General features: G+C 48.3%; 2 protein-coding genes across 2 annotated transcripts; both read right to left on the minus strand.

Moving 5' to 3' along the window:
- Positions 1 to 13,231: 13,231 nt before the first annotated feature.
- Positions 13,232 to 56,871, minus strand: MRPS6 (mitochondrial ribosomal protein S6). Its single transcript, XM_062515244.1, has 3 exons — positions 56,681 to 56,871; positions 26,472 to 26,611; positions 13,232 to 13,832 (listed from the first exon to the last, which is right to left on the minus strand). The coding sequence occupies exons 1-3, from the start codon at positions 56,723 to 56,725 to the stop codon at positions 13,652 to 13,654; spliced, it is 366 nt and encodes a 121-aa protein (XP_062371228.1). The 5' UTR covers positions 56,726 to 56,871; the 3' UTR covers positions 13,232 to 13,651.
- On the minus strand, positions 39,070 to 43,213 carry SLC5A3 (solute carrier family 5 member 3). The gene has a single exon (XM_062515243.1). The coding sequence runs from the start codon at positions 43,005 to 43,007 to the stop codon at positions 40,860 to 40,862; it is 2,148 nt and encodes a 715-aa protein (XP_062371227.1). The 5' UTR covers positions 43,008 to 43,213; the 3' UTR covers positions 39,070 to 40,859.
- Positions 56,872 to 70,982: the final 14,111 nt, after the last annotated feature.

The following is a 70,982-nucleotide window of genomic DNA, read 5'->3' on the forward strand; positions in this document are numbered from 1 at the left end:
ACAATCACACCTTGTCTGCTCCACCTCTGCCTGCCCAGCCTTAATTAGTTGGAGAAAATTGGGATGGATTGTCTCAGACAGCATTCCCAGGAATTGGATCAAACACACAGAGCCCAGCAGGAAGAGCAGGAGCCAAAATCCTGACCTTGGCCTGCTGGGAGCCCCAAATAATCCCCCAGGAGCAAGGCTCCCCTCTGTCTCAGAGCTCCCCAAATCTTTCACCCTAAAATCAGGGAAAACATGCAGAAGTGGGAAAACACCTGAGGAATTGCCTCCCTCTGAAGTCCCACCCCAGGCACGCTCACCAGGACATTTCTGCTCCCAGCCAAAGCATTTTGTTCTCTTTTTTTTTTTTTTTCCTTCTTTTTTTTTTTTTAACAGAAGTAAAAATTTTCTGAGTTTTTTTACAGAATATTTACAGAAGTAAAAACTTTCAGAATTCCATAAAATGTCTTTTTGATGCCTTCCAGCCCCCAGGTGCTCCCAGCAATGTCCATGAGCACAAGCAGGGCTTTAGTTAAGCCACTGTTGTAGGCAGGCCTAAAATTATAAAATTATGGAATGGTGTGGGTTGGGAAGGACCTTAAAGCTCATTCCATGGCAGGGACACCTCCCACTGTCCCAGGCTGCTCCAGCCCCAATGTCCAACCTGGAACTGAACATTCCAGGGATCCAGGGGCAGCCACAGCAAATCTGGGAATTCCATCCCAGCCCCTGCCAGGGAACAATTCCTAATTCCCAGTATCCCATCCAATCCTACTTTGAAGCCATTCCCTGTGTCCTGTCCCTCCATGCCTTGTCCCCAGTCCCTGTCCAGCTCTCCTGGAGCCCCTTCAGGCCCTGCCAGGGGCTCTGAGCTCTCCTTGGATCCTTCTCCTGCCCAGGTGAGCACCCCCAGCTCTCCCAGCCTGGCTCCAGAGGGGCTCCATGCCTCCTCTGGACTTGTTCCAAGAGCTCCACATCTTTCCTGTAAGGAAAATCAGGCGATTTTCATTTGATGTTAGAATCTGGAATTCCAAATTTATCCACCTGCCACATTCTGGATATGAGGCTGCGAAGGGTGAGCAGGAAGATGCCAGAACAATCAGAATTTTCCAGGAAGGAATCCAGTCCTTCCCAGGACTCCCAGATAACCATCCATGGGACTGTGCAATGCAAATCCACCTCCAAAGGGATCTGTGCCCTCTGGAAAGGTCTGAGCTAAGGGGTGGCCAAAGAGGGCAAATCCCAAATGTCTTCTACAACCTTAGACCGAAAATAAAAATAAATAAAAATAAACTTGGAGGAGTTCTCACTTCCAAGGCCACTTGGATGAGACTTGGAGACACCTGGGACAGTGGAAGGTGTCCCTGCCCGTGGCACCTTCTGGATGATCCTCAACATCCCTTCCAGCCCAAACCATGCTGGGCTTCTGGGATTCCCTCTGAGGTGACTTTTCCTGGCTGCTGAGCTGCCTTCCCTACACTGTGCACCTGAGCAAGGTTCTCCATCCTGGTGAGATGTCCCAGCCCTGCTCCATCTCCTGGAACACTTCAGGAGCCCCTTCCAGCCCCTCATTCCAGCCAGGAAGCAGCTGACAGTAATTGCTTGTCCTGCTTTGCTTCCAAGCCAAGGAGAACGAGGAGCAGGGAACAATAGAGGAGAAATGACACTTGTGGAACAAGGCTGCTCAAGTAAAGGCTTAAATAATCAACTCTGACAAAGACATCCCCAAATGTCCAATTGTTCCAGGGGGAGGGAGGGCAGCTGCACAGGGACTCTGTGTTCAGACTCACAAATCAGTGAAATCAGGGAACAGAAACAGCACCTGGGGCCACCCCAAATCATCACCGAGGGCAGTTCATTAATAAAGGGCTTAAGGAAAGAACAGATGGCTCCATGGGGAACTCCATGAGGGTATTTAGGCTGCCCCAGCAGGCAGTGGAATGTTTGGAAAACTACTCCTAAAGAAGGGAATGATAAATGACTGGGAGCAAGAGAGAAGAGGGAGATGAGAGGAGCCAAACTGGAGCTTGAAAAATAAGGAGCCCAAATTATTCATATAAGTCAGCTCGAGGTCCGTGAGGGATTTGTCTCCATTTGTGCCTCAGTTCAGGTTAGGAGAAGGGTTTGGAGCAGAGCTCTTCATCTTCACTTGGTGTGCTCTGCTCCTGGCTTGGAGAAACCATGAAAATCCTGTCCAGATCCAACCCCTGGGTGTCTCTGGGTGTCCCCAGGTGTCCCTGTGTGTCCCAGGATGTCCCTGGGTGTCTCTGAGTGTCCCTGTCTGTCTGTCTGTCTGTCTGTCCCTGTGTGTCCCTGTGTGCAGGGAGGGGCAGAGCAGCCCCAGGCTCTGCTCCATCACATTGTCCCATTGTCCAGGGACTGAGCCCAGCAATTCCCCTGCACAGGAGACACAACTTCTGCCCTGGGCAGGGACCAGAGAGGGGCTGGAGTCTCCTCCCTGGGGATATTCCAGAACATCCACAATGCTGTGCCCTGGGCTCTGGGGTGATCCCAGCTGAGCCCTGGCATCCAGCCTGACCCCTCCCAGGATTCTGTGCCAGCACTGCTGCCTTAGGCTCCAGCCCAGCACTGAGTTTAAACCACTTTGCAGGTTTACCTTGCTGAGCCTGGGTGAAATCACATCAGATTGTTACAGAAATAAATAAATCCATTAAACCCAGGCCCTGTTTCAAGGTCTGGGAGGCTGCAGAGTTCTGGGTTTTGTTTTTTTTTGGGAAGCTGAACCAAGTCAAACACCACCAGAGCTCGTTGTAAAACCAGTTTGAAAAAGACTTCCCAGAACTTCACTCAAATGGGAGTCCTGCAAAAATCCTTTCCTGTGAGGGCAGGAAGGGGCTGGGATGGAATTCCCAGATTTGCTGTGGCTGCCCCTGGATCCCTGGAATGTTCAGTTCCAGGTTGGACACTGGGGCTGGAGCAGCCTGGGACAGTGGGAGCTGTCCCTGCCCATGGGAATGGGATGATCCTTAAAATCCCTCCCAACCCATCCATAATTCCATGTTTCTCTAACTCAGCTGCACACAGATTTTTTTCCCCAGGTTGGTTGGTTCTCAGATGATCCACCAGGCACAGCTGCAGCTGCAGTGCCATCGATTCCAGGAGCATTCCAGGGAGGAAAGGAGAGCTCAGGGGAATGTGTGACCCTCCAGCATCATCCTCTGCCCATCTGCAGAATCCAACTTCAGAGAATGCCAGAACCCCAGACTGGTTTGGGTTTGGAATGACCCCAAATCCCACCCAGTGCCACCCCTGCCATGGCAGGGACAGCTCCCACTGTCCCAGGCTGCTCCAGCCCCAGCGTCCAACCTGGAACTGAACATTCCAGGGATCCAGGGGCAGCCACGGCTTTTTGGGTATTATGAAATCATAAAATATGGAAAAGAAATAGAAAATTTCCTCAGATCATCTTTTGGCTGAAGTTCCAACCACGAACCTTCATTTGAGAACTGACCAAATCTCCCAACTTATTTTCTCATCAGATTTTTGACATTTTTTATTTTGGGACCAAGCCAAGTATTAAAGCAGAGGGAGCAGCTGGAGCTGGGCCAGGAGGGATTCAGGTTGGATTTTAGGAAAGGTTCTTCCCTGTCCCAGAGGGTGCTGGCACTGCCCAGGCTCCCCAGGGAATGGGCACAGCCAGAGCTCCAGGAGCTGCCAGGGATGCCCAGGCTGGGATTGTTGGGGGGAATGTGACTGGATGATCCCTATGGATTTATTCCAGTTCAGTTTTTTCATGATTCCATGAAAGTTTTTTCATCAATTTCCCAAAAAATGTCCAATCCAGAAGAAAACAAGAATGAAACATGGTTTTAATTGCTTCAATTAAACCTGGTTCCCAGAGTCCTTTATAATCCTTTCAATCTTCATTTTAAACTGTATCCTGTCTTATAGAAATTCTCTTACTTCATATTTTCCCATTATTTCATGACTAATCAATGGAATTATGCACTGAGTAATACCAGGGTGTCATAACATGACACAGCATCACTGAAACCTCCTTCTCTTTTACCCAAAAAATCCTATTTTTAACAGCATTAAGGGCAGTTGCTGCCTGGCACTGATCAAAACATCTTTTTTTCCCCCCTCATAGGATAGTTTGGTGCTTTGACACAGTAAAGAAAGGAAGATGAAATATTTCAGACAGCTCTCAGCAGAAGTTACTCCATATTATTTGAGAATGAAATAAAAAAATGTTTGAACTGGGTGTCACTCTGTGTTTACAACACCTCATACAATACCCAGAAATAGCTGAAAACTTTGAAAAATACAAAATAAAACACAATACAAAATACTTTTAAATCAAAACCCCCACTACAATTATATAAAGTAAGGTTATTTCCCCAACAACTCCCAGAAATAGCTGAAAACCCTGAAAAATACAAAATAAAACAGAATAAAAATATTTTTTTAGTCAAAACCCCATGACAATTATAGTAACGGGGGTTGTTTCTCACACAAAAGGTGCAACAGGAAGAAAAAAGCCACGATCTGTTTGATTCTGCAGCGATTTTTTGATCCCAAATCTGGCTCCATCTGGGTGATAAAAGCCTCTCCCTTTGAAGCTGAAGCAGCCACTTCTGGGAGAGCAGCAATAAAAAAGGAATTGGCTCGGGAATTGTGTCCCTGAAATGGAAGGAAGTGATAAAAAAAATCCATGATTCCAAATTCTCCTCATTTCTGCAGCACTTCAGTGTCACTCCTCATGAACAACTACCCCTGACATCCCAGGTTTCCCTCCAGGTGACCTGGGACACTCTGGGATCATTGAAAATTCCAGGAGAACTGCAATCAATATGCAGCCTCCCCAGGACTCTTTATTTGTAGGGAAAGATTTTCATGCAATCCCAGAATATCCTGAATGGAAGGGACCCACAGGGATCACCCAGTCCCAGTCCAGGCCCTCCATGGGCGTCCAAAAATCCCACCCTGTCCAAATGTTCCTGGAGCTCTTTTAATTAGGCTTTTAAAAATGACATAATAAAATAATAAATAAAATAAATAAATAAATAAATAAATAATAAAGAAAATAAAAGGCACTCAAACATCCTTTGGAGTTGGAGAGGCCCCCATCACATTCCCAGGATCCGACCAGGATTTTCCAAACTGCTGTCCTCAGCAATTAAAAGAGAATATAAGAGGAAAAAATAAAAATAAATCAATCTGGGGTAGTGGAAAGTGTCCCTGCCCATGGCAAGGGTTTGGAATGAGATGGTCTTGAAGGTTCCTTCCAACCCAAACTGTTCTGTGATTCCTACTTGGAAGGGGAAGGGTTTGTAAAGATAAGGGGGAAGGGAAGGGAAGGGAAGGGAAGGGAAGGGAAGGGAAGGGAAGGGAAGGGAAGGGAAGGGAAGGGAAGGGAAGGGAAGGGAAGGGAAGGGAAGGGAAGAATACCCATTGCTTGGAGCTCACTGTGGAGGTGCTGTCCTGCTGTGGAAATTCCAAAAGCAGTCCTGCTGTCTCTGTCTGGGAAGCAGCACAGCTGCATCATTGCTGTCCTGCTGGTGGAAATCTAAAAGCTTGAGTTTGGTGGCTTGCCCAGGTGGGGCAGAGAAAAGACTTTCCAGGTGGCCAATTAACTTTAACGAGTTTTCTCCTCTGTTTGTGTCCCTTTATTTGAAAATCCCTCGTGGTGTTGTTTGGGAGTGTTCTGGAGTTTTGGGAGGACTGCTGGCTTCTCCAGGTTGCAGTGATTTAGGGAAGCTTAGGGAGAGATCGAGACTTTCTGAGTTCAGGTAACAGATGCCATTTGTTTGTGACACCTCTCAAAGGGCTGGCCCTGCCTGGGAGCTCAGGCAGGGCTGAGATGGAAATGCCTTGGTCCTCTTTCCTCCCCTGGCCAGTTCCTTGTAATTTTTTCTCTGATGCTTTTTTTATTTGTATTTTGTTTATTTTATTTTATTTCTTATTGGTATGAAGAAATTCAATTAAAGTTTTTAATTTGAGCCTCACTGTCAGGAACCAAACCAATGACAGGAAACTGCACTTTCAGAGGGATTTGCACTTTGTTTGCTTTCAAAGCTTTCAAGCTGCATCAGGTGTCTCCTAGGATTAAATTAATTTCCACCTATATCTTCTTCACTTCTCTCATCTCTCCTTCAATGCATTCCTGAAGCAATTGCAGCTCTTTGGAATTCTTCTCCTTGAGTGTTTCTGTCACTGGCAATGGCCAGGGAGCTGCTCAAGGAATGTTCTGTCCCTGGAATTCTGGGGATGGACCCAGGGGTGCCCAGGTGGCCAAGAAAGCCCAAAACATCCTGGGCTGGGTGAGGAATTGTGTGTCCAGCAGGAGCAGGGCAGGGATTGTCCCTCTGTGCTGGCACTGAGAGACCCTCGAGGGCTGTGTCCAGTTGTGGCTCCTGCAGGAGAGCCCTGGAGGGGCTGGAGCGTGTCCAGGGCAGGGAACGGAGCTGGGGAAGGGGCTGGAGCCCCAGGAGGGGCTGAGGGAGCTGGGAAAGGGGCTGAGCCTGGAGAAAAGGAGGCTCAGGGGGGACCTTGTGGCTCTGCACAACTCCCTGACAGGAGGGGACAGCCAGGGGGGGTCGGGCTCTGCTCCAGGGAACAGGGACAGGAGCAGAGGGAACGGCCTCAGGCTGGGCCAGGGCAGGCTCAGCTGGGACAGCAGCAGGAATTTCCCCATGGAAAGGGTGCTCAGGCCTTGGCAAGAGCTGCCCAGGGAGGTTTGCAGTGCCCATCCCTGCAGGTGTCACCTGGACGTGGCACTCAGTGCTCTGGGCTGGGGACAAGGTGGCCGTGGGGCACAGCTGGGACTCCGTGGGCTGGGAAGGCTTTGCCAGCCTTGAGAATCCTGGGGTTTTGTACAAAAAAAGCATTGCACGTGCCTGCAGGAGCGAGGCACCTTGTGAACCCCTGGACTTGATTTCATCCTCCCAAAAAATCCCTCAGCAAATACTTCTGGTGAGCCCCCCCTGCCGTGGGACTCCAGCTGGGCTCTGTGGTTTGGCCACACTTCCCAATGAAAGGAGCCATCACATTTCTGTGGATTCTCACATGAGGAACACCACTATTGTCCTCTCCTAAATGCCAGCATTTAGGGACTGTGCAATTCCCACCAGAATAACCCTGGGAGGGGGCTCGTGCTCCTCACAGTGCAATTAAGGAGGGGTTTTAGACCACAGCTGTATTTAGAGCTCCCCGAGGTCAGCAGGAATGTCCTGGGCAGCGGGGATTGGGATGCTGGGATTTACAACCCTGTCCCAGTCACTGGGATTACTCAGATTCAGAGGAGGCTGAGGAGCAGAAAACCCTACCCAGGGAGAACTGCTGGATTTCTCAGCAGTGATTCACCCTCCCAGCACAGAGAAATCTGGGAAATCAGCACCTCAAGGGATCCAGGAGAGCTGGACAGGGACTGGGGACAAGGCATGGAGGGACAGGACACAGGGAATGGCTTCAAAGTAGGATTGGATGGGATACTGGGAATCAGGAATTGTTCCCTGGCAGGGGCTGGGATGGAATTCCCAGATTTGCTGTGGCTGCCCCTGGATCCCTGGAATGTTCAGTTCCAGGTTGGACACTGGGAATTGGAGCAGCCTGGGACAGTGGGAGGTGTCCCTGCCATGGCAGGGCTGGGATGAAATGACCTTTAAGATCCCTCCCAGCCCAGCCCAGTCTGGGATTCTGGGATTCTGTAATTCCAAGTGCTGGGTCCCAGCACATGGAGATCAGGGCAGAGCTCTGCATTAACCTCACCACCAGGAATTTTCTCACCTCACAAAGCAGAGTTACACAGCCCAGGGAAGTGAGAACCTTCACCCAGCCCTCAGAGGGGACAAACAGGGAGCAACCACAGCCAGGGAGGTGTCACCTGGAGCAGGTCTGGGAATACCACAGCTCTGAGAGCAAATAAATCACTGTTGTGACCAGAGACTATGAAACTGATGCAAAAAATGCTCTTAATAAATCTGTTTTAACACATTCTAGTCAGAATTTTCTTGTATTTCCAGTTGTGGCAGTGACAGGAGAAGAAGAGCAGCCATGAAACTAAAACACAACAAATTCCACCCAAACAGAGGAAGAACCTCTTTCCATGGAGCCCTGGAACAGCTGCCCAGGGAAGTGATGGATTCTCCCTCTCTGGAGACATCCCAAACCCACCTGGATGTGTCCCTGTGTCACCTGCTCAGGGTGACCCTGCCTGGGCTGGGTGATCTCCAGAGGTCCCTTCCAACCATAACAATTCTGGGATTCTGGGATCTCAAGCCTTGGAGCACCATGTTGGGCACCCAAAAAGTTTTGACCTCGTGGTTTAACCTGGCAGCCAAAGCCCACCCAGACACACAGACACTCCCTCCTTTGGCCCCTGGGAATGGGGAGAGAATTGGGAAAAAGGGAAAACTTGTGGGCTGAGATGAAGACAGGTTAGGAGGACACAAAAGGAAGGGAAAGTCATGGAATCATGGAATGGTTTGGGCTGGAAAGAACCTTAAACTCATCTTGTTCTAGCCCTGCCATGGCAGGGACACCTTCCACTGTCCCAGGCTGCTCCAAGCCCCAGTGTCCAACCTGGACACTGCCAGGGATGAGGAGCTGAGCATGACCCAACACACCCAACTCCCACCCCCAGCTCTGCCCATGTCCTGCAGAACAAACAAAGCCTTTGGCTCTGCAGTTTCTTGGGAAACTCCTTTTGCAGCCCAAGATTCTGCAGCTTTGCCTTGCTGCTGATCGTCCTGCTCCTCCGGCAGCAATCCCAAACCACTTTGGGAGGGATCTGAGCAGCACCAGGTGCACCAGGGCAGTTTTGGTTTCATTTCTCTTCTCTTTTGGGCTGGGTGCAGCTCTTCTGGAATTGCTTTTTGTCAGCAGAGGGCAGGGAATTATTTATAGGGGATTCCAGGGATTATCAAAGCAAATTCTCTGCTCTTTCCAGTGGCAACTGGGAATATCCTACCCTCAGAGTGAGGATCCTTCCTGCCCATGCCAGGAGCACTCCTAAAGTCCCCCTCATCCTTAATATTTAAGGAATGAGAGCATTTCATCCCCAACATTCCCTGAGCAGAAGAGTGGGAATGCTGCCTGTGCATCATTGGGATAAGGAACACCCTGCTCCTGGCTCCCTCCTGTCTCTCCCAGGTCCCAGTGCCCACAGATGGAATGACCCCATTGGCATCCTGCTTGTCACCCAAAACCAGGGAACAGCCAGGGTGCAAGGACACTGAGTGTGCCACGAGCTTCCTCTGCTGCTTCCAAGGGGAACTGGGGAGGGAAAATCCAACTGAAAACCTTTTCCTCCCAACCTGTGACCTTCACAGCAGCCCTCAGCTCCAAACTGATCTGAGCTCAGCTCATCACCACAGGCAGCAGCTCTGGAGAGCCCTGCAGGAGCTGGACATTCCCCAAGGAATGTTGGACATGTCTCCACCAGACTCTGCACAGAAGCTTCATGAGTCTTCACCAGCAGAATTCCCAGCCCTGAAACACTGCTGAGGTGGCTGAGGGATTCCTCTTGGGATCAAGTGCATTGTACTGCCAGGATACATGGAATTATGGAATGGTTTGAGTAGAGAAGGAGTTAAAATCCTTTTATCCCATTCCTGACACCTTCACTGCCCCAGGCTGCTCCAAGCCTCGTCCAACCCGACCTTGGACACTTCCAGGGAGCAGCCACAGCTTCCCTGAGCACCCACAACTCCTACAAAAACTCAGCCAGGGGCCACTAAGAGACTCAGTGGAATCTCACCATCCCACAAAACTCCCCTCAGGATTTTCCTAAGCCAGAGTCCCTCTGCTCCAGCAGCACCCTCCACACACACCCGACTTGGCAGCCCAAGCACAAACCCAGCCCCAGCAGGGATTAAACCTCCCCCCCAGATTCCCAGCATCCATTCCCTCTCAGGAAAACATCCTTTAGGAAAGCAACCTGGAATACTTCAGGAGTGGAATCTGTCAGTGCCAAGCTCCCCTTCTCCCACTGGTGCCTCCTTATCACACACCTGATTTGCTGGAGTTTGTGTTTTTCCAAGGCTCTACGGTGGGATGTTCCAGGAAAATCCTGCTAGCACCCAAGTCAGAGAGAAGTGAATCATAAAATCTCAAAAGGCCAATTAAAACCCCTCGTATTTTAAATAATGCTGATGATTTTTGGGCTCATGCTTCCAGGCTGTAAGTTGAAAATAGCTGGGGGGGGGTGGGGGGGGGTGGGGGGTGTCTTAAAATTGCAGCTTTCCAGAACCTGAAAGGAGCCTGAAAAGTGGAATGGATTCAAACTGACAGGGAAGAGGGTTGGACACTGGGGCTGGGAACAGCCTGGGACAGTGGGAGGTGTCCCTGCCACGGATGGGAGGGAATGGGATGATCCCTAAAACCCCTCCCCACCCAAACCAGTTTGTGATTCCATGAGAGAATGGAGATCCTGGCAGTGCTGGACACGTCCTGGGAGACTCTTTGGGCAGAAATAACCTGGTCACATCCTAAGAGAAATTCCTGACTCCAACAGCCCTGGTTTATATCCCAAAGTCTTCCTTAGCAGCAGCTCAGCAAACAGAGCTGATCCCACCAAGCACAGGGATGAGTTTTGGGGATCAAATCCCAGATCCAGCTGCAGCAGCCCATGAGCCAGGCTGACTTTTGCCATTCCAAGCCTTCCCTGGATGCCTTCCCAAGCAACACATCCCTGGCTGCTGGTGCCAGGCTCCTCCTGCAGCTCCCAGGCAGGAGAGGATTTCCAGAGTGACGCTGAAACAGAAGATCCCAAAATTCTTTATACTCACATTGCCCACAAAAGGGATTTTGTTGCACTCAAACCTTGTGTGCTCAAACTTCCCAGGATGAGGGCAGTGGAATTCTGTGATGGTGCAGTGCCCTCAGCCTGTTGGAGAAACTTCCAGAGTGCAACATTCCCCCATGGAAGGAAAAAGATCAGGAGAATGGAGGGATTGAGGACATTCCCAAGACCTTCCCCATTTGCTGGCCGAGCAAACCTTTCCAAGCCAGAGCTGCCAGTTGTTATATGAATCCTTTTCCCAAGGCTGTGTATCCCCAAAATCCACAAACAAGAAACCCAGAGGATTTGGGAGCAGAAAACTCCTCATTTTGGACCCTCAGAAAACCTGAGGAAGGGATGAGGAGCTTCACTGCTGGATTCTTTGGGAAAAATAATACAAGTCCTGGCATTGCAGTTCCTCAGGCCTTTGGGAATGGCCATGGGATGGGACATTTCAGGCCATGGTTTGGCTGCACAGTTCCTCTGGCTCTCCAGTGTCCTGAAATTTTACTCTTGGAGATCCAGAGCCTCTCAGAGCCCACAGGACAAACTGGGCTATGGACAATCAAAGAGGCTGGAACACATTCCAAGGTTTCCCCTGCTCCACAGGGATTTATGATCCCTCAGGGCACAAATATCCCTTTTTTTCCCTGGCACTAGTGTTTGCTCAGTTTGATCCCCTCACCTCCATTCCAGTGTTTGCTGCCATTAGCTTCCCAAAATATCCAACTCTTGGTCTGGGAGCTAACTGGGCTCAACAAATTGCAATCCCCCACTCCACCTCGCATTAAAACAATAAAAATTGTTTTGAAGTCCCTGTTAGAAACTTTATGAGGAAAATAGTACCTGCAGTTGAGAGGCAGCTGCAGAGAGGATCATAAACAAATCCAGGTGCTGAGACAGCTCCAGTGCTGGGACAACCACGCTCCAGCCCTGATCCTGCCATCCCCAAACTTGGGATAAAATAGGAAATGGGTCCCTCAGAAAAAGGGACACGAACACTTTTAATTCACACCAAAGGATGGCACAGCTGAGGGGCTCATGGCCACAGAGCATCCAGGATTTTCCTGCTGAATTCTTCTCCTTGAGTGTTTCTGTCACTGGCAATGGCCAGGGAGCTGCCCAAGGAATGTTCTGTCCCTGGAATTTTGGGGATGGGCCCAGGGGTGCCCAGGTGGCCAAGAAAGCCCAAAACATCCTGGGCTGGGTGAGGAATTGTGTGTCCAGCAGGAGCAGGGCAGGGATTGTCCCTCTGTGCTGGCACTGAGAGACCCTCGAGGGCTGTGTCCAGCTGTGGCTTTTTCCAGGGATCCTGGGATCATCCTTGAAATTTGGACAAATGAAATATTTAAAACTACACCAAGGAAACTGAAAAAGGACAAATAACCAACGTTTTTTACATTTCCAGCCTCTGCTGAGCTTGGTGTAGTGGAGTTGAAATTTTAGTTATTCCCCTCTCTACTCAAACCAAATCCAGAGCCCAAATTCCAGGTCAGAGGCAAAATCCCTTGAAAGCCCAGGATTTCTGTCCACTCTGTGGCTCAGAAAACATTTGGAGAAACCCCTGAGTAAGACACATTCTTGCAGTTGGCGATTTCTACACCAGAAATGTGAATTTTCAGCAGCTCAGGGAACCAAACCTGGACCAGAGATTCCCAAATCCATGGCTCCTCCTGGCTCAGCTCATCCCTGAGTGGGAGCAAGGTCTGTCTCACAAAGAAAAATCATGGATAAGGAAAGCTCTGCCTGGAGCAGGCAGCAGCTACCACAATAAAAGCACCTCTAATACAGATTCAGCTTCAGGGAGTTTGTAGTGCATTCCCTCTGTTCTTCCAATGATTTTTCCAGGAAAAAAAAAAAAAAAAGAGAATTAAAAGAAAAAAAGCAAATCAAACTTAAATTAAAAAATACCCATGATAAAAATACCCCCAGACAGACCAACCCCACAAATCCAGACATTCATAACCCTTAAAGAAAGATGTCGAAAAAAAGAAAACGTTCTTTTTTTTTGGCTGATGTATTTTTTAAAAAAAGAAAATATTCAGAAGAACTGGTTTCTTTTCCTCCCCGAAATTCCACTTCCAAGGGAAAAAAAGAGAGCAAATCCTTCCTAGGAATGATCCAACCACTGGATTTACATCAGAGAACAGGAGGTCTTGATATGCAACAATAATATCACTGATTTTCCTCCTGTTTTCAACAAAAGAAAGACAAAAATTACAGGTGGACACTTCATCCTGGTGTTTTTCCCAGTTTGAGATGTCCACCTGATGGAAAACAAAGAAGCTTTGATTCTCCTGCTCCTATAAAAGCTTGGGGAGTCTCTAATTCCCACGTGGAATTTTCTGGCCTTACCTAGAAAGGATTTTTTACCTGTGCTTTGAACATCATTTACCTTGAGGACCATGAGGTGGCTTTTGGCAGTGAAAGTTTTGGGATTTTTAAGTACTTTAAAAAAAAAAAAAAGGGTCAGGTTTTATTTTTAACCACACTTTTATTGCCTTTTTTTCCCCCAAAACAAACCCATACCAAATCACATCCTAGATTTCTATATTTACACTGCAGACTTCTTAATCTCTCATGCAAATATCCATATTCTGGTGTAATCTCTGGAAAAAATGCTATTTATAGCATCCTGCTGCTGGAGAAATCTTCATTATCAATGTAATGCTCTGAGAGAAAAGCAAATCAATTTGCAGAGTTGTCAAATAGCAAGATAAGCACCCAGATTAAAACTATTCCAATTATTTTAAACAAAAAGAAACCTCAGTTGTTACAATAATGAAGATAATGTGATAGACCGCACACATCCCATAATCAAAAGTGATTTTTTTTTTTTTAATGTACAGGAGTTATCCCAATTCTTTTTTCACAGCAGCAATAAAAAAATGGGCTAAAAAAGGTTTCAAACATTCGGGATTTTCAGTTTTTCTTGGCAGAGAGTTTCTCCTCAGGGCTGACTGGGATGATGCCATTGCATTCTTCTGCCTTGGCCACAGGGTGTTTGACAAAAACCCTCCTGATGACATCAATGTCCCGTCCCAAATGATCCATCATGGAGGACACGATGGAAGGGGGGGCCTCTAAGTCTATCAAAAAATACCTGCAATGAGAAACACACCAAATAAACCAAAATACCTGGGCTGGAACAAAAGAAACCAAAATAAATACCTGGGCTGGAACAAAAGAAACCAAAATACCTGGGTTGTAATTCAAGGGATTTTTCTGAGAATTCCTAAGTTTTTTCTGCTCCTGTGGGATATTTTTTTTTTTTTTTTAAATGAGAGTTGCTAAGTTTTTTCTTGCGTTTTGGTACCTGGATTGTTTGAAATAAAAGCTCAGTGTTAAGCTTGATTTCAACGATGAGAAGTTCAGTTGAACTCTGCTGGAATCCTGGAATATCCTGAGCTGGAATGGACCCAGAGGGATCACCCAGAGCATCTCCAGACTCCCAACAACCCCAGTTTTTCCCTGGGAAGGTTTTCCCAGCACTCCTGGAGCTCTGTTGACCCAAGGAGATTGAGGACTTTGCTTTTCCCTCTTCCATTCTTTCCCACATCCTGACTTGGACAATTTTTAGGATGGCAGGAGCAGCACCTTCCTCAGATTCCTGATGGGGTTTTGGGGGAACAGATGTCAGTGGGAAACGGCTCAAGGTCATCCACACACACACACACACACACACAGAGAGATTCCTTCCTGCAAAGCTCTGCCTCGGAGCTGAATGGAGATGTGAAAAATAAATATTCAAATAAATAAATATAGCAAAGGGGTGGATTTATCCCAAATCACATCTTAGATGTGAACATGGCTTAAATCCTCAATCTGCTGGAGCTTGATGAGCATCCAGCAGTGCTGACCTTGGTGGGACTGAACCATGGGATATCCTGAGCTGGAATAAACCCCCAGGGATCAGCCAGTCCCAGCCCTGTCCCTGCCCAGATCCCCCAACAATCCCAGCCTGGGCATCCCTGGCAGCTCCTGGAGCTCTGGCTGTGCCCATTCCCTGGGGAGCCTGGGCAGTGCCAGCACCCTCTGGGACAGGGCAGAACCTTTCCTAAAATCCAACCTGAATCCCTCCTGGCCCAGCTCCAGCTGCTCCTGGGTGCTGTCCCTGTGCCAGGTCTCAGATCCCCAGGGAACCCTTTGGTGTCCCCACACTCTCCTGACATCCAGGAGGGAACAGCCACCACCACCCTGCAGGAAGCAGAATGTGGCTCCCCACTGATATCTCAATAACCAAAGATATTTCTGCAATAATTCCCTTTCCTGAAGATTTGCACCTCATTCAGGAGCTCAGCTGGAGTTTTCCAGGTTTCTCCAGTTCCAGCACACCTGAAGGAGCAAAGGTGTGTCCTGCACTTTCCTGCTCTCTTCCAGCCAGGGGACACAACAGACACTGTGCATCAATTCCTAATTCCCAAAATCCCATCCAGCCCTGCCCTCTGGCAGTGGGAAGCCATTCCCTGTGTCCTGTCCCTCCATCCCTTGGCAATTGTCTCTCCAAACCAGAGAAAGTGATTTAAAAAGTTCTGGTTCCAGCTTTATTTGGCAGTGCTGGTTCATTCACAGCATTTCACAGGAGAAGGGCTGGATGGGCTGTTGGGAATTAGGAACTGGGAGGGTGGGCAGGGGCTGGGATGGAATTCCCAGATTTGCTGTGGCTGCCCCTGGATCCCTGGAATGTTCAGTTCCAGGTTGGACACTGGGGCTGGAGCAGCCTGGGACAGGGGAAGGTGTCCCTGACAACCCCAACCATTCCATGGATGGGTTTTAAGTTCCCTTCCAACCCAAACCATTCCAGAATTCCACAGTTCTCCAAGCCCACCTTCCCATGGAGCACCACACAACCCAGAAGTGCCATCCTGTAAATGAAGGCATGTTATCCAAGCAGATCAGACATCCCAGTGTCACCTCCAAACTGCCCCGACAGAGGGGACTTTGCTCTGCAGGAATTTTGGATTCTTCCAAAGTCAACTACAGCAGGAGCATCCCATGTTCACAAAGGTGGTCCTGGAGGGAAAGTCCCCAAGACCAGAAGGGAACAGGGAATCTGAAGGGGAAATACTGGAGGTGGGGCTGTGAACAAGCCCTGCTCGTGTCCTTCAGGCTGCACTGGGTTCATTTGTTTGCATCACATCCCAAATATTGCACCCCAAGAGCCCCGTGGGGCCAGGGATGACTCAGGCAGCGCTGCTGGATTGCAGAATCCAGCCCTGGAAAACATGGGAACAACACTTTTCCTCAGCCAGCACCCTGATCTCACCCCAGCATCCACCTAAGAGCCTCAACTCATCCCTAAAACCTTTCCAGAATTCTTGATGGGAGGGGTAGGAGGGTAAAAAGCCCCACATGGAAACCCTAGTGCTGGGGCAGGGTCCTCCAGGAGAGGTGCCCAGCTGGAATGGGCTGTGCCTGAGGCCAAGGGAGCAGTGCCAGCCCACCCCAGCTCGGGGTACCTGAGCCACAGGAATCACCTGCCCAGGGATTTGGAGCAACTCTGCCCCACAGCAACAAAATGTGGTTTTTGGGAAAATCACTGCCCACTGGTCTGTGGGCTCCAGAACACAGAGATGCCACCAGCGTTGGAGTTTAGGGACTGGAACCATTTTCCAGTTTTCTGGAAGCGCAGCCCAGCAGGAGCTGAGGATGCACCCCCCTGAAACCCGGGGGAATTCTCTGGTAAAGCCATCACAGAGCACTGGTGAATTTAGCAGATGCCACTTGAACTCTCCTCCTTGGGAAGCAGCCTTCCAGATCCTCTCCCCTACCAGGGAGGAGGACGGGGGGAAGAATTCCAGCTGGTGATTCCTGCCCCCTTCCCTCGCACTGATCCCACTGCCATCCCTGCTTTTCAGGCAGAATTTAATTCCATTTCTGCCCAGCTCTCATCTGCTGCTTTTCATTGTGCTCCTAAAACGGTTGTTTTCTGTTTTTTGGTTTTTTGGTTTTTTTTTTGTTTGTTTGTTTTGGTTTTTTTTTTTTGTTTTTTTTTTTTGTTTGTTTGTTTTGTTTTTTTTTTTTTTTGTTGTTGTTGTTTTTTTTGGTTTTTTCTCCTTCCTTCCAAAGGCTGCTTTGCAACTTCGTGCTTTCTCTGCCATTAGCAAAGGGTGGAAATTTCCACTGACGCACTGTTGATAAGCCAAGGAGAAGCAGGGGGGAAGGGAGGATGAGCTGTTCCAGCAGATCTTTCTGACTCCTCGCAGGAAAAGGTATTTTATCAAAACTGCAGGCACTGGGAACAAGGTGGCGTTTCAAAAACAACCAGGCCTCTCCAACGTGAGCAAGATTGGCTTTTAAAAAAAAAAAAATTAAAAAAAAAAATAGAGGAGGGAGAAAGAAGCAGCGTGGGAAAAAAAAACAAAAAACCAAAAAAACTTGGATTTCTTCAGGAAAGAAAGAAAGGCTGGAAAAACAATGAGCAACACAATGGACAATGAAATCCCTGAGGAGATCTGAACCCCTTCCCCTCAAATCTCCACACTGAAATCATCTGCCACGGGGGTTTTTAAACCCTCAAACCTTCACTGCAGGCAGTGATCTCTGACCCCACAACGCTGCTGTTTGTGGAGTAAACAACCCCAAATCCCAGCGAGACAAAGCCAGGGAAAAACACAGGAATGCAGCAGGGAAACCACCTCGTTCTTGCAAAGAGAAATGCAAAAAAGCATTTGTGCTCTCTAGGAGTCACCAGGGGAGAAATGCAGGAAAATTCCACTGATTCACCATGAGCCCACAGTTATTTCTGTCCTCCTGCTTGACTGCAAACACAAGGATGATTTAAATGCAGGAGAGCAGACTGGAACACATTAAAACAATACATTAACTCCCCCAAAAAAAAATTTGAACATGAGATGGTCTCAAATAAAGGAGGACATGCCTTTGCACATGAAGGAAATAAAAAGAAAGAAAAAAAAGAGGAAAGAAAAAGAGCCAGGTTTCATTTCTCAAATTTACCACATTCAAGTCAGAAACTGTTTGAACCTTCAGTCCTAAGGATGCTCAAATCTGTTGCTTTTGGATGGCCAGGGTAGGACTTGAAGGAACCTGGATGAAAATTCCCATTGAAATCCTCCTGGAATACAACTGTGAGCCAAGGGGAGCAGTGGCTTGGAAGAGGCTTTGGGGTCCCAAGGTTTTGGCCCCAAAACGTTTCCCTGTGTGGAGGTGGAAGATCCAAAGGAAAGAAAAAGTTCTGAGGAAGAGCAGAGGTGAAAGGAGCAGGGAACATCTGGAGGAAAGCTCCACGTTGTCCTCATTAAGGTAATTTCACAAAAATAATTGCTTTCTTTGCTAGCTTAATCTTTAATTTTTAGGACCACGGAAATAAGGGAATTTACTTTGCCCCTCCTCAGCAGGGCAAGTCCATGATCAGGATTGTCAGAAGGACCAGGACGAGTGTTGCCTTTGGCTTTTGAAAACATGGCAGTGGAAGTTCCTTGAAAATCTGGGAAGGACCAGATCAAACCCAGAAGTTGGATTTTAGTGACCAAACTGTGGCACAGCAATGGTGGGGATGATCCCCAGAGAGCCTGGGGGGGGGGGGGGGAAATACATCCACAGCCCCGGGAATGGCATTTCCCAAATTCCATCCACAGGCACTTGCTGTTCAGCTAATTAAATCATGGGAAGATGTTTCCATGGAATCATTAAGGTTGGAAAACACCTTCAAAGCCATCGAGTCCCAGCTGTGCCTGATGCTCACACCTTGTCCACCACTGCACTATTGGTGCTAAAGCCCAATTAAATTTAAAATTTAAAGATAATTAAGAAAAGATAAAGATTAAAATTTTAATTTAACCCCTCCCCCCGTTCAAATGGTGGCTGGTTGCCACCTCACCAAGCCCAGTGGCCACCACACTCAACCAAGGAGCTTGCACAAGGGTGTCACAGGATTTGGGGGATTCTGGTGCCTCCACATCACCAGCTTCGCTCAAGGCCCTCTGAAAAGCACCCAAATTCCAAAGCGCATTTCCACAGGTGAGGTGGAAAGGAAAGAAACCATCCCAAAACATTTCAGAGCTTTGATCCCTGGGCCACATTCACACTTACACGGGAAAAGACTCTGAAGGCTAAGTAATTAAGGTTCAACTCATCAATGAAGAAAGCCCCATCTAGTGGAAGAAGACAATCAATTGAGCAGAAAATACTTCAAATGTGCATAAATCCACAAATATTCCAGCTGCTTTTGTTCTCCTCCAAGTGCACTGCAGAGCCAGGACACCTTTTTGCCCAAACAGCTCAAGATGTTCCAAAATCCAAACAGCAACAAGAAGTTGGTTTGTGCATTAGGTTTCAATTTATTTTGGAGGGGATTAAGTATGGAAAAATTGCAGCTCCTTTGATCTGTTTTTTGTTTTGCCCTCTTTGGTCTTCAAGAGCCATGAAAAGCATCAAGAGACTTGACTTGAGTGAGGCCAAGAGAATAAAACCCTTTAAATCTGCGTAATTTGGGTTCAATAAAGGGTGGGGAGAGGGTTGTCCAAACCTGTGAACGCTCCAGAGAACAATCCTGACAGGTAACCATTATTTCAGCCTCACAAATCAAGGCAATCAAACGGATCAGAGGGCACTTCAACCTCTCCCATCCACGTGGAAAATTTCACCCTGCCACAAGCAAGGAGGTTGAAAAATGAATTGTGCAACTTCCTAAGCTCAGCTGCTTTGTGGGAAGAGGCAAAGCCTGAACGTGTTAACGGAATTTCCATGGAAATGTTTCCACAAGAGCCCAAAAAAAAAAAGAAAAAAAAAAGAAAGAAAAAGGGGGTGTCCAGAGAGGCTGTGGATTCCTCATCCTTGGAAATGTCCAGCTGGGATGGGGCTTGGAGGAACCTGGGAGAGTGATCTTCAAGATCTTCCCATCCCATGACTCCATGGGCAATGACTGGATTATTCCCGTCCATAACCATCCATTCCTGCTGGCTTCAGCTCTGGAAACAAGAGCCTTTCCTGGGCAGGAAAGGAATTTCCAACCTGGAATTTCTGCCTCCTGACCCCCCTGGATGCTCTTGTGTATCCCTTGATCCTCAGGGACACAGGAATTCACCTCCTACAGAAAATCCCCCGGGCACGGGTGAAGATAAACTCCCCAAAATGCAGTTCTTGGGTGATAATTCCTGATCAGATCCCCAAATTGGATGATAATTCCTGATAAACGCCCCAGATTGGAGGATAATTCCTGATAAATTCCCAAAATGCAATTTTTGGACGATAAACTCCTGATAAACTCCCCAGATTGGATGATAATTTCTGATAAATTCCCAAAATGCAATTTTTGGATGATAAATTCCTGATAAACTCCCCAGATTGGAGGATAATTCCTGATAAATTCCCCAAATGCAATTTTTGGATGATAATTCCTGATAAATTCCCAAAATGCAATTTTTGGATGATAAATTCCTGATAAACTCCCCAGATTGGAGGATAATTCCTGATAAATTCCCCAAATGCAATTTTTGGATGACAAATTCCTGATAAATTCCCAAAATGCAATTTTTGGATGATAATTCCTGATAAATTGGCCAGACTTCACGATAATTCCTGATGAACTCCCCAAATGCAATTCTGGGGTGATAACTGCTGATAAACTCCCAAAATTAAATTCCTGGCTGATAATTCCTGATAAATTCCCAAAATGCAATTTTTGGACGATAAATTCCTGATAAATGCCCCAGATTGGATGATAATTTCTGATAAATTCCCAAAATGCAATTTTTGGATGATAAATTCCTGATAAACTCCCCAGATTGGAGGATAATTCCTGATAAATTCCCCAAATGCAATTTTTGGATGATAATTCCTGATAAATTCCCAAAATGCAATTTTTGGATGATAAATTCCTGATAAACTCCCCAGATTGGAGGATAATTCCTGATAAATTCCCAAAATGCAATTTTTGGATGATAAATTCCGGATAAACTCCCCAGATTGGAGGATAATTCCTGATAAATTCCTCAAATGCAATTTTTGGATGATAATTCCTGATAAATTCCCCAAATGCAATTTTTGGATGACAAATTCCTGATAAATTCCCAAAATGCAATTTTTAGATGATAATTCCTGATAAATTCCCAAAATGCAATTTTTAGATGATAATTCCTGATAAATTCCCAAAATGCAGTTCAACAAGAACAAAAGCAAGCCCTGGGTTTGCTATTTCAGAGAACACGGGGGCTGAGGAGACAACTGGGAGTGAAGAACAAAACAAAAAGATGAAGAGGCAAAGCAAGCAAATAACAAAACTGCCATCTTTTCAAAATCAAAATTGAAAGCAAGGAAAAAACAAAAAACAACAAGGCAATGGAAAACTGGCAAATAGAACATGGAAATTGTTATGAATAATCAGGGTTTTGCTGGAGGACTCATAAATCATGGAATGGTTTGGATTGGAAGGGAATTGAAACTCATCCAGTGCCAGCCCTGCCATGGCAGGGACACCTTCCACTGTCCCAGGCTGCTCCAAACCCAGTGTCCAGCCTGGCCTGGGGCACTTCCAAATGTGCAACTCAGTAAAACAAAGTGCATGAAATGATAAAAATGTGGGGAGAAAGGTGTAAAACATTCCCGTGTTACAAGCAGATTTAACAGAGGGAATCCCACACATCCCAAAACCAAGGAGAAGGAAAGGTCCTGGTGCTCCATCAGTTCCCAGACCCTGAACAGGCTGAGAGCCATCACCTTTACTCCAGAAAAAAATAATAAAATAAGAATGGAAACAACATTGGAGGGGGCTAAAAAACACTAAAAACTCTGAAATTCCAACCCTCAGTATTCCAAGTTCCTCCTCCACTCCCCCATCCCAGCTCCTGCAATTCCACAGAATCCTGATCTGCAAATCCTTGGAGCCATCACCTTCCCAAAGGAATGCGTAAATCCTGTTTTATTTATTTTTCTATTCAGGGACAGAGCAAACAGGGAACCACAAAGTGCCACCCCCAGTGTGCTACTCACACTTTACAACCAGTTGGAATCTGCCCTGCTGTCCTCAGCCAGCCCCATCCTGGAGAAGGATTCAGTGGTTCTGGAGCATCTCAAACAGCAAACAGAGCCAGAGCTGAACATTCCTCCAATTCAAAGGCTGGCACACACCTTTATTTCAATCAGTTTGGTTTTGTTTGTGCCAGGCACAAACACACCTGCAACCAAAAAACACCTTAAAAGCAATTTAAATGCAGCTCATTAATAACAAGTAGTGGCGAGTAAAAGAAATACTTGGCACAAAATCTGTTGCCCAGCAGGAGAGAAAGGTTGGGAATCTTTATTTAAATACATTCTTCCCCTGTTTTTTCACAGCCAGGGTCGTGGGCAAGTCGGGCTCAAAGCCTCACCTAAATTTCTGTACCTGGAACCTTGTCACATTTTATTCACCCACCAGATGAATTGTTACAATTCCAAATCGTTCTCTGAAATGCTTAAAAACCGAAATATTTGTGTTCCACTATGAATGAAATAAATGTGAATGAGTGGCTAATTCAGTATAAAGATGAGTAAATCAGGGACTGAAAAGTTTGATTCTTTAGATGCAGCCACACAATTCCCAAAACTCAATTTTTATAATGACCTGCAGGCAAAAACTGTCAATATTAGGTCTCCCAAAAAGAAATAAAACAAAAGGAGGAAGATGCCCAGAGAGATGCATAAAACCTAAATTTTAACACCTCCTCAATGAGCAGAATCTCCTGAGAGGGAATAATCCCATTGTTTGTGGGATCTGAGGTCTTCAGGAGAGTAAAACTCCTGCCAGTGACAGCTGAGGGCCCCAATCTCCCATGGCAGGCTTGGAGAAATCTGTTTTACACAGCATTTGCCAGAAAATTCCTCTTCCCTGTCAAGTCTCTCGGATATTGTTAAGTTTGTAACATACCTGTAATGCACTTTATTGCCACAATATCCCAGGTGATGAAGGAGTGCTCCAGAACTCAGGGGAAAAAAAAAAAAATCCCTTTTTTAAGGACAAACCATCCCTCCTGCTGACTTATGAATTTGTATTTTCTACTTCAACTTTCTCCCTGTCTCTAAAATCACCACCAAAACCTGCACAAGCTTTGCCCTGAAAATCATGGAATGGTTTGGGTTGGGAGGGAAGTTAAAAGATCAATTTATGGGCAGGGAGCCTTTCACCAGCCCAGCTTAGTCCAAGCCCCCATTCCATTTATTTTTGTATCATTATATTAGATTAATTTTCATATAATTCACCAGCCAGGAGGCCCAAGGAAATAATGGATTGAGTGCTCATCCCAAATCTCTAACTAACTACATTCTATAGGAAAATAAATCAGTTAAAGCTCTAAGAGTCAGACAAAAATTTTAAAAAAATAAACTAAAAAAATTAAAAGCTTTGGAAGATTCAAGATGCTCCCCCCAGACACTCATTTGAATTCTCACAGAAGCCTCTTAAATTAATTCCAAATAAACCAAGACTAAGGAAAGGTGAAATATTCTGGATTATCCAATGTCCCACTCTATACCAACCTGCTCCAAAAGGGACACAGGAGAGTTAGAAAGTGGCTGGGAGAAAAGATTCCAGGATTTCATGGTAAATCCAGGAGTTTAGGGAGCTATATGGAAAAGCTGTTTATTTTCTTTTTAACTTTGTCCTACTGAAAAAAAAATATTATTTTTTACAGCTGGTTTGATTTTATACTGGCTCCAAAACTGACTTATCACTTCCTATTGATGGATAATGTTTGATTTCCTGAATGGTTTATTTTCCCACATAAAATACTGAATGCAGTCCACACCGCCTGTCCATGGAGCTGCAAATTCCACAGGAAAATCCCCAGGAATACAATTTGTGGAATTCCCAGGTGCAGCCACTGCCAGCTGCCTGCCTCTGTAGGATCCCATGGCTCTGGAATTTGAGATCCCAAGGAAAGGCACTGAACCATTTCCTGTAGCACCTCTCTCTATCCCTTCTCCCTTTCAACAAACCAGGGAATGCAGGGGAGGCTCCTGTCACATCCAGGGACACAGATCCAAGGGCAGGAAGAGGGACTGAGAAATATTTGGGGACATCTGACCTGGGAGGTGGAGGAGGAGGCTTTGATCTGACGGTTTCCTGTTTGAAGGTTGCAATTCTTGGTTACTAAACCCTTGTTTTACTCAGCACGTAAAATACACCTGAGAGCTCTGCACACAGGAGGGGTTTGCTCAAAGATCTCTGGGAGAAGGATTTGGAAGTGCTGGGGGTGAGAACAGGACCTGCCCCAGCCCAGAGCCCCCCGTGTCCAGTGTGGGATCGAGAAAGGGATTGGGATTGGGATTGGGATTGTATCCCTGAGCCCCCTCACTCAGGTGAGAGCTCACCTGGATCCTGCCCCAGGCCTGGATCCCAGCACAGGGAGGAGCTGGAGCTGCTGGAGAGAGCCCAGAGGAGGCAGCAGGATGAGCAGAGGGATGGAGCAGCTGTGCTGGGAGGAAAGGCTGGCAGAGCTGGCATTGTTCACCTGCACAGGAGAAGCTTTGGGCTGAGCTCAGGGTGGCCTTGCAGGGCCTGGAGGAGCTGCAGGAAACATGGAGAGAGACAATTGCCAAGGGATGGAGGGACAGGACACAGGGAATGGCTTCAGAGCAGCATTGCATGGGATACTGGGAATGAGGAATTGTTCCCTGGCAGGGATGGAATTCCCAGATTTGCTGTGGCTGCCCCTGGATCCCTGGAATGTTCAGTTCCAGGTTGGACATTGGGGCTGGGAGCAGCCTGGGACAGGGGAAGGTGTCCCTGCCATGGCAGGGGTGGCACTGGGTGGGATTTGAGGTCCCTCCAAACCCAAACCAGTCCCTGACTCCACCTCAGACAGGGCCACTGTCCCCATGCCTTTGCTCTCCCTGTCCCTGCCATGTCCCCATGTTTTGCTCTCCTGCTCCATATGGGATATTTTTTTCCCCCAACCATGGCTTGACCCTGCCAGTTTTGCAACGTAGGATGAAATCCTGTTGCATGCCCATGGGAGCTGAGAAATTCTTGTCTCAAGATAGAATTAGTGATTACCTCACCCTGCTGTCGGAGCAGACACATTTTAAAAACATTAAAGTATTTTCCAAGGGCAGAACAAGGAGCTGGTGTTTCTCTCCTTGTACCAGTGGGGAGCTGAGGTAGAGGGATGAAATCCCACTGATTTTGGGTAGAGGAGTGGTTGGATGACAGATTTTGGCTTGGGTGGCAACACTTCTGCAGGGCAGGTTTTGGGTTCTTTAACAGAAGACAGGAACCAGCATCTCCAGAACTTTGGAGAAGAGATGAAGAGAAGCCATTTCCCCAGGGGATCTGTGCCAGGGCCCCATCACCTCCACAGGGAGGAATTCCTCCCAGTATCCCATCTAACACTGCCCTCTGGCAGTGGGAACAACCCATTCCCCTGTTTGTCACTAGATGTTCTTGGAGAAAAGTTCCATTTCCTCCTTCTTTAAGGTGTTCCTTAAGGTTCTGGAAGGGCTCTGAGGTCTCCCTGAAGTTTCTCCTCACCAGGCTGATGGAACAGGAGTGTGCTGGAGTTTCCCCCTTGCCCTGGAAGCTCTCACCATTCCCATTTGGCAGGAGCACCACGAGGTGCTCAGAACAGGGAATGAACCCAGGAATGGCCCCTAGAGAGTTGGTGCAAGCAGGACTTCACAGCTCTGGAGTCCCCTCAGCTTCCCCAGAGCTCCCCAAGGAAAAGCAGGGCTGGCCAAGCTCCTGTTCATCGCTGCAGGATGGGGAAGAGCTCGTTAATTGTTATAATTGTTATTTGGATTAGGCAGCCCCAGCACCCGGGGTTGCTTAGCAACATCTCCAGGCTTTGGGAGAGGCAGCAGCCATTTCAGAGGTGGCCTCAAGGAGCAAAACCACCCTGGGCAGGGGCTGGAAGCCACGGCACCTCCCTCTGCACTGTGGGGCAGCTCAGTGTTAATTCCCATTTCTTGTGTTTCTGTAACACACAGGAGTACCTCAAACATCCTTAACTGAGGGGCTGGGAGAGCTGGGGGTGCTCACCTGGGCAGGAGAAGGATCCAGGGAGAGCTCCGAGCCCCTGGCAGGGCCTGAAGGGGCTCCAGGAGAGCTGGACAGGGACTGGGGACAAGGCATGGAGGGACAGGACACAGGGAATGGCTTCAAAGTAGGACTGGATGGGATACTGGGAATTAGCAATTGTTCCCTGGCAGGGGCTGGGCTGGAATTCCCAGAGCAGCTGTGGCTGCCCCTGGATCCCTGGAATGTTCAGTTCCAGGTTGGACACTGGGGCTGGAGCAGCCTGGGACAGTGGGAGCTGTCCCTGCCATGGCACTGGGTGGAACAAGATGAGCCTTAAAATCTCTCCCATCCCAAACCATTCCATGATTCTGGACTTTATCAAACCCAAAAACTGTATCAGAAACACAACCAAGTCTTACAGGGCACCTAAACTTGATAATTAACACTGGAGGAAAGGAACCCATCCTGCCAAACCAGCAGATTAAGTTCAGCTTTTATCAAGAAACTGCCTAAAAATAGTTATTTAAAAAAAGTAATAATACTGTTTATGTCGGGGAAAGTTCTATAGGCCTGAGCCACAACTGGAAACCAAGACAAAACTGACACCACTCAGAATAAAACACACAAAACACTCCAAGCAGGACACACACACACTGAGCCCTCCCAGGTCCCAACCTGCAACCCAAAAAAAAAAAAAAAAAAAAAAAGCCCCAGGAAGAGCAAAGGTTGCTCTGATGTCCATTTTCCAGGAGCAGCACTGGCAGGGTTTAAGGAAAAGGCATCACCACGTACCCTCCTCTCTTGTGGCGCTCCTTGTGCTTGGAGATTTTGTAAGGCAGAGACCTCTCCCCGAGATTTTCCAGGTTCCTCACGATGGCTCCTCTCTCCATCAGAGCCTCAATGGTGCGTTTGAGCACAGCAGCTGTCTCAGGCTGGAAAAGAAAGGAAGGAAAGTGAGAAATTCATAGAAATCTGGTTCTTTTATGTGGTAGAAAGGACACCTGCACTTGCACAGCTCAGCACTTGGTGCTGCAACCCAAGAAGACAAAGTGGAAGCATTAGGGAGAGAATTTTTATTCCTCTGTAAAATTTCCTGCTATTTCCAAGTCAGGCCACAGCAAAAAGAAAATGAGTTCATGGATTTGACTCACCTGGAATCACTTGGTCTGAGCCTGGGAAAAGTCAATATTCCTAGCAAAGGAAAATGATGGGTTTGGAACAGTTTTGGGGACCTTGCACCATTGTTGTTAATTAATCTTTAAAGTGAACAGCGTGGGGAAAACACAAATCCATGGCTTGATATGAAGACAACAATTAGCACCACGTTAATTTCTACTGTCATTTACACTGCATGTGTGCAACACTTAGAGAACCTTGGAATATCCTGGGCTGGAAGGGACCCACAGGGATCACTGACCCAGCTCCTGGCCCTGCACACCCCCCAACAATCCCATTCTGCCCCTGGCAGTGTTGTCCAAAGGCTGCTGGAGCTCTGTGCCCATTCCACAACCTCATTTCAGGGAGCTGTGGAGAGCAATGAGGTCCTGCCTGACAAACCCTTCTTAACCTCCATGCAGATTTAAATTAAATTAAATTAAATATTGTTGGGTAAACTCCCTGCCCTCCATCCCTCACCCCCCAAATGACACAGAAGCTTTTTGTCTCTTTTCCACATGCCCAGGGATCAGCACATTCCCTGAGTGGCTGCAAGGCCAACCTGAGGTGCAATTTCTGAACACAACGAAGCCAAACCTTTGAGCCCCATGTATTTAAAAACAAAACCAGAGAGAAAGAACAAGAAAAGAAAGCCACAGATTTCTACATTCAGGATTGTAAAATTTGCAGCCTTCCCCACTTGTGGCCATACTCTGAAAACATCAACTAATTGTTGGGTTGGAAAGCTTGTCACTATAATCCCTCTCATTCTCCCTCTCCCAAAATTGCCATGGTTTATCCTGGCTCGCCTAAAGCCATCACCCAAACTAAAAATAAGCTGAACTCTGCTAACCAAGAGATCCACAGACACAGGTTCCTTGGTTTGCCTCAGAGCCAGCCCACTTGGGGACAGAGGAAATGGGCCTGCCTGGCTCCCACCTCAGGAGCCACAACATTTTTTCCTCAACAGCCAGCACTAATTCCAGTCCCAGAGCCCAGCTCTAATTCCAGTCCCACAGACGTGGGGAGGGAAGAGGAGACAATGGGAGCTGCTGCTCCAGAGGGGACGAGGAAGAGCTCAAAGAGCATGGATGGGCTGGTCTGGAATTCCAGCTCTGGACACCCCTCCTGCCCCCACTGGCAAACCAGAGCCATTCCCAGCTGGTCTCAGCCCTGGTGAACTTTGGCAGTGACCTTGGGCCACATCAGTGGGTCACAGGTTGTCACCTTGCCCTGGAAAGGTGCAGAATCCTGGGAGGGGCCAGGCTGGATGCCAGGGCTCAGCTGGGATCACCCCAGAGCCCAGGGCACAGCATTGTGGATGTTCTGGAATATCCCCAGGGAGGAGACTCCAGCCCCTCTCTGGTCCCTGCCCAGGGCAGAAGTTGTGTCTCCTGTGCAGGGGAATTGCTGGGCTCAGTCCCTGGACAATGGGACAATGTGATGGAGCAGAGCCTGGGGCTGCTCTGCCCCTCCCTGCACACAGGGACACACAGGGACAGACAGACAGACAGACAGGGACACCCAAGGACACCCAGGGACAGCCAGGGACACACAGAGACAGACAGGGACACCCAAGGACACACAGGGACAGCCAGGAACACACAGGGGCACCCTCAGGTGAGGGCCTTTGGAAGAAGGAACCAAAGGACTTTTGTCCACAGATCCAAATTCCCCACTCCTGCACCTCCATGTATTTTAGACCTGCCCAGAAGAAATGTTATCTACACAGTTCCCACCAAGTCAAACATAGCCCCAGGTGTCAAACCAGCCACAGGTGATGGGACACCCTGAGACTTTGTCCCCATCTCTGGTTGGCCCCATTTCCAAAGCTTTGTCTGGTTCTGTCTCCTGCAGGAGAGCCCTGGAGGGGCTGGAGCGTGTCCAGGGCAGGGAACGGAGCTGGGGAAGGGGCTGGAGCCCCAGGAGGGGCTGAGGGAGCTGGGAAAGGGGCTGAGCCTGGAGAAAAGGAGGCTCAGGGGGGACCTTGTGGCTCTGCACAACTCCCTGACAGGAGGGGACAGCCAGGGGGGGTCGGGCTCTGCTCCAGGGAACAGGGACAGGAGCAGAGGGAACGGCCTCAGGCTGGGCCAGGGCAGGCTCAGCTGGGACAGCAGCAGGAATTTCCCCATGGAAAGGGTGCTCAGGCCTTGGCAAGAGCTGCCCAGGGAGGTTTGCAGTGCCCATCCCTGCAGGTGTCACCTGGACGTGGCACTCAGTGCTCTGGGCTGGGGACAAGGTGGCCGTGGGGCACAGCTGGGACTCCGTGGGCTGGGAGGGCTTTGCCAGCCTCAGGGATTCCAGGATTCTCTGATTCTGGGGAATTGGCTGAGTTGCCACTTCAGCTCCTTCCAGAGCTGGGACAGGGACACCAACTGACCATGGGGACATCCCAGCCCCTGTGGGGTCGTGCCCAGTCTGTAAAACTGGGGAAGAAGCAGGAAGCAGGGGGGATGCTCCCTCCACGTCTTTTGGTTTTGTCCCAGAAATGTGGGGTTGTGGCCCCTGAGGATGTGGTTTAAAGGTGAGCACACCACTGGGGCTGGTCCATGATTGGACTGCATCTCATCCTAAAGGTCTCCTACTTCAGCAGTTCTGTGATTCTGGCCTCTCCCTCTCTCCTCACAGGTCTGTCAGCTCAGCTCAATCCCACCCAAGGGTAGGAAGCTGTTCCATGCACAGCTTGGGCACCCCATCCCTTCCCCCCAGGATTAAAGGCACAAATGCCCAAAAGAATCATCAAAGCAGCACCAAGCACCCTGTCCTGAGGGGATGTCGTGTATCAGAAGGAATTAAAGTGCTCCCATGGGTCCTGTCAGTCCCACAGGACTCACCTGGCAACTGGGGAGGGTATAAAGAAAGGGGAACTGGGAAAAAAAAAAAAAAGGGAATTCTCTGGTGGCAAAGTGGCTTCAGGCATGATCATCAACCATGATGCTCAAAGAGCAGCCTGGAGACAAAGCAAACGTGGAAATAAAGCCTTTGGAATGCTGGTGCCTCCTGAAAAATGAGGAGCCACCCACCTGGAACCAGAGCTGGGTGAAAGGACTCAGCTCCTCTGCTCCTTTTTCCCTCTCATTTCCCTAAGGAAAGTCCAAGGGACAGAAAATCCAGCAGTGACTATGAAAAAAGCTTTGCCAACCACCAAAAGCTCCTCCAAGAAGAATCTTTGGAGAAAGAAAAGGAAGCAAAAAACTAATCCTCAGGAGTTTTGGGGCTAGTTCTCAAGTTCTGGCCACTTGCTCAGCCCAAGAGGAAGCATTTAAAGCCAGGGGGCACATCCCAAATTTTAAACAAGAATAACTCCATCCCAATTGCTTGATTATCCCTCCTATGTAGTAACAGCAGGATAAAATTATGTCTTTTTTTGGTTCCTCAGCAGTTACAAAAGGTTGGTCTGGGATTATTTACTGAGGTGGGAATCAAAGAAGGTAAAATCCATCTTTAGGAGGAAGCTGCAATTCCAAGCAGCTAAACTAAGGGGAAAAACCATTTCCTTGCTGTCTAGCTATTGACTACTTAATAAAATGTTATAAATTATTAGTGAAAACAATTAAAACCCCTGCATTTACTGTAAAAGCATGCAGAACCCAGAGCAGCAGCCCCATTTCAGGTACAACTATTCTGGGCAGTCAGGAAATATCAACATCCAGATAAATGCAGCATTCCAAGGAAACAGAAGATGTGGGAGCTGTGCTGAAACCCTGGGAAAAATGGGCTGTGCTGGAGCTGGCTGGCTGGAAATTGAGCAGTGAAAATGGGAGGACTCCCAAAACCTGCCTGGAAGTTCAGGGCTGGGGAGGGATCCCAGACTGATTTGGGTTGGGAGGGACCTCAAATCCCACCCAGTGCCACCCCTGCCATGGCAGGGACACCTCCCACTGTCCCAGGCTGCTCCCAGCCCCAATGTCCAACCTGGAACTGAACATTCCAGGGATCCAGGGGCAGCCACAGCAAATCTGGGAATTCCATCCCAGCCCCTGCCAGGGAACAATTCCTGATTCCCAGTATCCCATCCAATCCTACTTTGAAGCCATTCCCTGTGTCCTGTCCCTCCATGCCTTGTCCCCAGTCCCTGTCCAGCTCTCCTGGAGCCCCTTCAGGCCCTGCCAGGGGCTCGGAGCTCTCCCTGGATCCTTCTCCTGCCCAGGTGAGCACCCCCAGCTCTCCCAGCCTGGCTCCAGAGGAGAGGAGCAGCTCCATGGCCTCCTCTGGGCTCATTCCAACATTTCTACACCCTTGGAGCCCCAGACCTGGATCAATTTAGGAACAGCTGGATGCAAGGACAGAGGTTTCTGTCACTACAACAGAACAATTTTCCCAAGACACCATAAGGGACAAATGGGAAAGGCCAGGTTCTCCTGACCATGACATCCTTTCCATGTTCCCATCCCACACTGAAGGAATATACAAAAGCAGAAGATGCCAGTCCAGAAATGGCAAATAGAAAGTTAAAGCAGGCACATCGCCAAAAATAACCTGGGGGGAAGTGATCAAAATTACTTCTGAATTAAAATTAACACCCCTTCCTCAAAACAGATTTTAATTAGCATTTGAATGGTGTGTAAGACAAAGAACCAGATGTGAATGTGAAGCCCATGGACCTGGATGCAGAGGAAGCAGAAACTTTTAAACTCAAAGTGATGCTTGAACTCTTCTGTTCCCAAATCCACCTTTCTTCTTCAAAGAATCTAAATTCTATGATGGATCTTTTTAAATTTTAACTTAACTTTTGAGATCAAAGGAAATTACAGAAGAAATTAAATGAAAATCTAAGGAATACAAATACTCTATAAATACTGACTCACAGCTAAATTAAAACACCAATCCCAACACTGATTTTATTTCATTTTAGAGAACTGAAAGTCTTGAGAATTTCTAAAAGAAGCCTAAAAAGGTGCCTTTTAAATCTGAAATAAACAGCAACCAAATCCTCCAATTTTAGGGTAATTTCAATGGTTTATTACTAGAAACAGTTAAAGTAACAATTGGCCACAACAGCACAGAAGGGTTTGGGTTGGGAGGGATTTTAGGGATCACCCAGGGCCACCCCTGCCATGACAGGGACACCTTCCACCGTCCCAGGTTGCTCCAGCCCCAGTGTCCAACCTGGCCTGGGACACTGCCAGGGATGGGGGAGTCCTCAACCTTCCAAGCAGAATCAATTCAGAATCAGGTAAACCTCAGAATTAATTAAACACCTTCCTTAAACCTCCAGAAACTCTTAACTTTTCTTCTGACCACAATATATTCTACTAAGGGCATCAATGTAACACTGCAAAATTCTCCTTATGGGAAACTTGCTGAGAAAGAGCTCCCCGGGAGCTCCAAGTTGTGTTCCTGCCATGATGTGAATATATTACATCAAGTTTATTTTGTATGTTCATTAAGCTTAATTTAGAGTGGAAGCGAAAAATAATGAAAACAAAACAAAAACAAAAGATGTGGAGGGAGCATCCCCCCTGCTTCCTGCTTCTTCCCCAGTTTTACAGACTGGGCACGACCCCACAGGGGCTGGGATGTCCCCATGGTCAGTTGGTGTCCCTGTCCCAGCTCTGGAAGGAGCTGAAGTGGCAACTCAGCCAATTCCCCAGAATCAGAGAATCCTGGAATCCCTGAGGCTGGCAAAGCCCTCCCAGCCCACGGAGTCCCAGCTGTGCCCCACGGCCACCTTGTCCCCAGCCCAGAGCACTGAGTGCCACGTCCAGGTGACACCTGCAGGGATGGGCACTGCAAACCTCCCTGGGCAGCTCTTGCCAAGGCCTGAGCACCCTTTCCATGGGGAAATTCCTGCTGCTGTCCCAGCTGAGCCTGCCCTGGCCCAGCCTGAGGCCGTTCTCTCCAGGATCAGCCAGTGCCACCCAGCAGCAGCAGCATCACCCCAAACCCTGTCCCCAAGGGCCACATCCAGACTGCTCCTGAGCACTCCCACAGACAGTGACTCCAAACCTCCCTGGGCAGCTCATCCCAAGGCCTGGCCGCTCTGACAGGGAAATTTTCTTTGCCAATCTCCAACCTGAGCCTCCCCTGGTGCCATTTGAGGCCATCTCCTCTCATTTTTGCCCTGCCCCTCCTGTCAGGGAGTTGTGCAGAGCCACAAGGTCCCCCCTGAGCCTCCTTTTCTCCAGGCTCAGCCCCTTTCCCAGCTCCCTCAGCCCCTCCTGGGGCTCCAGCCCCTTCCCCAGCTCCGTTCCCTGCCCTGGACACGCTCCAGCCCCTCCAGGGCTCTCCTGCAGGAGCCACAACTGGACACAGCCCTCGAGGGTCTCTCAGTGCCAGCACAGAGGGACAATCCCTGCCCTGCTCCTGCTGGACACACAATTCCTCACCCAGCCCTGCTGCCAGTGGCCTCCTTGGCCACCCAGACTGCTGTGAGCCACCTCTCCCTTGTAGGTGAGATATTTTCACGGCTCAGATCTGGCTCTGGACACGCAGCTCTGATGCCCATCCTGCACATCCTCACTGCTGCCCAAGGACAACGAGGCAGGACAAAGGCAGAGCTGAACACGGTGAGTAAAAAATCCTTCCCCGGCACATTTTGAGGACCACAGCTGTAATTTTTAAATCCTCCCGCTTTTGCAGAGCATCCTTGGCTCTGGAGGAGAAGGTTTAAGGTGGAAGTCTCAATGTTTTCACCAAGTCAAGAGGGAATCTTGGCAATTCCTCACTCAAATTCTGCCAGATCAATCCTGGGATACAAAAAGCTGCCTCACAAACAGGGGTCAGGTAAATATTAAAAATCACTGCTGACAAAGGGTTATAAACATCATAAACTGAATTATCTTCTATCACTCCACCAACACCTCAAAAATAAAGCCCAAAACACTCAAAAAGCAAATCCCTGAGTAGAACCTGATTAAAGTGGAGAGAGAAGGTCCAGAGGTGAAAACCTCCTGGCTCTTTCTCTTTCCCAGCACCAGAACATCCACAGGGAAACTGGGGCAGCCACATCCCAGGAGGGGAATTCATTCCCTGCAGGAAAAAGCAAAAAGGCCTCATTGGCACCATCTCCGTGGGATTTTCCACATAAATCCTGCCCAGAACCCACCTGGGCCAGGCCCCCACACCCAGAGGAACCTGAAATCCCAAAAAAAAAAAGCAGGAAACTGGGGAGTGAGGCTTGGCCAACACAAACAGAACCAGCTGGTGACAAAGAGGCTGCTTGAACCTCTTTGAGAATCACTGACCTGGAAAGCTGCTCACTGAGCAAACACCTAATAAACTAATTACAGAACCAGTTAATTAATAGTTAACTCATGAAAACGCTCCCTCCTGGAAATCACAGATCCAAACCACATTTGTAAGGCAGGAAAATGCTTATTTTTCATCCCAAATCCAAAGCTTCCACTCAAAAAAATGTTTCTTGCCCGCCCCTTGAGACAAGCAACAGCAAAACTTCGATTTTTCTTCTACAATACAGCAGCAAAAGAAGAGAATACATGAAAAATTTAGGTTAATTCATTTTTCTCTGCAGCTGAAATTCTGGGTTTAATAGCCTTGCCAAAGTTTTTGCCAACATCCCACCTCCCGAGGAACATGAAACCCTAATTTAACACCAGGCTTGTCCCTCTCCTTGCTGAACCACCAACGCTGGACAAGGAATTTGTGATTCCCAAGTTCATTGTGTCCTTATGGGGAGGACAGGGATGAGGAGAAAGAAGTGGGAGATTGGGGGCTCTGCTCACAGAATGTGCTGATGTTTTAACTCCAGAATCAATAAGAAGGTGCTGGTCCTACTCAAGAACTGCTTAAGCAGCAGCTGAACAGGGCCTTTGAAGATAAAACCAAAAAAAAAAAAAAAAAAAACCAAAAAAAAAAAAAACAAAAAAAAGTGGAATTTTGCACAGTACCCAAGCAGATTCCTTGGCTAAAGGGGGGGATTCAGTCCTGCTTTGTGCCCTGTGCCCAGCCCAGTCCACCCCAGTCCCACCTCCCAAAACCAAACTCAGGATTTGGGATCCTCAAGTTCTCCTTGGAGTTTCAAAGAACCCAGCTTGGCTTTGCCTTTGGAACAACCAGGAAAAGCAGGAACCATCTTTACCTACGACTCAGGGCTTTCTGAAAGTAAAATACTCCAAAACAGCTCCACAAATCTCTGTTCTGCTGCGTTGGTCGGTTTGGTGTTCGTTTTTTTTTTTTGTTTGTTTGTTTGTTTTGTTTTCATTTTTCTGTATTTTTATTGAAACTTTGTACAGAAGTTTGAAACATTTCCATACAATACTTTTGAGACAGGACAAAATGCTATGGTAAAGGAATGTAAACTGCAAGAAACACAGTCTGAAAGTATCCAAATACTCTCTAATAAGAGTTTTAGTTTGAAGACTAATGCAGGACGCAAAATAATATGCATACAGTATACAAAGAACAGTATACACAGGGCCAGCAATGCTAACTATGAAAATTTTGCATCAGATTTACTTCAAAGATTGATAGCAATATGATAATTCTATACACTAGACCAAAATTAATTTATCACACATCGTTTCTATGACAAAAAGCTTGTCATTAAGGACAGTAGCAACTTACAATATAATTAAGCTGTATTAATCTCATTAACACTTCTAAATCTATATTCCTACTACAGTAAAGGTTTTTATTTTTTTTTTTCAGTATATTGTCTCATAAGATCTTAACAGACCTTTAAATAACACTTTACCAAAAGAGACCTGGATCCATTATACTGATCTTATCTACATGCCCATTTGGCTTATTTCCAAAAAAACAACCAAGGGACAAGGAAAAAGGCAGGTTTCAAATGCTGTATGATATCATTTGGTTTTGGTCTGAAATGCATTTTAGAGAGTTTAAAAAAACCAACAGAAAAAAGGCAGTTCATTAACTGGTATTTTATATAAAATCTGCAGAAAAATACAACAGCAACAAAACCCAAAAATACTTCACAGATATCTAAAAAAACATTTTTCTCAGAGATACAAGGTAAAGCAGCATCACTTTGACACTGTGCTTTAAAAAAGAAGATGATGAATGAAGAGACTGCTCGAGTGAGATTAGAAAATTTTGCTTTCTTCTTGAAGAAGACTACTAACATTTTGCACAGCAACTATTTTTATAACCACCTCATTTTAAAAGCGTGTATTCCTAGACACAGAATTGTCATTTCACCGCCAGTTTTGCTCAAAGTGTCTGACTTTACACAGTGGAACTGAGAATGCCAAGTGTCACCAGATGTCACTATACCATGAGTTCAAGATTGGAACAGAAGTGAAGCAAATGCCTTGAAACCAACACCAGGAAAGAAATCAAAGAGAAAAAGTGTTTTGTAAACAAAACAAAACCACTTTGCAAAAAAACAAAACAAAACAAAAAAAAAAAACCAAAACAAACAAAAAAAAAAACAACCCCAAGAGTTCAGAGATCTCACAGTGAAATCAGAAATTCTAATTATGTATGTTTTACATTCTAGGACTACTCTTTACCTTAGGCCAATTAAAGCACATTAAACCATTTAATTATATACAAACATTTCTTTAAAAAAAAACAAAAAAATTTTTAAAACATTGCACAGAAGTCTGCTTTTAACACCACATAACAAGGTTAGTTTTATTTTCAAAACAATTACATTTAAGGGCACAGAACATACAGAATACCAAATTAACAGATGAGTAATTTGCTTCTCTGTACATGCTAAATCCAAAGATTTCCTTGAGAAAGCTGGAGCTTGGCAACTCCAGCTTCTTCCATGTCTCCTGTTCTCTGAAAGGGAGCAATTCCCAACACCTCCTCTATCTCAGGATTTAAAAAAATAGATATATAAAAAAAATAAAGCTGTTTTAAAGTTGTAAGCATCTTTTAAGTGCTGGCAGAGCTCCCTGGGTGGCTCTGCCCCCTCCACTGTAACCTCGTGGAAATAAATCCTTTTCTCTCCTTGGTTACAGGGCTCATGACTCTCATCAGAAGTCTCATCTTGGCCCTTCTGGGATCAGGGAACACACAAGTGGAGAAGTAAAAAATACACAATATAAGGAATATACTGAAGGCCATTTTTATTTTTTACAATCTCGCACTGTTTCCTTTCCCTAAAAGCTAAACAGGAAAAATCATTATAAAAAAATTAAACAACAACAACAAAACAAAAACAAAAACAAACCCCTAAACTTTGGCAGAGAATAGCATCAAATCAGCCATTTAAAAAAAACTTAAATAAAAACAGTCTCCCAAAATGTACTATTAAACTCTCAAAAAGCCTTTTCTTTTCTGTTTTCTTTTCTTTTTTAAATAAAAGGCTTCTACCATTTCCAGGAGCAAAATTCAAATATCTTACCAGAAAAAATAAGTTAAGGGAAATAACAAGAAGAAAAAAAAAGCTGTCATTCCAAACTCAGTTTTCCAAGACTTGCCATCCTAAGCTCAAGGCAATAATAAATAAACCCATTGCTGCAAGACAGAAGCACAACCAGCCCCACCCAGGGGGAGGAGGCCAGGCAACAAAATTCATGGAACTGACTGTCCATCGTGGGAAACACTCTGTGGTTCTGCTGGACCAAAAAATGGGGGTTTAACCCCAAATTCATCGACTTCCCCCTCAGCAAAGGCTTGTTTACGCTATAAAAAAATCCCTTCTCCTGCACATGGTCCTTCTCACCAGCAGGCAGCTCGCTTAGAACCTTAGAAATATCTTTATTTAATAATAAAGGCCTTTTATTAAGTGGTTTTACGCAGCAAAGAACATCAGCAACTTCCAAGGACCTCTATGACACAAGGAGACTGAAGAGCAGCACACAAAACACCTGAAGAGAAAAAGCACTGGAGAAAGAATTCACTTCAAAGCTTCACAACACCAGGTCCAAAGATGGGAGGCAGATTAATAATCCGTGATGATCCTGCCTGGCAATTAGCAGCACGATTAACGTGGCGGCTCCTTAGCGCAGCAGAAGGGAGGAGAAACGGAGTGGGACTGGAGCAGCCGGGGCTCCGCAGCGCGTTCCCGAAGGACCCCACTCCCTTCCACGGCCAAGGATGGTCTCGCCATGGGTGGGACTGACAGGACACTGGGCTCTGCCTGGTTAACCCCTCCCAGTGTCCCCTCCGAGGAGCAAAGGGCTCGGGCAAGGATGGAAGGAGCGGGGAGAAGCCGCTGGAAGCGCCTCCTCCAGCCGTGCCTTCGGCTGCCCCACGTAAGGCACCCTGGGGAACAGCACAGGGGGTGATGGAGCCCAGCCAAAGGGTCCCTGAGCTAACCTGGCTTCCCAGGTGGTGGCGAAGCGCTGGACATTGAGGGTGAGGAGCAGCAGCCTGGAAAATCCCAGTGCCGGCCGTTGCTCCCAAGTCGTGCCGAGTTCCGAACACCCATCTCCTTCCCTGGGCCAAATCGGGTGTTGGAGCCACATCCCAGCCTCCTCAAGAGGATATTGTTGGGCTGAGCATTGGCTTTACCCTCTACAAGTTGTTATTTTTCACCCCGCTACGATCAAACATTGCCCTAAATTATATTATCCCGCATGGAAACAATTCCCTGCGTTTTACATCAAACCATCCTTCGCAGCTCAGCCCACTAATGAAGTAACTTGAGATGCCATTAATTTCACACACCAGGATTTCACCCTCAAATAGGATTTAAAATGTTTTCCCAAACCAATCATTAGAAAATGTGTCTCGTCCCTTCGGTAGCAACACCAGCACTAGGTATGGTGATTCCTCTCTACAAATACTGCAACAACACTCCCAAGTTTTCCACTTTGGAGTAGTTCTACTTCCCAGCAGCAACAACTAAACCAAGTGGAGAAAAGTGGGGCAGCTCAGCCTCTGGTCAAAGTTTCGGAATGAATGAGAATTCATTGATATAAAGACACCACCAAAACAAACAAAACCACCTTAAAAATAGAAGTGAATCCCTTTACTTGACAATGTGTTGTAAATTATCTACTAAAAGCCACATGGATGGCACCACTGGAAAAGCGGACTTTCTCCAGCAGCCAAAGGCAGGATTGACCCACATTTCATCTCTACAAAAAGGTTCCCCCCCACAGGAATTGGTTCTTGTTTGTGTGCCAAGGAAATGTTGCTGGACCCTGAAGTGGTTTTGGTGAACGCTCACAATGGTCCCTCAGCCCCATTTTGGTTCGTGCTCTCCTGAACGAGCTCAGGAGCAAAGACAACTGGAGGAATTATTTCCATGGAAAGCCTGGATATGACCACTGTGTCCTGGAGAGGGAAGGAGTTGAATCCTGGGGGGGCTCTGCTCCCAAAAGCAGAACCCAGCTCGGCTTGGGGAAGGATGAGAGCACCAACCTGCAGCACACGTATCCTGCACACCTGGGAACTGCTCGTCCCTGCCCGGGCACCCATCCTTCAGCAGGAAAAGATCCTCTGGATCTGGAGACCTACAAACAGCTGTGACTGCCAGGGAGGAATTGAGGTTTTTGGAAAAATTCCGAGGACAGGACAGACCTCAATTGGCGACACAGATCGTGGCTGCAAGCGCTCCCCGTCTCCTGACACCGAATCCCTCTGAGGAGGGATGGATGGGTGGATGGAGGGAATTTCTTCACACAAAGGTCACTCATGGAAAGGGCTGCCCAGGGAGGTGGAGAAGTGCCCAGCCCTGGAGTTGTCCAAGGAATGTGGCACTCTGGGCTGGGTGACAAGGTGGGCACAGCTGGAACTCGGTGACCAAGGAGGGCTTTTCCAAGCTCAGGGGCTCTGGGATTCCACACAGCCCGAAAAAAAAAAAAAAAAAAATGTTTGACAGGGTGAAAGGGGAAGTAGGAGAAGATGTGGGGCAAAAGGACTCTGGAAAACAAGGAGCACTTTCACCTCTCTCTCTCATTTCCCCTTCCTTGCCTTCCCAGGTGTTCTCCCCCTGCAGCATCAGGGCTGCAGGGATTCCTCCCAGACACAGCAGAGGAAAACCTTTCTGCAGGGTGAAAAACAGCTGTCCAAGACATGCCAAGCCTCATGTTCCTCTTCTTCCCATGTGGTAGAACCTACAAACAGATTTTTTTTTCTCTAAAAAGAAGCTAATCATAAAAATGTCCTAAAGGTTCAGAGGCTGGAGAAGCTAAATGAGTCCTTTTGGCCATTTACTGAAATTCAAGGAACTCCACCCAAAAAGTTGAGGAAACTCAATTCCCCAAACTGAGGAAAAATTTCTTTCCATGGAGGTGGAAGAGCCCTGGAAGAGCTGCCCAGGGACACCCCAAACCCACCCTAAATTTCTGGGGCTCTTCAATTTCAATAAACTACAAACCCACAGAAAGAATATTTCTTTTTCCTCCTCCTCCACTGTCAGTTTGTCATCTCCAGGCTTATTTTTGTTTTAGTTTTTTCTCTCTCTTTTTTTTTTTTTTAAATACAGAAACTTTTCAGTAATGGAATTTAGAGTGGATAAAAATCAAAAGACAAAAATTTCCTTAAAAAGAATAAGAAAAAAAGGCAGAAATCTGCAAATCTGCTAAGAGCTATCATGTTTTAAGTGCTATAAAATGAGACTAAACAGATTCCTGTTGTTGCCAGAAGAAAAATGAGAAACTGAAAAAAAAAAGAGAAGAAAAAAAAGCAGCGAGTGCAATTAAAAAGTGCTAAGTTCACCAAGGTAATACAGTTGTTTTATAAATGTGCATCACAGCTCCGCATTTAAAAATCTTTTGATACAGCTTTAATCACTCAGATTTTACACACGGGTAACTGATTACCTGTTATCTTCACTTAATGCTGACTGAGCTGTAAGTGCCTGACTTCAAACACAGCCACCTGCCTGCCTTTGGTATATTTATACACAGAAAAACAAAAGGTTAGTGCTGCAAATGGAAAAAAAAAATAAAACAAACACAAAAGGGGAAAGAGAAAAAGCCACCACAGGACAGGTTCTGCTTTCAGCAGAGGGAGGACAACACATCTCAAATGGTCTCAAAATAGGCTAAAGCTGAGTTGATCTTACAATTATAGCGTAAACAATGCCTGGGTTGTGGTTATGTTGCTTGAAAAGAAAAGAAAAACCAAAAATCTCCAGAGACCTGTATCAACTTCTGTATGTTTAAGCCATACCCTTAAAAGTTCACTATTCACTCACAAAGAGAAGTAGACAAACATGAAGATTCCAATTGAACAGACACAGACCAGTCCAGTATTTAGTAATAGTTTAACTTTTGGAGTCTCTTCCAGCATTTGTAAACAAACAGTCTCTTCCTCGACCTCCCGAACCACTCTCTTGTTTATGTTTTTACTTTTAAAGCCACAGAACCAATCTATGAATTTCAAATGTCTCGCCCTGTCGTCGGTCCCCTCCTCCTCCTCGTGCTTTTTCTCCCCCATCAGGGCGGCCTGTCCGTTGGAATAACAATCCACGGGCGTCTCCACCTCGGAGTGGCTCACCGAGATCACCGGGTTGCTGTCATCCCTGCACGTCACCAGGAGGTTGATGTCCTCCGGCTTCACGTTTTTAATGTTCTCCTCCGACTTCCCGTTGGGGATGATGTGGTTGGCGTTCTCGTTGCACTTGAAGATGCTCTTCTCCTGCGCCTGGTACAGCTCCCCCTTGCCGGCGCTCTCCGGCGCGCCGCGCTTCCTCAGGGCCCAGAACGTGGTGGTCCTCACCTGCTCCTTGGTGGGAGGCGGCGTGAGCAGGCTCACCACGACCGTCACAATCCCGGTGATCCAGAACAGGGCCGTGGCCACGTACATGTAATGGATGTTCTTGATGAAGCTGGGCCTGGTGTCCGGCTGGTTGCACTCGGGAGCGCGGTAGAAGAAGGCCAGGACCAGGCGGATGGCGCCCAGCAGAAACCCGGCCATGCCGCCGTAGAAAGCGCCCTGCTCGTTGCAGCGCTTCCAGAAGATGGCCATGAGGAACAGGGCGGCCACCGGCGGGGTCAGGTAATCTGCGACCTCCTGGATGTACAGGTACATCTGCCCGCCCTGCATCTCCACGATGATGGGCACCCAGGCGATGCTGATCACCACCATGAAGGCCACAAAGACCCTGCCCACGATCATCAGCTCCCGGGAGGTCGCGCTCTTCCGGAGGAGTTTGTAGACGTCGAGCGTGAAGATGGTGCTGGCGCTGTTGAAGATGGAGTCCAGGTCGCTCATCAGGGCGGCGATCATCACGGCCATCATGAGCCCGCGCAGCCCCACGGGCACCAGGTTCATCACCAGGCGCGGGTAGGCAATGTTGGAGCAGCCGGCTCTGCTCCCGCACACCTGGAAGCAGTGCTCGGGGTTGATGCAGGCGATGTCGTCCACAAACAGGATGCGGGAGATCATCCCCGGCACCACGATGATGAACATGGGCAGCAGCTTCAGGAAGCCAGCCATGAGGGTGGAGCCTTTGGCATGAGCGATGTTTTTGGCGGCCAGAACTCTCTGCACTATGACTTGGTCAGCGCACCAGTACCACACCGAGGCCGGGGTCTGTCCCAGAAGAAATCCAGGCCAGGGAATGTCCTCGTCCGTCGGCTCGCGCAGCATTTTGAGAGAGTCGGGCTTTGGACTGACGTTGCAGGAGTTGGTGTTGGAGATGTTGTAGGTCAGGAGGATGGAGGTGATGTTTGGTGAGGCCAACATGTACCTCCTTTTCACTTCTTCAAACCCACCGACCTCCATGAGGCTTATGATCATGAGTGTGAGGGCCCCGACGATCATAAGCAGCGCCTGGAGGGTGTCCGTGTAGATGACGGCCACCAGCCCTCCGGTCACCGTCAGCAGCGCCGTCATTCCGATCAGCAGGATCACCGACAGGTACAGGTTCCACCCTAGGGACTCTTGGATAAAAAGCGCCCCTGAATACAAGTCAACCGAGAGTTTGGTGAAGATATAAAGGATTAGAGACAACGCTGCAAAATAGATTTGAATCCTATGCCCTCCAAACCGCTTGGACAAGTATTCGGGCATGGTGTACACTCCCGACCGGATGTAGACTGGCACGAAGACCCATCCCAAAAGCTGCAAAAGCATTAAGGCGTTGAACTCCCACGCGCCTACGGCGAATCCACTCGCCGCTCCAGATCCTGCGAGCCCAATGAAATGTTCACTTCCAATATTGCTCACAAACAACGAGGCCCCGATAGCTACCCAGGTCATAGAACGCCCTGCCAAAAAGTAGCCACTCACGGTGCTCCGATTGCTTTTCCACATGGCAAAGAAACCTATGCACATTACAAGCACGAAGTACAGGGCCACAATGGCAATGTCTGCTGGTTCCAAAGCAGCCCTCATTTTGTAACCAAAAAGCCTTCGCTGACGTCCACTTCTCGCCCCCCAGCCAACGTCTCTTAAGCACCACGTGAACCAGTTTTAACCAAAATCAACACAGCGGGTCAAATTCTTTGTCCCTTGGTTTGCTGTCCTGATGCTGGTGGCAGTGGTACATTTACTTTTCTCCGCTTCTCAAATTTGGGAACTTAGCACGCACTTTTAATCCACATTCCACAAGAGCATCAGCCTTAACTCAGTTGATGTAGGAGAAATTCTTAGTTGCAGCTAAGTTTAGTGAGGCCTACTGTACCAACCCTGCAAGGCAGCAAAGACAAAAGACAAAGATTGAATTAGAGAGGAATTTCATGAAGTAATGAGAAAAAATTTGAAGTGTAGTAAAACAAATCACTGAACACCACAGATTTTTCCCCCTTTATATTTCCTGCAATCCATGACAGACATCATTCAATAGCGGTAGGGCTACGTGGTAAAAGCCTTTTACAAGTCAACTTCAGTGGTTACAGGTACCTTCAGAGACGCAGCAATACGGGAGGATTGAGTGACCCAAATTCCCCAGAACGTGACAAGCAACAAAAATACATTTTCTTTTTCTTTACTCCGGTGTCTCACAAGTCTCCTGCTCAAGCCACTAACCACATCTTCGTCTTTCAAGCAATCTTAGGAAAATAAAATTAAAATAACCCAACAAATAACAATGGCTATGGAGCCCAAACCTGGCTCAGCATTTCCTGCACTGTTCCCCCTCCTCAAATCCTGGCACCACAGGAATGCACTTCAGACAACAGCTAGCTGCTAGAAAAATCAAAGTGAGGTCACAGTGCTGTCAAAAAAACAACATCCGTTTCAAATCAGCTGGAGAATCAAGGTTATCCCGCAGGTTTTGACATGAGTTTGCTCCTGTCTGGGGCACAGATAATCACAGGGTTATTGGAAAGCCCTCCATACACATCCACGTGATCCAAGGAGAGAAAACATCCCATTCCTGCAAGTGGCAGAAGCAAAACTCTGCCTGACACCCCATGTTAGGGCCAGAGCCTTTGGATGGCCACACCTGGGGTTTTGTGGGAGCACCAGAGGCTCAGGTAGGAACACTGGATGGATTCTGGCAGCAGTCGCAGCTGGAAGGATGCTGGGAAATGTCCTTCCCAGCATCCATTCCCATCTCAGCACAGAGAGGTGGAAGGTACAGAGGCAAAGCTTTCCCTGTCACGCTCTTCCCGAATTCCCAATCCCCACCTGACAGCTCCCAAACACATCAGGAAACAAAACTCATTCGGGCAAGCGGGACTGAAGCACCGGGGGTGGAGGGAAGGGGACAATAAAGACTTGATGCCAGAGGAAGGGGCACTGAGGAGCTGCATGGTGGCTCCCTCGTGGATTTGGGATGTGCTCCTGTCCTGTTTATGCCTTGGGATGTACCACAGAACCATGGAAGGGCTTGGGCTGGAAGGGACCGTAAAGCCCACGGGCAGGGACACCTCCCACTGTCCCTGGCTGCTCCCAGCCCCAGTGTCCAACCTGGCCCTGGGGCACTGCCAGGGATCCAGGGCCTGCCCACCCTCTACCAACCCAAAGGCTTCTAATGGGATTAGAGAGAGCTGGACACAGGATTCTTCCATTTCCTACACCCAATGGCCACGGGAAGGGAAGACCAAAGCAAAGAGGTTTAGTCGAAAGGTCAGAACACAAACCTTCAGTAGCAATAATGAGATTACTACAGAAGGTGAGGAACAGGGTCTGACTCCACTCCTCCTTCCCACCCATTGCTAAAGGCACAGGAAAACCAACACTGGGTCTTTTTTCTGGCCATAAAGTCTCAAGTCCTATTAGCATCAGCTCCAGGCATCTCCTTCCAGTTCATTCTCTGGCACGAGGCTGAAGCTCCCATTTCCCCATTAATTAATGATTAATACAAACAGCCTGATAGCATATTCTAATATTTGGTTGGTTTCTTGTTTAGCATCCCTGCCATATATTAGGTCAAAGGGTCAATAAAACCATCTCAAATTCCAAGAGAGTTAAGGTTGAAAATGCACACGTTGTGTTGAAGGCAGCAATGGTGCTGAGGCAAAAACGTGCAACTCCTCACAGATTTTAAAAATAGCTTCCAGCAAGCCACAACTTCAGCCTTAAGGAGAAATCCACCACTGTGTCATTTGTATGGTGCAGCTGTTTTTCAGAAGAAAAATTTTAAAAAGTTAAAAGAAAGGGTTCTCCCCCCCCAGCACCACAAACCCACTTGAGAATAGAGATATTCCTTCTGCTGGAATTACAGCCAATAATGAGAGACTAAGGAGCCATGGCACAAAATGGACTGATTACAGCACTGGGCTAAATTTATCATTCCTCAGAAGCCTCAAACCGCAGATGTATTTTCAGCTCTTCCATAGAAGAATCCACATTTCTCCCCACCCGCAAATACAGGAGTAGTTAAATGGTCTAATAGCTTAATCCAACTCAAAATTATAAACACTTCACATCAGATGACGCAATCAGAGCCAAGTTTAATGGACTATTCTTAGTTTTAAGCACTTTGGAGCAACACTTTAATAGTGTTGTGTCTTTTGCTATATTCAGCTAATTTTTCAACTACATTATGTTTATACCAAAATTATAAATATTTGAAGGCAAAGGAAAGAAGAGATTTTACTGAGATATGACAAAAAGAAAATCTGCTATACAGAAAACCAGAACAGCCAGATAAGGAAATGGTAATAATTAATATTTTTAACGTTCTGTTGTCCTTCTCATTATTAAAAAATGTTTGATTTTGAGTTCACCGCCCCCCCCCCCCCCCACCATGTTCCCTGTAGGTTCATCAGTGACCTGTTACAAATACCCTACAGAGCAATATGGAAAAAAAATCACAGAAATATCTGTTAAAATGAATTTGATTTGATACCAGAAGTATCCAGAGTGTCTCTATAAACAGGATATTAACAGGGAAGCTGTGGCTGCCCCTGGATCCTTGGGAATGTCCAAGGCCAGGCTGGATGGGGCTTGGAGCCACCTGGGATAATGGAACATGTCCCTGCCCTGGAGGTGGCACTGGATGGGCTTTAAGGTCCCTGGGAATCCAAACCTTCTGTAATTCCAGGATCCAGACTCTCTGACAAGTGTGTCAGTAGTAGATGCAGCTGCCCTCAAATAATTTGTAACATTCCTCAATTAAGTCACTTCAGCTCCAAGGGGCTCATTCCAACCAAAATAAACAAAATGTGCAGTTCCTGGAGAGTTTTCTATAGGAAGATACAGCCAGACCATGCACCTGAAATAATCAAATTTCAGAGAGCTGGACCCTAACCCTTTGTCACCAACACCTGAGGGATTTTTTTTTTTTTTTTTTTTTTTTTTTGCAGGGCTCAGTTTGCCTGAGCTGGAAGGTAAAAAGTTTTCAGCAGCCACCATAAATTTGCTGCACTGTCACTAAATTACAGCACTGAAGTAGCTTCTTGTACCAGTTTCTTAGACCTAATTCCAAAATAACCCTGGAACTTTTCTTCATTAGGAAAATGAGACTCGTCCCTCTGAACTTTCAGCAAGTTCTGACCTCAAGTCTTACAAAGGACTTTTGAGATGCCCCATGTGAGTTTAATCCTGAGTTATTAGAACAGTGAACATTGTGGCACTGACAGAGGGAGGGGGGGAAAAAAAAAAAAAAAAAAAAAAAAAAGGCGCTGCTGCCACGGACTGGGAATTTTCTTCCCCGAGGCTGTTTTCTGGCTGGATCATATCAAAGACACAGAACAATGTGCTTCCCTCTTGTGTGGAAATAGAGGCTGCAGCTCTGCTGAAACAATGCATATGTCTCTCCAACACCCAGCCTGTTCCTTTAGGCAAAAAAAAAAAAAAAAAAAAAAAAAAAATCCCAAGCAAGTCCCTAAAGAGAGATTTCATAATGTGAAGCAGACCCAGGGTGGGATTTTGAGGAGAAATTTGAACGATTGGTCTAAAGGAAAACTTTCTCCACAGTGCTTTTCTAATAAAATGGGTGTTTAAAACATGCCAGAGTCCAACTGCTCCAGCTCTGAAGCCACGATTTTTTTCTCAGCTCCGTCGGTTTTTCGGCAGATGGGAAGTTTCTGAGCTGACCTGCCTTTTCTCTTCACCAATCCTGATGTTTTAAGGGTTCATTTGGGGATGTAGATGCCCATCTATCCCACAGGAGCGTCCACTGTTAGCAAATAAGTGCTTTGCTTACAGATTTCCAAGTAGTTTTCAGATTATTTCTTGGAAACAACATTTTCCCTCTCCACCTTCAAGCAGGAGTATTTGAACTGCAGCACTTCACCTACTGAACAGCTCTGTTGTGTGGAAGAAATGTGCCCAGATTGCCAGGATCATGGAAAACATTAACTCTACCACAGAAAAATTAAAAAATAACAGAGGTCTGGTGCCTTGAGTGGGGTCTGTACCATGGACAACCCCCTGAGTTTGTTTTCCAGACTCTTCACACTCCTGGCCATGGACACACCAGTGTGTCCCTACCTGTCCACTGCTCCACAGCGAACACAAGGCAACCTCAGGAAAAACATCTCTTAGGGGAAAAAAAAACAAAAAAAGGAAAAGCTTCGTTCCATTTACTGCAACACTCCAGAACATAAAAAAGGAGCACTGAAGCTCTTCATGGAGTAAGTGATACATAAATTATGTAGCACATGCCCTTGAGGAAGCAGGGGCTATCCTTGGCAGCTGCTCAACAGAGCCCTCAGCATCCAGGGCAGCAGTTCCAGGCTTTTCCCTGAAAACCAGGAGCTGGGGCAGAGCAATGTGCCAGGAACCCCCCTGGGACAGACAGGGAAGGCAGAAGTTGACCTGGAGCATCCAATAAATAACTTGAGCTGCTGGGGATGCCAGGCCAGACCTGGACTCAAGAGGCTGCAGCAGGAAAGGGCCACATTTCCAGGTTACCTGAGCTAACCTGATTAAACCTGTTGGTCGCACTCTGCATCATCACCACATCAACCTCCTGCTGGTCTGGAGAACTCAGGAGCCAGCTCTATAAACTTCCACTACCAAAAAAAAAAAAAAAAAAATCCAATTTGAGGCACAAGGATCAAGTCACTCACTCAAAGGAGTTGTTATGAACACAGAAGGAACTTTTGTTTTGGTCAGGAATTGCTCCAGCTCTGCTCTTCGTTTTACTGCAGAAGCACAAAAAAAAAAAAAAAAAAAAAAAGTTTCCTCCAGCATAAATTCTTCTGGATTCTTTTCTATACAACTGCTGAGGGAGACACGAGAGAAATAAGTAACCCCAAAGCAAGAGACACACAGAACTCACTGGGTCTGCCAGTCAAAAATAGGATGTACAGTGGACAGTCACAGAGCAGAAACCGGAATGATGCGAGGCCAGCTGGAGCTCAAGGGCACTGGGACTGACACCGTTAGAGCAGGACATCATTTAGGTGTCATTTCTGGGGGTTTTAAACCATTTCCCCCCCTCACCCCAAGCAAATGCACCTATTCCAGTGTTCCACCCAGTCACAAATGAGGGAGGGGGAGAAGGCACAGGAAGGACACTCCAGCAGTCAGTGGACACAAGAGATGCTCCAGCCTTGCAAAGCAAGAAAAGATGGATTTTTTTCAGGATCTGCATCACCCTCCTCGAGCCACTTCATGCCACTGCCTGTGACATTCACACTTGGCTGGTTCTCTTTGCCAAGAGCCAGTCCCCAGCACTCCAGCACGAATAAGGAACTGATTTGCTTCCACTGTTCTTCCCAAAACTCCCAACACCTGCAGGGCAAGGGGGGGTAAGCTGGGGACAGAGGGGAGGAGATAGAAAGTCCCTTTTTATCTGTTAAAATACAGAGATACCAGACCTACCCAGACATGACATAGCATCACAGCCAGGAGATTAATCCATCAATTATCAATTTAAAGAAAATAAGGAGTTAATACCTTCCTCTTCCCTTTGTTAGCCCAAAGAATTGGCTTATGTTTCCAGGGGTGACAAATGTTATCTGGAGCAATTTCTTCACGGAAAGGAACTGGAAGGGGCTTCCCAGGGAGGTTTGGAATTCCCAAGGAAGGTCTGGACGTGGCACTCAGTGCTCTGGGCTGGGGACGAGGTGGCCATGGGGCACAGCTGGGACTCCGTGGGCTGGGAGGGCTTTTCCAAGCTCTGAAATTCTGTGATGGGAGCAGAAATTGCCAAGGAACTGTGCCTCTCTTCCCTGGGAAATCAGCAGAACTTTTCCTGCCTGGGCTGCAGCTCCAGCAGGGCCCTCCTGAGCTTAGTTTGTCACCAGAAACCCCAGCCCTTACAGCAAGGAAACCACAGAGAGGTGACATGCACCCCTCCAGAGACACAGTTCTTTTCCACAGGAACTGAAAGCAAAAGGGGCAGAGAGAAGCCAGAAGCCACGCGGTCAACAGCAAAACCAAGGGCACCCGAGGGCAAAAAGCCAGACATTTTCAAGGAAGTGGGAAGGGGCTGGCAAAAACTGGAAGGTTCTGGCATGACACAGCAGCAGGCAAGGTTTCCCTGCCAGGCTACACTGCACTGGAAGGTGCAGAAGGACACCAAGTCCCAAGGCTCAAATCCCTTCTGCAGGCAACCCCAAATCCCAAATTTCACTGCCATGGCAGGAACGAAGGAGATGAAGCATTTGGTCACCAGAGCATCAGCAAGAGAATGGGTCAAACAAGCCTCAACAGCCAAGAATTTGATTTCTGGTGTGGGTTTGAGACCACTTCAGTTCTCTGGACAAGGTTATCACTTTTTTAGAAAAGCAAAAATCAAAAATGCTGCAAAATTTCTGCCTCTACTGAAGACGCCCTTTCCTTCAGCTGGAGGTTCAAAGATGTGATGCAGCTGGTGGTGATCACCACTTAGCAGGGACTGGGTAGCCCCAGCCTAAAAAATGTGCTGGTTCATCCCATTTGAGGAGGATTTTGGCTGAGAGAGTGCAGAAGTTACTTGGGAAATGAGAAAGAAGTGGCAGTCCCCATGCAACTGGGCAAGATACCAGGAGGAAATTCTTCTTCAAATTTCTAGGAAGAACAAAACAAAACAAAAAAAAAAACAACCAAACAAACAAAAAAACAAAAAAAAAAACAAAAAAAAGGCTCATTAAGCTTCATTAGGACTTCCCCAAATTTCCATCACATTTCTGGCTGCCCACAATCTTTGGAAGAACATAAAGCATCCCCAGGATTATTGCTAGGGAGACAGAAGCAGTTCAGGATCATATATAATCCAAGAACTTGAGGCTCTCCAAGCTTCCCAGTCAGCTGGATGCTGTTTCAAGACTTCTGATCCTTCTTGGAGATTTCAAGACACTAAAACCAGAGTTCAATAAAATTCTGTTGGTTATAAAACAAATAATGCTAATTACAAAGCTTGATGAAGTACATCTGTATTAAAAGCTACCAAACATTGATTTCTTTTTCTAAAACACCAACTCCACTGAACACTCCCTGTATCCACTCTCTGCATGGACCTGGCTTTTTTATTATTCCTTAGACATTTGCAGGATTGAACACAAGGATTAGCTTGCAAGTGGACAAACCAGGATTAAAAACCAGCAGAACAGCGATTCTTCTGCAGTTCCTCAATCCTATTTCTTGGGTTCATGACCCTCCCCCTTTACACCACTTCCTTCCTGCCTTTCTCTTCACCAGGGGTAATGAATTTTCTGTAGAATCTCACTTTCAGCACCACTATTTGCACCAGTGCTCTGCAGGACAGGTCCTTCACAGCTTGCCTTACTTTCAACGTATTTACTTGGAATTTTTTCCTGTTCCCCTTCTCCATAATTAGTTATATTTTGCATATGGGTTTTCATTTTCTCCTCCTTTTACCTTTTTATCAGCTCCTCAATGCACACTGAGGATATTCCTGCTGCTCCACAGGGCAGGAATTTTTCCAGGGAATAACCTGATGCCCAGAGGCTCCTGCTGCCCTCAGGTAAGGGACACAGAGGGTGGGACACAAAGCTCTACCAAGCAACTGCTTCCACATAAACAGCTCTTCCTTCATCCCAGACTTGCAGATGGAAGGTGTGGGTGGATGTGGCTCCAGGAATTATCAGCCTGCCATGGATGGAGCCTGAAAAATCACAGAATCATGGAATGGTTTGGGTTGGAAAGACCTTAAAGCCCTTCCAGTGCCACCCCTGCCATGGGCAGGGACACCTTCCACTGTCCCAGGGTGCTCCAGCCTGGCCTTGGACACTTCCAGGGATCCAGGGGCAGCCACAGCTTCTCTGGGGAAAAAAAAAATAAAAAAGGAAGACAAAGTACTTGAGCAACAGCTTAACAACTTCCAAAGCAATTTTCTGTGTGGCAATTATGGTTCTGGGACAAGGGAACTGGAGAAAACAGCTCCTGAAAGAACCCACAGAAAAAAAAAGCAGAGCTTCCATCATTCCAAAGTATGGAACTGATGAAGATTAGAAGACAGAAAACACAAACACTCATGACCTGAAGGAGCAGCTTTTCCTCAATGCTACAATGGACAACTTTCCCAGGAGTCAGTAACACTTCAGGGCTTTCCAGCAATGCAGAAGTGAATGCTGTTTAGCACAAACTTCTGCCTTCTTTCCCAAGAGTTTAGGGACAGAATCTGCTCCACACTGAAGTTACCAACACCTCCCTGTTAACAGCCAGAACCCACCAGGAACAAAACCCAACCAGGAGCAAAGAGCTCATTGCTGAGGAGGAACCAGGGGCAACCCAGAGAAGTTTGAACTCAAAGGTTAACCCCACTGCTGTCCCCTGAAGAGGGACTGGCCAAATCCCACTGAAATCCCACTAGGAGCCTGCAAGAAACTGAAATGAGGCTTAAACTATTCTGCAGAAGAGATTAATCCTCTATGTCCCCTCAGACCCAGGCACATATCCCACACTTGGCAAAAATTCCAGCTCTTCCAAGACTGAAAATGTCAAATATCAGGCAAGAGGGTATCATTCCCAAATGCTGTCTGCACCAGACTCTCCAAAATCCAGTTCTTCATATGGAATGCTCAAGGCAGAAAACAAAAAGGTGACTCCTCCAGCAGAGTCAGTACTGGATCCTGCTGTTTTCTGATCCTGTCTTTTAGTTCCAAGGCTTTGGTCTCCTTTCCAGCACCACCCCTGACTCCAGGATCCCTCCCTGCCAGGCTGAAGAGCCTGCTCCAGCCTATTAAAAATGCCAGTGGGAACAGAAGAAAAAACTTCTGTGAAATTTTAACCTGCTCGGTTGGGAAGTTGGGGGTGGGGAAGATGCACAATTCCACTGGAAGAGCAGGTTGCTCATCAGAAAGGAAATAAAATAACACAAAATAAACCCAGTATCTTCTTGCTTCATTTTCTCCCCCTCCTCCCTGGCAACTGAGACATCAAAAGCCCAATTGCTGCAGCTGCCTACACAGCAATTAAATGGAATAGTCAAGATGTCAAGCAACACTACTGCCCATTTACTTTGGCTTTCCTAAAATAGCCAACAATCTCCACACGGCAGGTAGGGAATTTTGGAAACAGCAACCCACTCCAAGAGCAACAAACAGCTGCTGAAGACAAGTTGTGTTGTGAGAACATGGCTAGAGAAATGAGAGCCCACATTCACTACAGAATTATTATTTGGAGGTGTCCAAGGCCAGGTTGGGCTGGATTTGGAGCAAGCTGGGATAGTGGAAGGTGTCCCTGCCATGTAGAACAAGGTCATTCTTAAGACCCCTTCCAACCCAAACCACTCTGGGATTCCAGAAATGGGTGGATGAGTCTCCTAGTCCAGGTATTTGCTGGGGGGGGGGGGGGAAGGGGGGAAAAAAAAAAAAAAAAAAAAGGTGGTTATGTTTTATATTATGACACTGTATTTGAACTTTGTCACAGGTAAAGATGAGCACACTGCTAATAAAAAGTGATAAATTTCCTCATTTTTTTAGTGAAATACTCTGAGTTACTTACAAGGCGCCCATTCAGCTCCAGTCACAAAGTGGTGCTGTTGAAGATGGGTGTCCCTGGGCTCTGCTCTGTGACAAGGTGGGGATCAGGCCAAGGCTGGACTGCACACTCCACCCCGGAGGTCTTTTCCAAGCTCAAGGACTGCGAGGTTCCCACTCTGTGTCCCAGTCCCCTCGGAGCTCTGGCACTGCCACCCCAGAGTCACTCTGCACAAGCGGCCTCAGAGCAGCAGGAAGCCAGGTCCAGTTCTTCCTTCCCTTTCCCTCTCACTTCCTTTGAGGGAAGTTCAGAGCTCCCTGCAGAGCCCTGCTCCCCCAGCCACTGAGAATTCCTGCGGATTCCCTCCTGGGGATGCACTGCCCTTCCCTGCTGAAGGTGCTGCCCTACCACAATCCTCCCACTGGGAGAAAAAAAAAAAAAAAATCAGCAATCCTTAGAAGCTCAGGTTTTATTATGAGCAGGGAATTCAGGCCATTGGTAGCCGTGTCTTCATTTTGCATCTCTGCCTCCAGCACAGCTGCAGGGTTTGGCTGGGACTGCTGTGGGCAGGTTTGGTTTGCAAACACCTGGACACTGCTGAGAACAGATCTGCCACCAAGCTCCCCTCAGCACCTGTTCTTTCCATGGTGCAGTGTGGAAAGCAACAAAATGGGCAAAATGAATCATTTCACCTCAATGTGCTCACACCTTTCTCTGCCCCAAGCATCTCCTCCATAAACTCGCATGCAGCAACACAAACCCCTTGCCCTCCAAAATACACCACAGAGTAGGGAGATTTATTTATTTATTTTGGGCTTTTATTATTGTTTTCCTAAAAGTCACCAACTGGAAGCTCTGCTGATGAAAAACTCTATATATATGCAGTGTATATAAAAATACAGTGGTTTTTAGTCCAAGTCCATTACCTCTTACAAATCAGGACAGAGAAGAGCTGCTCAATTTTGACTTCAGAATGAAATCCTGACTTTTTGTGGAAAGTACATGCAGACAACCAGTGACAAAGACTGGAAATTGAAACAAGTGCGAAGTCCAAATTTTCCCTCGTGCTCCCACCGTCCCCAAAGCTCTTGGGTGTTGTGTTTTTAAGGCACAAAAGGAGAGCTGAAGAGGCTCTGGAGCCTGCCAAGCCTGAGGAGAGCATCAGGTAGGATGGATGGGATATGGTGCCCTGGGACCCTCCCAACAGACTGCAAACAGGAGCCACACGCAGGAAAAGAACGGGAAAGGATCCCTGACTTGGACACGAGCAGGGCTAGGCAGGGTTAAAAGTAACAAAAACGAACAGGAGGGACTTATTCTGCCTGGATCCCTGAGAATGCCAAGGGAACTATTAAAAGAAAGTTGTGGGTGGGGAGGACCCCATGGAAGCACCAAGTTTGCCTCTGAAAGAGAGGCAGCAAAGTCTGCAGGCACCAAGCTGCCAAAGAGCTCCGAGAAGTTCAGGACAAGCCCTAAAACACAGGAAAGTCAAGTGACAAGGGTTTGGTGGGATTTTTTTGGTTTTTTTTCTGGTGGACAAGGGAGCTGCCACAGGTGAGGAAGGACATCACAGACACCAAAAGAAGAGTCAGCACTTGCTCAGACAGCAGCCACCACAGAGGGACTGACAGGGAACACCTTCCCAGGTGCTGTTACCAGTGTGGAGAAGCAATGTCATTTATTCTTCTACAGGAGGGAGTTATGGAATCATTCCACTATTTCAGACTGGCTCATTATCCCCATATTTTGCCTAATTTAATTCAGTATTACAGCCAGGATTATGCACAGCTTGCAGGGGTCATTAGAACAACCCCCGAGCAGCACCACAGAGCATAAAACCATTTGAGGAAATATTCCCAAGAGTTCTCATGGCACGAGAAAGGCAAGAGCAGAAAAATATTGGGAAACGAAAAAACACCCAGATCTGGTGTGCCAAAAACAGCAGCACCTACAGAGAGACTCCAGATTTCAGACTTACAACAAGGGTGGGTTAAAAACACCAGCACAAACTGAAATGTTTGGACATAATCACAGAGCTAAAAAAAAAAAAAACCTCTTAAAGATACATCCATATGGAGAGAACATGCTGGAGAGCCAAACTTCAAAGAGGCAAAGGCTGCAGATGTTAAATCCTGAGTGCACTGATGCTCATTAGAAGCATCTTACAGCTAAAAGCTTATCCCTGCATCTCCATGGTCAGATCCTAGAAACCAGAGAGCCTTTCCAGCAGAGAGCACTCCATGGCATTCTCTCAGAGAAGTCAGTTTATTCCTGCCTCAGTATTACGGCAGATTTGTTACGCTTGCTGTCCTGCATTCCAAGTGCCTGCCCAGCTTAAAGCATCTCCCACATCAACAGCACGGCCACAAAAAGCATGTCTGCCTCATCCACCTATGGGGAGAGGTGTGGAAAGGAACAAAAAAAAAAAAAAAAAAAATCGGACAAAAAATTATATGTTGACAAGCAAGTGGAAAAGGAGCGTATTTTTGCCTGGGTGAGCCAGTGCAGCAATGTCACCCGGCTTTCTCCCTGCTGCTGTATTTCTCCACTAGAGGACCCAGGTGAGATGCCTCTACTACAGCTTCTGCAGCTAAACCACGGGGAAAAATACATTTAAAAAAAAACAAAAAAAAAACCAACCCGACATGTGGATGGTCCATGTAAAATGAATGGAAATGTACTAGTGCATGCGGCACACCAGACGTGCTCCCGTAATTCCCAAAAAACCACGGCCACGCTGCTGAGCCGCTGCTGCTCGGTGGGGAACGGTGCTGGTGGGAATGAAGGGTAAATCCCGGAGTATCCATGCCGGGCTGGATCAGGGGGCTCCAGCCCAGCTCAAGTGCTGCTACATTCCAACACCAGCACCGCATATGAAGCTGGAAAGTAGCAGATAAACAAAGGCTATAGAAGGTACTAGAGAAGGACCAGTACCAACTGTTATTTACCAAATAAACCTCCCATCCACGCGGAGACGGCCCTATTTTATTATTAATTTTTACGCACACACATCCCCATTCCCCCCCCCCCCCCCCCCCTTCCCCCACGTATTGACTCAGCTCCTGCCGAATGGGAAGAGCATCATCTAACCGAGCTCTGTTATCACCGCGCTGCCAAAAAACAGCGGCAACGGCTGCTGCCACCCCCAGCGCCCCTTCCCGGGGGCGATACGGCCCAGCCTATCGGCCCCGCTCAACCGGTGCGGGCAAAACCCCATCCTTGGCACTTCCCCGGCACACGGGGGGGAAGGTGGCTGGAGCGAATCCTTGCTTTTCGCCCTTCTCCCTCGGCCCGAGGTTTCGCGGAGCCGAGGAGGTGCCCGGTGATGCCAGCGCAGGTGCGGGGAGGGGGATGGAAAGCGCTGGTGCTGCAGAGCGAGAGGGGGATGCGCTGGCACGGCCACGGGAAGGGCCGGCTTCACCTGCTCCAGGCACGGAGGGAGGGGACGGCCAAGGAAAAACCGCGTCTCGGAAAGCGTGGGATCTGCTTACCTGCGGACCGGAGGGGAGGGGGACAGGGGACTGCGGCTCGGGGGCAGCGGCTCAGCCAAGTCTCCGAGGGCGCGGGCAAGGAAGGGGCGATGGGCCGAGGAGCGGAGGAAGCCCCGCGGAGCCCGGGACACGCTGCGACACTGCGGGCGACGGGGCCGGCCGGGCCACGCGGTGCGGCGGGGACAGCGGGCACCGAGGGGACACCGCGGGGACACCGAGGGGACACCGAGGGCCAAGGGGGGGAGGGGGGCGATCTGTCAGTCCCACCTCCCTCCCTCCTTTCCTTCCTCCCGTCTCCTCTCCCTCACTCACCCTCTGCATGGCTTTCAGGATCAAAGCCAGTTCATAGCGGGGCATCTTAGAGCTGCCAGTGGCGGGAGGAGCGGGGCACGGGGTGGGGAGTAGGGGGCTGCGGCGAGGCCGGAGACGAGGAGCGGGGAGGGGGAACAGGAGGAAGATGAGGAAGGCGCGTCCCAGAGCTGCGGCTGCTCCTTCCCGCGCGGCTCCCGCGGCTCAGACGCCCGTACGGGCAGGGGCGGCGCGGCTTAAAGGGCGCAGGAGCTGCGCACGCTCGGCCGGGCCGGCCCTGCCCGCGCCCAAGCGCCGCCCCCGCCGGGCCGGGCCGGGCCGGGCCGGGGCCGTCCCGCAGCGCGGCCTGAGGGCCGGGACCCCCGCGCGGGTTCGGCCAGGCCCTCCCCGCGCTGCCCCCGCGGCCGGCGCCGCCTCCAGCCCCGCCGAGCCGCCTGAGCCGCCGCCGTTGCCGCTGCCGGCTGCTGCAGGGAGTGGAAATTTCCACTGCGCCGCCCCCTCGCTTCCCCCCCCCCGGCCGGGCTCACACCCGGCCAGGGCCGCGCGCGGAGCGCCGGGGAGCGGGGGGGACGAAACGGGGATCGTGGACGAGCGTGTGGAGGGGACAGACACCGTGTGTGTGTGGGGGACAGACGGACAGACTATGTGTGTGTGTGTGTGTGTGTGTGTGTGTGTGTGTGTGTGTGTGTGTGGGACAGACGCCCTGCTCTTGTGGGACACCCCACTCGTGTGGCAGGGACAGCCCCTGCCGTGGGCATGGACACCTTCCACCGGGCCAGGTTGATTTGAGCCCTGGCTAACGTGGTGCCTTCCAGAACCTTCCTCATCCTCAGGACACCTCAGTGCTCCCCCAGGACTTGCCCTCGGTGCCCAGCCAGGACCTTCTCCATCTCCAGAGTCCTCCAGTGCACCTCCTGAGCTTCATCCTCAGAGCACCCCAGTGCAGGCCCAGCACCTTCCCCATCCTCAGGGCATCCTCAGAACTTCTCCATCCTCAGAGCATCCCCAGGACCTTCCCCATCCTCAGAACTCCCCAGTGCACAGCCAGGACATTCCCCATCCTGAGAGCACCCTAGGTCCTTCCCCATCCTAAGGACACTCACAATCTCAGCTATGGGGTGAGTGGCCCTGGGGTGGATGTGCCAGGGTGTGGAGGAGCAGCAGGATGGAAATAAAGCTGCGTGTTTGGTCTCGGTGCTCAAATCCTCCCAGCGTTGGAGGTTCTGGACAGCATTTCCCAGTCTGGCACACAATCCTGGCGTGATGCTCAGGTGCAGCCACCAAGGTCAGTGACCCTCTGGCTGCAGCGCATCCGGCACCAGCATCCAGCCAGGCTGTGCTGGGAGCTGAACCACTTGCTCCTACCCAAGGTGTTTGAGGGGCCTAGGGGTTTCTTTGAACTCTGTGTCTCATCCACAGCAGAGACCTGTGCCTCCCTTCCCTCACACCGATCCCCAACAATCTGGCTTTGGGGAGGGACAAGATTCTGCCCAAGCTGTTAAAGCCCTCGTTGCTCGGTCCCGTCATCAGGAAAGAGGGATGAGGAATCAGCCCCCACCATGCCCAAGGAGAAGCAGAGAAAGCGGCAGATTTCAAGATTTAAAAACCTTTAATGAAATATCTCTGGAATCCCAGCCCACCCAGAGAGGCCTCAACACCTTCCCTGGGTGCCCCAGCCATGCCCTTGCCATAGCCAGGGTGGTTTGCTTCTGCTCTGCCTTCCCGGGGAGGCTTCCGCACTCAGGGCCATGGGCAGGGATCAAAATGAAAAACTTCACCCAGCACTTTTCAGCAGGACTTGCAGCTCAGCCAGCCCCAGTACTGCTGTGGGCCTTCCTCATCTGCGGCAGGTGTGAGCTGCCCGTGGTTCCCAACACATCCTGTGCCCTCCAGGCATGAGGGCTGTGAGAGTCCTGGGAGCTGTTTTGAGTACTGCTACAAGACAAACTGCCTGTGCAGAAGTGTTTACAGGTATTCCCAAGCTCCCACCTCTCTGTGCTCAGGCAGTAATTGCCTGGCAGCTGACAGGGAGAATTTATTGCCTGTTGGTCTTCACAATGCGAACCCTCCCTGGGTTTGCTTCCCTTTACTTTTTTTCCCTGTTTGTTTTCTAAAGCAGTTTTGTCTGGCCTGAGCTTCTTCCTTAGTCTGAACATGTGCCTGGCAAGTTCAGGAGGAAATCGAGGTGAGGTGGGAATGCACAGGTATCCCTGCCATTCCCACATCAGCCATTCCCACCCTCCAGGTGCTCCCTGCACAGCCACAGGTGACCCATGATGTTCTCTTTGTCACATTTGGAGCTGTCACATTTTGGCCAGGGGCAGAAGGGAATGGGGAGAGCTCTAATCCCCAGTTCCTCCAATACTCTACTTCCTTCAAACACTCCTCTGGCAGAAGAAAAAGAAATGTTCAATCCCTGTCCCTGTCATCTTCCCAGTGCTGCTTTCAAATGCCAATATCGGACTCCCAGTAGGATATAAACTTACAGTCACTGTTCGTTCTCACTTCTGACTCCATTCCACGTGGAATTCCCTAAATACACATCTGCATGTGGCCAACTCCACCCCTTTTTGGGAATTTCCCCCCCCCCCCCCCCCCAGCTGTATTTAAAGCAGTCTCAAGACTCCTCAGACATCAGTCCAAGCCTGAGTCCATTTTTGTCCATGATGGGATTTGCTCCCAGCAGAAACATTTGACCCTGACACCTCATAAACCCATTCCCAGATGGATGTTTGATATCCCTGGAATGAGATCTGGGTGCCTGAGGGTCTCTTGTGCACATCAGCAATGCACATAGTGACTACAGCTGTCTGTCACACAGTGTTTGGGCATCTCATGGAGCATCCCAGAATCCCAGAGGCATCAGGAATGTGGGAAGAGCCCCCCAGGATGAGCCAGTGCCAGCCCAGCAGCAGCAGCATCACCCCAAACCCTGTCCCCAAGGGCCACATCCAGACTGCTCCTGAGCACTCCCACAGACAGTGACTCCAAACCTCCCTGGGCAGCTCATCCCAAGGCCTGACCGCTCTGACAGGGAAATTTTCTTTGCCAATCTCCAACCTGAGCCTCCCCCGGTGCCATTTGAGGCCATCTCCTCTCATTTTTGCCCTGCCCCTCCTGTCAGGGAGTTGTGCAGAGCCACAAGGTCCCCCCTGAGCCTCCTTTTCTCCAGGCTCAGCCCCTTTCCCAGCTCCCTCAGCCCCTCCTGGGGCTCCAGCCCCTTCCCCAGCTCCGTTCCCTGCCCTGGACACGCTCCAACCCTGCCAACCCTGCCCTCTCCTGCCCTGTCCATCCCTTTATGGAAGCTCAGGATGATCCCCAGATCTTTCACCACTGATCTAAGGTGTCCAAACTCCCTTGAATCTCAGGTTTGAAGCTTGTTTTTTCCTGCAAAAGCATCCAAAGACTGCAGGAAATGTAATATTTAGTATTTAAAAGCACAGACTTAGAGAGGGTGGTCTGAACAACAAGCGGTGGCCATGCCCTGAATACTCAGTAAGGAAATAAAAACTACCCTAACAGAGATTTTATTTACTTTATTTAAGCAATAAGTGTCATGCAGAACGTCTTGACTTTTTCATGCTGGAATTTGGGCAAATCACCCTCTCTGCATCCTGGTCTCTATCCCACCTGTCCCTATCCCAAAGAGCAGCACGGAGAGCATGGAAGAATAATGCCACCCTTAATACATCACCCTTTGTAATAAAGCACAAAATAAAAATATGTCCTCATGCATTCCATATACATATACAAATGCAGGCTTTATTTGGGAAAGGTTTTGGGAATGTTTGAGGGTTGTTGAGTTGGGCTCTGCTCCCAGGGAACAGGGACAGGACAAGGGGAAATGTCCTCAAACTGTGCCAGGGGAGGCTCAGGATGGAACACCAGGAGCAATTTCCCCATGGAAAGGGTGGTCAGGCCTTGGCAGGGGGGTCACAGCTTGGACTCAATGATCTGGGAGGGTTTTTCCAACCTCAGTAAGTCTGGGATTCCATGAAAAAATGTTCTGCAATATCTCAGAGGTTCCTGAAAAAGAAACTGGCTGGGCATGGCAGGGTTAAGGGGGAATGTGAAAGACAAAAAATGGCACTTTTAGAAGCTCAAAGTCACCAGACAGAGCCTCTCTAACCACAGCTATTTTGGGTTTTAGCAGTCTCTTGATTAGGCCGGACTAAACCTCCTTTTGCAGCAGGTTCCCCGTCCACCACAGAAAGCCAATTCTCTCCTCTTATTAAAAACTTTAATTTCCACCTATGACACGTTGCTCAATATCAAAATAAAATCAAAATTGATCACAGGTTTAGGACTGGGATGTTGGTTACCTCCCACCCCAGATCAGGAGAGATATTTGGATATTTCCTGGTAGAAACCAGGGATTGCCTGTGGAAAGAGGAATTGCCGTACCAGGTGAGGTTTTGTTTGCCTGGCTATGGGCAGGGGTGTTGGACAGGTGCAGGCCTGTTCTCCCTCCAATTTCCTCACTTCTCCAGGAGGTTTGTCCATAAACACCACATATTTCAGGTGGGTTTAGGATTTAGGATTAGGATCTAATGAGAGGATGTAAAAGATAGGGGAAAAGGAAAGGGAGGAGAATAGATGGGAAAAGACTGGGATGAAGAACGGCTGGATTTGAGGAATATTAAGACAGAGAAAGATGGGGTAGTAGGAAGATAAATGAGCTAAAAGATAACAGGAAGAATCATGGATTTGTGTGCCCAGAGGAGGCAGCAGGATGAGCAGAGGGATGGAGCAGCTGTGCTGGGAGGAAAGGCTGGCAGAGCTGGCATTGTTCACCTGCACAGGAGAAGCTTTGGGCTGAGCTCAGGGTGGCCTTGCAGGGCCTGGAGGAGCTGCAGGAAACATGGAGAGAGACAATTGCCAAGGGATGGAGGGACAGGACACAGGGAATGGCTTCAGAGCAGCATTGCATGGGATACTGGGAATTAGGAATTGTTCCTGGATGGGATGGTAACGAGGGGCTGGGATGGAATTCCCAGATTTGCTGTGGCTGCCCCTGGATCCCTGGAATGTTCAGTTCCAGGTTGGACACTGGGGCTGGAGCAGCCTGGGACAGTGGGAGGTGTCCCTGCCATGGCAGGGGTGGCACTGGATGGGCTTTGAGGTCTCTCCAACCCAAACCATTCCATGGATTTGGGATCTTTCTTGTCACCTCCCTTCAGGCATTTCCCTTAGGTCACCCCAAAGCTTCTCCTGTGCAGGTGAACAATGCCAGCTCTGCCAGCCTTTCCTCCCAGCACAGCTGCTCCATCCCTCTGCTCATCCTGCTGCCTCCTCTGGAATTGCTCCAGCAGTTCTGTGTCCATCTGCCACAATGTGGTGCTTGCACATTATGGAAGGAGTTCGGAATTCTTTTCGCTGTTTACTTTTTAAAAGCTGCATAATTGCACACATCCAATCTGCTTTGAATGAGGACTAGGTTGCAAAATCAATACCACATAACAAGGAGCGTTATTTCTTCTTCCTCTCCTTTGCATCTGCATATGCAAAGCAGATAATTGCCTACTTTTTTTTTCCATGGGCTCTCTGCCACATTTATTTTTCAGGGTGGAGCCACTCTGGAGCTGTGTCAGGATGACATAGTGGAGGAGGCTGCTGTCTCCAGAAGTTTTTCCGCATTTGTTTCAGCAGACAGAAGATGAGCAGTGAATTTGCAGAGGATCATGTGGAAAAGGATGAGCTCTTGGGTTTAAATCAGCTGGGATGTGTCTTAGGAAGGGACTGAATCCCTCTTTCCCTATTTGGGTGAGGCTGCACAAGTCAGTTAAACCACACTTCTTGCAGGTGGCCACGAATTTCACCCTCCCAGTTTCTGAGTGTCTGAATTGACATTTTGTGGTCTCATTTGCAGAAGTGCTGAATGATCCCAGATGGAATAAATTCAATTGGTGCTACACATGTGAAGTGCTGTGAATGAGGAACGCAGCAACTTCTTGGAATACTCACTTGAGCTCTTCACTGTCTCAAACTGAGGAACCAGAGTCTAAAGAACTTTCAGTTGCAGGTAATTCCAGCCCATCCCAAACCCATCACACCCAGGAGGAAACAAAACCTGTTTATGGATGATTGTCTTTTTTCTTCCGTGGAAAGGGGAGGAAGGGGCATCTTCCTGCTGTTTATCCTGATATCTCAGAAGTGTCCTACCCAAAAAAATCTAAACCCAGGTTGGTCAGAAAACTTGTTGTGGCTCCCCCGCCCCTCTCACCCTTCTCCTGAGTGTTAATGGCTCTGCCAGGTGGGACCAGGAGTCTCCAAAATTCCTGGGTTATCCTGAACTGCTGAATGCCAGAATAGCCTGGGGGAAAAAAACAGGGAAAAGTGGCTGAACTAAGAAAAGCTTTAAACTAGGAGAGAGACAAGCCAGTGATAGAGTCCAAAAGTAATTGTAACATATTTTAGCTTATGTGGAATAAAAGGTAAGATTAGAGATACAAAATGAGGTTAGATGGGATCCTGGGCAGGAATTGTTCCCTGGCAGGGTGGGCAGGCCCTGGTACAGGGTGGAATTCCCAGAGCAGCTGTGGCTGCCCCTGGATCCCTGGAAGTGTCCTAGCTCAGGCTGGGGAACCCTGTGGAAGATTCCCTGTTCATAACAGGAGTTGGGCTGGATGAGCTTTGAGATCCCTCCAACCCAAACCATTCCATTGTTCCCTGATGAGGGAACAGCTGTAAATGCATGAGCAGGCAGAGAGAGACTCTGGGAGAAGCAGCAGAGCCACCACAGGCACACCTTTGGTTCCCGTGTCCCATCTTCAGACCACAACTCAATTAAACCCCAGTCAGTGGCTCGTTAACCCTCCAGTATGAGCAGACACTCCAGCAAACTGGAAACAGCAATAAAAGCAGAAGCCTGTAAGAGTGAAAACAAAATCATTGTAATTAGCAAAGGAAAGAGAAAATTCCAGGAAGGTGTGGCGGTCCTTTAGGAGCTGGAGAAAGAAGATGGTGGAAAACTGAGCTGCTCTTCCTCTAGGATGGCAGGATGGGAAGAGATGACACAGGGAATGCCAAAATGATTGATGCCTTTCTCTCCTCACTCCTCAGCAAGGAGAATGAACAATGGTCCATTGAGTAACCACGAAGAACAGAGAGAACAGAGCAGAATATTTCAGTGAGTTGGGGTTTTTCCAGTCAGCCAGACCTGGCAGAAACCAACTCAGAGGATGTTGAGGACTGGCTGAATCCTGGAGGAATCCACAAGGAATCCCTTCCCACCCCTGGAAAAGGGAAGAGCAGGGACAGGTGCTGCAGTCACCTGAGTCAAAAAACAGCTTGGGGAATGTCAGAGGAGAAAACAGCCCGAGTTGAATTCCTGGAAATTTCTGGAAACAAATAACGAAACAAGGTTTTCTTTTGTGCATGGGAAATAATGAAAAGATAAGTGGAGGCCAAGAATGATTTGCCAGGAACAAATCCTGCCCAGCCAGGCTCATTTCCTCCCCTGACAAGTAGCAGCTCTTATGGACAATAGATATTGCATATCTTGACTGGAGCGAGGCTTTCAGCACAGCCTCCGCTGAGGAACTAAAATGAAACCATTGTAAGGTGGACTCAGCTGTTTGAAACATCAAAAACCCTCCAAGAGGGTTTGTTGTTGATGTGGAAAAAAATACAGAAAGTGTTTTTGCAGATGCCTTGCCCAGGGTTTGTGCCCTTCCCTGTTTTCCTTGTGTTTTGGAGGATGAGGGATCGAGTGGGGAAGTTCTACCAGAATTAACATCTTGATCCCTGAAGAAATGATTTGAAAACAGCAGGATTCAGTGCAGGTGTAAACTCACATTTAGATAAGAATAAAACCCCCAGTGGAAGGAGCCAACAAGGCAAAAAACCTGAACAAAAACCCATGGGAATTTTGGAAGAGTTTAAGCTCCCTGGGAATCAAAAACAATGTGGGAAAGCAAGGGTTGTCCTGAAATGTCTAAACAGGCTGGTTGGGATGTGTGGAATAATTCCTGCACTCCCACTCAGCCCTGGGGAGGTGTGAAAGTGAAAAATGAACGATTCCCTTTGGTCACTGAACTCAGGAAACCCCAGCATGGTCTCACAACTTCCTCACGAGGCCAATTAGGGAAAGTCCTGAGAGCACAAAAAGGTGCTGAAAGTCTTGAAAAAAGCTGACCCTGGAGGAAAATCTCAAAGAACTGGGTTTGGTTGTTTTAATCTAGAGAAAATAGGACAGAGAAGAAACATGATAAGAGTCTTCAAATATGTAACAGGTAGAAGGCAGCAGGAAATTCTCAGCGCTTGGAGGGGAGCAGGGAACTTAAACAATAGCCAGAATTGCAGTTTCTGCTGGATTTAAGGAAAAACTTCCTAGTTAGGGAATCAAGGAAGCCTTGGAGGGCATTGAGGGCATTAAATGCAGCTGGAAAAGGCATCACTGATTATTGGTGTGTTGGGGAAGCCCTGAGGGAAGAAGCTTTGAGGCAAATGTACCTAAAAAGCTGCAGAAATGGATTTGAAAGGCTCAGGTGAACATCTGGAGCTGGAGACATCCCGAGGGCGCTGTCCATGGGTGAAGCATCTCAGCTCCCAGGGAGTTCCTTCCAGCAACCTCAAAGCAGGAAAAAAAAAGAGAAATCACCTCTAAGATGCAGACATTGAAAGGTTTCTGAGCCCCAGATAATTTCTTGAGGTCTTTTTATGCCTTCAGTGATTGTAAACAGACACAGATGGTGCCAGAATGGCTGAATTTCTGCTTCAGTGGTTTCCTGCCACAGGTGAGAAAAAGAATGTTAAGCTTTGTTGGTGTCTTATGCAAAATAAATAAATATAAATAAATAAATAAATTACCAAATGCAGGCTGAATCCTGTGCATTACTGGCAAGAGGAACCTGCAATCCCATCACCTGGGAGACAACCAGGCACTGGCACTGCTGCTCTGCCAGGGGAATGAGAGGTTTTGTCAGGAACCTGAGGGATGGGCTTGATTGGATCCTTCTGCAAACATTTAGGAAGTGACAGCCCTTGTCCCAGAGCCAAGCCAGAAAATGAGAAGCAACAGAGGGACAAAGAGCTGGGGAAGGGGCTGAGGGAGCTGGGAAAGGGGCTGAGCCTGGAGAAAAGGAGGCTCAGGGGGGACCTTGTGGCTCTGCACAACTCCCTGACAGGAGGGGCAGGGGAAAAATGAGAGGAGATGGCCTCAAATGGCACCAGGGGAGGCTCAGGTTGGAGATTGGCAAAGAAAATTTCCCCATGGAAAGGGTGCTCAGGCCTTGGCAAGAGCTGCCCAGGGAGGTTTGCAGTGCCCATCCCTGCAGGTGTCACCTGGACGTGGCACTCAGTGCTCTGGGCTGGGGACAAGGTGGCCGTGGGGCACAGCTGGGACTCCGTGGGCTGGGAGGGCTTTGCCAGCCTCAGGGATTCCAGGATTCTCTAATTCTGGGGAATTGGCTGAGTGGCCACTTCAGCTCCTTCCAGAGGGTTCCGAGGTTGTGCTGAGCAATCCTCCCAGTGCTGGGGCAGTGATAATGGAATTCCGTGCAATTAAAAGGACGCCTCCCCCACGAAATCTCTCCCTGCTTTTCCAGCTCTTTGTCCTCTTCTCTGGGCAGGAATTTGCTGCTAATAAATTGTGTTGTGCAAATGAACCAAGTCTCATGAACCAACTGATCCAATTTAATCAAGTTTAAACCCACGTTTTCTCTGAGGAATCCATAACCCAGATAAATTTAGAGGAGTGAGGAGGTTTGATCCCTTCACCCTTAGAAATCATGTTGCTGTTCATAGTGCTGATATCCAGCAGAAACACTCAGAATCCAGGAGATACATGAGAAAAGTGAAAAAACAATCAAGAAAAATTATTTCTCCCTTGTTCCAGTGGACCCCACCTGCCTTTTGCTTCCCTGATCACAGTGTCCCTTCCCAAATTCCAGTTTGCTAAAGTGAAGAATGTTCAGCCAGGCTCTGTGTCTTCTTTTGTTACAGAGACAATTTCTACAGGTGATTTTTCTGGACATTCATTATTTTTCCATTCAAAAATCCTTTTCCCATTCAAAAAGTGTGTCTGGGCAGAAAATGCAGATTTCAGGCATTTCTTCAGCATTTTCAGGTCTCAGAAAATCCATCTGGAATTGTGACTTTGCTCCAACTCTCATGGAGCTGTTGTCCACCTGCAGGTCCCTCTGTGCCCCAGGCACAGCAAGCCTGGGGCTTCCAAGGGTTCATTCCCTGTACAGGACTTCTGATGGAACAAGAAATATTTGGATTTCCATTTGAAGATCAATTCCATTTAAAATTCCATGGGCTAGAACGTGCTCAAGTGGTTTTGACCAATAAATCCCCATGAAAGGACAAAAAAACTCCAAAGGTCGCTTTAGACACGTTAAAAATTCTCAATAATAGAGAAATCCTGGAAACACCACATTGGAAGAGACCTTCAGGATCATCCAGTCCACACAGCACCACCCACCTGGAGAAGAGTTGCAGATCCCACATGATTGATTCCACAAAATTCAGGAATTCTCTCTTGGAACGACACAAAGCAGATTCATCAAGCACCTTCTTTGTTGCTGCCAGGCAGAGAAAAATCATCCTGGGGGCAACAAAAAGCCTCACTCTTAGTCTTGGCTTCTTGATTACACGCTGACAATTCAAAATATAAAATTTCAAGTGATAAACAGGGTCCCATGTTTTTCCCCAAATCGGTGGGCAGAGCTCACTGGCGTCACACTCCAAAGGAATTTAATCCTTGCAACAATAAATTAAGGAAACTGTTTGGTGCAACGTGAACAATTTCAAATCTTTTGGATAATCCACTTATTCATGTGGATGTTCAACCTGCAGCAGACACTATAAAATATAATTAGAAGCCTCAAACTGTTTGTGCTGATGATTAATGCAGGCGTTAATTCCTCCAATTAACATTTGTGCAAAGTTACTCTGCTTTACAAAGATCAGGAGCTTACAGGTGTTGGATGTCACTGATATCATCGACCTGGGGGATTAAATCACCTGGGAATTCGGGAGGCTTGAGGAATTCAATCACAGTTTTTTGTCAAACTGTTCTGAAATTTCTGGTAGTTTGTGCTCCTGCCTGGATGTGAATTCAGTAATAAAATGTCCTTTTGAGTGCTTCAACCCCACCCACCCACCCTGGCTTCCAAATCAAAAGTAAAAGCCAGGAGATTTTGCTGAACTCCCCCAGATATGAAAGATTTGGGGGGGTTGGGGTTCTCAGAGCTCACCAGGGGCTGCAGCTCCTGCAGAGGGGCATCACCAATCTCGGGGAGCAGGAGCAGTGCCCTGATGGCACCTGAGCTTTTCCATCAATTTGCAGGAAGTTTCCTCAGAGCAGTGCAGGAAACAGCTCTGGCTCATCTGGAAGAGGGAGAAAGATCCAGCTCAGTGTGGAGTTTGTATTCCCTGGGAAATAACAAAGGAAAGGCCTTGGAGGAAAACTCTGCAGGAAGGAAAATGTGAATGGATAAAATTCAACATCACGGAATCACAGGACAGTTTGGGTTGGGAATTTGGTTAAATCCCATCCAGTGCCACCCCTTGGCATGGCAGGGACACCTCCCGCTGTGTCCCCAATGTCCAGCCTGGCCTTGGGCACTGCCAGGGATCCAGGGGCAGCCACAGCTGCTCTGGGAATTCCACCCTGTGCCAGGGCCAGAGTTTCAGCTCTTTCTGCCACACTTCAAATAAAAACCCAGAAACCTCTCTCAGGATCTCAACCTCAAAAAAAACCCCAAACCAAACCAAAACAAAAACAACAATCCTCCAAAATTATACAGCCAACACTGGAGAGCTCAGAGCCCCTGGCAGGGCCTGAAGGGGCTCCAGGAGAGCTGGACAGGGACTGGGGACAAGGCATGGAGGGACAGGACACAGGGAATGGCTTCAAAGTAGGACTGGATGGGATACTGGGAATTAGCAATTGTTCCCTGGCAGGGGCTGGGATGGAATTCCCAGATTTGCTGTGGCTGCCCCTGGATCCCTGAAATGTTCAGTTCCAGGTTGGACACTGGGGCTGGAGCAGCCTGGGACAGGGGAAGGTGTCCCTGCCATGGCAGGGGTGGCACTGGGTGGGATTTAAGATCCCTCCCAACCCAAAGCACTCCATGACTGTACAATTCCAACAGATGAAAACGACTGCCAGCATCATTTCTCACTGGCACCAGCCCATGTCCAGAACCTTTCACTTCTCATCTTCTAAGAAAATCAGGATTCCCTTTCTATTTGCAGCCCTGCTGGCTCTGCTGTGCCATTTAACACCCAATTTACCAGCCCAGCAGGCCTGGCAGGAGCGGGGGGTGCTGAGCTGGAGTTACCAAGCAAAGAGAGCCAGGGCAAGCCCAGCCTGGCAGCAAAGCCCAGCTCTGCCAGGCGTGTCCCCGTGTGTCCCTGTGTCCAAACACTCCCATCCCACTGCCCAGCAGGGGACAGTGGAAGGGGACAGTCCCTCAGCAGGCACTGGCTGGGATTTTTGGGGTGTCTGTGCAGGGCAGGAGGATCCTTTGAGTCCCTTCCAGGATATCCTTGCTCCTATAATTCTCTTTCTGAGAATGATCCTCAGCAGTGCATCCTGTTAAAATATAGATTTTTCTGACTTGTTTCGGCAGCTACAATGTCTGGAAAACATCCAACCCCTTTTTTAGTGGAAGCTGATCCACCTGACACTGGAACTTGCAATGAGTGCAGGGCAATTATGGTCTCGATGCTACCAAAAGTGAGGTGAAGCAGAAGAGAACTTCGTGTGTTGTATCAGCAAAATGTGGGGATTTATCTCCCAAACTTTAGATTAGGTCAAACACAGAACAATTCCTGCAACAAATGCATCTGCAGAAACAACCTGTGGAAAACACAGGAGCAGTTGCAGGGAAGGGGGAAGTCAAAGAGCCCCTTGCAGAAATGTAAGTGCTGATAGACCAAAAAAAGAGAATATTTTAGCAATTCCCGTGTTGAAATGAGATACAAAAAGTGAAACAATGACCTGTGGCGTTGCTTTATGGGGTGTGGAACCCCCCGTGTTGTGTAATAAGATGTTCCAAGGCTGCCAGGCAGAACAACTCGTGCTTTTCTCAGCAGAAGAACTCAGGGAGTAACAGCAACTCCTTCGCTGGGTTTGGGGCAGTGGAATCTGCTCAGTTCCCTCATTGTCCATAACTGGAGGATCCCACACAGTCAGCAACTCCCGGGATCACTTCTTCTGCTGATGCCTCCCAAACGTGCCCCAAGTTCCCACGGCAATCCCAGATAAAACAGAAGGTTCCCAACACCTCCCTCCCGTTCTTGGGGCAGCAAAGCACAGAATGAGCCCCCGAGCCTGCCCCTCCAGCCCGGCAAGGCGGCAGGTGACAGTGCTGGCACCTTTGCCACGGCACCACCCGGCCCTCAGGTGTAAATCAGCACGGAGAGCCCACCCTGTGCCTTCCCTCACCCGTGTAGGAGCAGTCGCACCAAACCCATCCCGGCACCGATGTCCCGGCAGTGCCGCCACTGGCACGGTCCCCTCTCAGGGATTGCCTTTGCTGCCCCAGCCCCTGCCCCGGAGCCCTCCCGAGGTTGCTGAGCTCGCACGTGGGGTGGTGACACATTCCCACACCCCTGGGTCCTGGCACAAGGATGCAGGAGACGTCGGGAGACGCGAGCGCGGGCGATGCTCGGGGCTGGCTGCGAGCATTTCCATGGCAATGCCCGTGTTTGTCTGGGGCTTTGTGCGTGCCAGGCGCTCTGGGAACGGGGAACAAGACAAAGCCCAGATGATTTGTGGATGGGTGACCTGGGACTGCAGCCCGTGGAGGGAGCTGTGCCTCATTGCCAAGGCAGGTGTGGGCACACGTGTGAGCTTTGGGAACAGGAGAGCTCTTGGAGGAGGCCACAGAGATGGGGAAGAGCCTGGGAGAGCCAAAGCAGGAGCAGCTTGAGGGACCTCGGATTGTCCAGCTGGAGCAGAGGGGGTTGAGGGAGACCCATCAAGGACAGCTCTGATCTCTGCTCTGTGACCTGACAGCACCCAGGGAGCAGCTGGAGCTGGGCCAGGAGGGATTCAGGTTGGATTTTAGGAAAGGTTCTGCCCTGTCCCAGAGGGTGCTGGCACTGCCCAGGCTCCCCAGGGAATGGGCACAGCCAGAGCTCCAGGAGCTGCCAGGGATGCCCAGGCTGGGATTGTTGGGGGGGCTGGGCAGGGACAGGGCTGGGACTGGCTGATCCCTGGGGGTTTATTCCCACTCAGGATAGTCCGTATTCCCATGTTCATGGAGGAGTTCCGGGCCTTATTTAGTTTTCAGCACCAATGAATGCAATGCAGAGATGGATGGAATGAGCAGCACAGCCCAGGAGC

The sequence above is a fragment of the Cinclus cinclus genome, chromosome 2, assembly GCF_963662255.1.
Source record: "Cinclus cinclus chromosome 2, bCinCin1.1, whole genome shotgun sequence".
Taxonomy (NCBI): Eukaryota; Metazoa; Chordata; class Aves; order Passeriformes; family Cinclidae; genus Cinclus; species Cinclus cinclus.

What these genes read in the sequence shown, in the direction of transcription:
- SLC5A3 (XM_062515243.1), bottom strand. Translation starts at nt 43,007, where the DNA reads ATGAGGGCTGCTTTGGAACCAGCAGACATTGCCATTGTGGCCCTGTAC.
- MRPS6 (XM_062515244.1), bottom strand. Translation starts at nt 56,725, where the DNA reads ATGCCCCGCTATGAACTGGCTTTGATCCTGAAAGCCATGCAGAGG. An exon ending in TCCTGAAAGCCATGCAGAGG is followed by an intron (nt 26,612 to 56,680) that starts GTGAGTGAGGGA and finishes TTTCTTTTCCAG; the next exon opens with CCTGAGACAGCTGCTGTGCT. An exon ending in GAGCGCCACAAGAGAGGAGG is followed by an intron (nt 13,833 to 26,471) that starts GTACGTGGTGAT and finishes TTCTCATTGCAG; the next exon opens with GTATTTTTTGATAGACTTAG.